The sequence below is a fragment of the Ixodes scapularis genome, unplaced genomic scaffold (assembly GCF_016920785.2).
Source record: "Ixodes scapularis isolate PalLabHiFi unplaced genomic scaffold, ASM1692078v2 PGA_scaffold10__122_contigs__length_95168666, whole genome shotgun sequence".
NCBI classification, from domain to species: domain Eukaryota; kingdom Metazoa; phylum Arthropoda; class Arachnida; order Ixodida; family Ixodidae; genus Ixodes; species Ixodes scapularis.
Window position 1 is genome coordinate 32,052,477 of NW_024609836.1, and position 68,118 is coordinate 32,120,594.

The 68,118-nt window shown below is 46.9% G+C and overlaps 3 protein-coding genes across 4 annotated transcripts in view; all 3 read left to right on the forward strand.

The window, feature by feature from the left end:
* The window catches only part of LOC120849617 (zinc finger FYVE domain-containing protein 1), a 9,352-nt gene extending 2,926 nt beyond the window's left edge, over positions 1-6,426 (forward strand). For both annotated transcript variants that reach the window (XM_040505091.2, XM_042287672.1), the window contains exons 2-4: positions 2,842-3,051; positions 3,968-4,223; positions 6,181-6,426. In XM_040505091.2, coding sequence (XP_040361025.1) covers positions 2,915-3,051; positions 3,968-4,223; positions 6,181-6,411 — 624 coding nt within the window. In that variant the 5' untranslated portion in view covers positions 2,842-2,914 and the 3' untranslated portion in view covers positions 6,412-6,426. The remainder of the gene's footprint in view (positions 1-2,841; positions 3,052-3,967; positions 4,224-6,180) is intronic.
* A 13,244-nt stretch (positions 6,427-19,670) lies between these two features.
* LOC8034676 (zinc finger FYVE domain-containing protein 1) lies at positions 19,671-60,038 on the forward strand. The gene is made up of 12 exons (XM_040221865.2): positions 19,671-19,727; positions 19,819-20,100; positions 28,539-28,761; positions 31,375-31,586; positions 32,761-32,858; positions 36,439-36,538; positions 39,501-39,601; positions 42,319-42,436; positions 43,710-43,880; positions 46,023-46,185; positions 48,870-48,998; positions 57,024-60,038. The coding sequence occupies exons 1-12, from the start codon at positions 19,671-19,673 to the stop codon at positions 57,251-57,253; spliced, it is 1,884 nt and encodes a 627-aa protein (XP_040077799.1). The 3' UTR covers positions 57,254-60,038.
* On the forward strand, positions 25,151-26,533 carry LOC115320255. Its single transcript, XM_029980363.4, has one exon. It carries the CDS (start codon positions 25,229-25,231, stop codon positions 26,462-26,464), a length of 1,236 nt encoding a protein of 411 aa, XP_029836223.3. The 5' UTR covers positions 25,151-25,228; the 3' UTR covers positions 26,465-26,533.
* Positions 60,039-68,118: the final 8,080 nt, after the last annotated feature.

Here is a 68,118-nt window from a genome sequence, read left to right on the forward strand (position 1 = left end):
TTGTCTAATACACACACAATACACTTCCACCCATTCGATTACCAACTATTAAGCACCACACCTATTTACAATGTTGACTCCTTGCCTACTAAATAATGAGTGTCACTCGTGCCACCCTCTACGGACCATAAAGCTTGACCACGAGTGTGACTCGTGTTTCGGTTTCAGAGCTTGTTTAGCACACTCTCCAAAAGATGGCAGCACCACCCTTGTTGCTCTACTTACCTTGGGTTGTTTGCTTATTTGTGTTGCTGTTTTATGGATAAAGGGAAATCCATTAACCCAGAAAAAAAAAAGAGTGCATGCTGGGTAAGCGTTTGTGCCAAAACAACATGGCTTCGGCGTGGAAATCCGCTTTAGCCGACAAAGAGATTTAAAAACTTTCTTTTTAAAAGGGAATGCTCAGGCATATCTGACGACAAATCTTGCAGCCTTTCTGATGACTCGAAATCAGATAGTTCGAGGGACAGTGATTGGAGTGATGAAAACGGTGCAAATAGTTTTCATCACTCCCATTAAAATGTCTCTCCACCTTCCTGAATGCTTTCAGCGCTTTCACACTGAAGGACTACTGAAGACGACCAGAAGGTCAGAAGTTCTGATTTAGAGCAAGATACACCTTACAGTCAAGGAAATGCTTTTGTCTTTTTTTGATGCAAATTGCCTGTTTAAATGAAGTTTTGCTGTCCGTTCTTTGAAGAAAAAAAATTAGTAGGCAAGAAGTGAAAAAAAAAGGGTCCCAGTTTACATACATCTAATGGCAAACGTTTGTCCGCGCCGAAGAAGGCAGTGTGTAAGCTTCCACAGCTAAGGCGTAGGACTTGCTTTGCTGAGACTGTCGCCAGCGTATACAGGCCTCCAAGAGTTTCGTCAGATAGTTGTGCTAGGTTGTTTACAATGTTTGTCACCATTCCATGGTCGGAAGGTGGAAAACACATGCCATTGCACATTGCCTGTACAGTTGTCTCCGATGCCTCCACTGTGCCTCGGTACCGACAACGCTTGTCAACGTTACAATGGCGATGCTCTCAGTGTTGTCAGACCACCAAGCAATTTCACATAAGGTCTCCTGGTAATGCCAAGCTTGATCGTGGTGTGCCAAATGTTGTTGCTCGTTCTGGTATGCCTACTGCACAATCCCAAGGGAAGAGAACAAAGCTTGCAGTCCGCTCACTGTCATGCGGGGCCAACATTACAATGGTGATGCTCTCAATGTTGTCAGACCACCAAACAATTTCACATAAGGCCTATTGATAATGCCGAACTTGATCGTGGCGTGCCAAATGTCGTTGCTTGTTCCGGTATGCCTACGGCACAATCCCTAAGGAAAGAGTACAAAACCTGGAGTCCGCTTGTTCCGGTATACCTACGGCACAATCCCTAAGGGAGGAGAACAAAACCTGGAGTCCGCTCACTGTCGTGCGGAACATAACAATATATTCGAGCTGTTTTGCACCGTCTGCATCTTCCGCTGACTAGTAACCCCTGTATGTGTCAGGTGTGGCAGCACCGAGGCCAAAGGCCTGCTCCCGAGCGCCAGCGAGAACCATTTTTTTTTTGTGCGAAAGGTTTTGGCCATTGGGCGTTGAGGCCTCAGCCTCAAACCACGCGGGGGTGAAGATGGGAGGCACATATATCGTGACTGATGACATCTGGGGTCCTGAGAGAAGAGACCGACAGAAGACCGGAAAAAAAACTTTCCGTTTTCCCCACTTTGGTGAAGAAGGAAGAGCAGCGTAGCTGTAGCTTTTGTTCTCACCGGTGGCTTTCCAGGCGAGCAATCTGCTCTTCTTTCGCAAGAGAATCTGAAGCGCCCGACGCAGTCGAACTTTAGGCGATAGCAGCCTCGCATCGGTTGCAAAACCATTCACGCTGCTGCGGACATCACCGCTTGTTTCGTTCCCGCTCTTCTCCCATTGAAGAAATGCCGTGCTCTATGAGCGACGGCAACAAGCGGATAACTGACAACGACAACACTCTGGACAGCTACCGCCATCTTATGAGCGACGGCGGCAATCAGAGTTTTGTGTCGACATTTCTTAGCGGGGGACACAATCCTGGGAAAACTAGCCCTTAACAGCTCCGCTGTAAAAACAAAACAGATGAAAGCTTAGGCATGTTTGATTTGCCGCAGTTTTTGAAATCATTTATTGACTTGTTCACCTTAGTATTTTCTTATACTAAGGTGAACATTTTATTAGTATTTTAGTATAGTATTTTCTTATACTTATGCACATCGATGGTGTTTCCTTGAAAACAAAGCTAAAGAAAGACTAAGTACCCCTTCAAAGTGCTAGAGCCTCCTTTTTTTGCATTTCTTAGAGCTCCGCCAGCAATTTGCGACTACCGGGAAACCCAATGTCTGCCTCCGCGCACCGCCATTACGCTGCCCGAAATACGTCTCCATCTGGTGTGTTTAGCGTCCTATGCCGCCTTGCGCCGAAATCGGTCCCAAAGGGGGAGACGGCACGGTAATCCTGATGGATGTCGCAATCCCGGTGGTCGGTCGTAGAGGTTCCGGTAAAAAGGAAGAGCGAACATCTCTGTCGCGGTGTTGTCTCAACTCCTGGCTGCTGAGGCTCCCATGAGCTGTCGAGCTGGAGGGTTACCAGCAGTAGAACCTACAATGCCTTGCGTGTAATCCTCAGCTACTGTGTCGTCGCCACAATCGGATCACGTAACAGCACGACACAAGTGCGACGTCATCAGGCGGAAATTGAGGGTCCACAAACGAGGATGCAGTAAAAACACCAGTCATAGTCGCGTTCCAAGCACCATACCGCTCGCTCTTCTGTCGCGGCCTTTCCTCCAGATTCATGACACGAAATCCCGTTTCCGCAGGTCTCCCGGGGCCCCGCTTCATGGGAAGATCTTCGGGAGAGGCTGAGAGGAAGAACGAGCGCTTGGCGACTTCATGAAAGCTCCACGGTCCGTTGCCTCCTCCACCGCCAGCCAGTCTAGTCAGCACGTGCGTCTCTTGCCGCACCCGCCCACGCGCTCTGCGCGAGCCTCCTGCTCCGAACGACTCGCCTGCAGAGGACCCAATCCCTGGTGAGTTCCAAGCATCTCGTTGGGGACTGCCAAGGCGAGATTCCCCTCAGTGTGACAGACAGAAACAACCGACACCGACGAGCCTCAAACACGCACGGCATGCACGCCAGGGTACTTTTGGTGGGCTTCCAATCTCTCATGCTTACTTCATGAGCACCGGGAGAGTGCAAGCCTTGTCTACTGCTTCATATGGATGGATGGATGGATGGATGAATACGGCTGAGCCCTTTGGATCGGGCGGTAGCTTACGCCACCTAGCCATTTTGTTTTACCATTTAAGCTTAGAATATTTAAATGTGAAATCTATATTCCCTCCGCAGTGCAAAGAAATTGAGGCTATGAAACCCCCTTGCCATCAGTGAATAAGAAAATGCCTAGTTTTCTCTCGATTTCTGCCACCATTCACTTAATCTTTGCTTGGTAATCTCTACAGTCTTGAAATCCACTCTCCCTTCGCTGTCTCTAAAACCCAATGACTTTATTAAATCTATGTTGTCTTCGGTAGGCATAGGGTGAAGCCCTTTACAGTAGAGTATCAAGTGCTCAGCCGTCTCGTCCTCCTCTCCACTAGCAGTGCGCACTGTATCTATTTCCTGGTACTTCACTCTGTATGTTCTGGTTCGCAGAACACCCGTCCTCGCATATTGGATTGAACTGGAACACAACCTGTGGCTATTTTTTTGTCCAACACCCGACACCTAAGATAAACACGGAAAAACACAAAATCTAAGGAGAGAAACAGACCCCGAAAAAAAACAGAAAATCTGCGGGGAAAAACATGAACCTCGAGAAAACACCCCCTGAGTTAAAAAAGATTAACACAAACCGCGGAACCCAACACACAGGCGAACATACTAATTTCAACATTGGGGCTGCTAAAGCTCAGATTTCGTTCCGGCCCTCTCTGGTGCTGCAGCGCCCGTGTGTTCTGCTCCGAGTGCGGCACCAACCAGTGCGAGGCGTGCGAGCTGCTGATCCACGAGGAGCCGCGCTTCCGCCACCACCAGGACCGGAGTCTGCTGGAGCCTCCGGACCCCTTCCTGCTGTGCCAGGGGGCCCACTGCTCTGCGGAGAACCTCGCGGACCTCCGCTGCCAGACGTGCCAGCGGAGCCTGTGCTACGCCTGCGACCAGCGTGAGCATCTAGTCAACCGGAAGCTAGCCCACACCAAGGTGAAGCCTCTGCCCTAAGTCATCTTCTTCCCTGCGTAATTTCCTTTTTTGTTTTGAGTCCTTCTCGATGATCGGGGAGCATGATTGCAAAGTTTGCAAGCCCATTTGTAACGTGACCACATTCTGTTGTCGCGCCACTGCGGCGGCATTGCTGTTGTCACTGCACATGTGCAGACGCATCATTTCTAGCGAATCTGGTTTCTGCCACACGCGCTGTGTCCACGCCCGGTGTTGGCAAACGCAGGCTTGTTTGTAAACGGCATGTTGGTACGTTCTAGTTTGTCGTGGGCTAAAAAAAAACCCTCCACTCTTTTCACTCTGACGAGAGAAGCATTTGCTCTGTCAGACAAACATATGTGTGTTTGAGCCCAACGCTGGAGTGTGTTACATTTTCTCGTAATCGCTTGGCACTCTGGCGCCATCATCATTTTGCTCCGCAACACTTACAACCCGTTTATATGTATTCCGATAATTTTGTTTGCGCACCGTTCGTTCATGGTGGGATTGAAATATAATTTTGACGACGTTCTGAGCGACCATGTCTCATAGATGGTGTGTAGACTGGACTTCGAAAATACTGCAAGACCTTCAATGTAGTTACGCACAGTTTCAGGACTACTTGACAGACGACACCGCTGGGACAGCATGTTCTCGCGTCATAAGCGACCATAAGGGTATATGATGCACTTGAGCACTCTCAAACGCAGATGTGTGAATGAGCCTTAATGCGGCTACATTTTCGGAGCCCTTTTGTCCCCAGCACGTCTTGCGAGGGGTACCCCTTTCGCCACCCGTTGTCTGCATTCAAGGTTTTGTTGGATTCAATTTCAAGAAAGCAATATCGTGGGTTGCAAACTACCGATTGGTGCGGCACTTGCCAGACCAACCGGTCGTCTCTCTTTCGTCGCCTGACTCGCTCTCTGCCTGTAGATAGGGACGGGTGTGTGGTCACGTGGCGAAAGATAGATGTATGATTGGTCTATGGGGTATGTACCTTCCACCACACTGTCAGCTTGGGCCCGCTTCAGATCGGGCAATTTTTTCCGGCGTCTTGACGTCGCAACTTCAGCGACACAGCTTTCCCTCATTCATACGCGACAGCTGCTGTAGCCCGATTTGCTACGTTCTGTTGTCATTATTATTAAAATGGTCATTTTCTTACACTGTATAAATACAAAAAAGTGTGTTAATAACATAATTTTTAATGTTTTAATGTCATTGAAAACGCCCGGAAATCATTTTGGTGTGAAAACAATCTACTGTAAGCCAGAACCATATGTGTAGTTAACATCCTCAGCACCACAAGGGGGCTATGTGAAAATATTGCGTCCTTGATTGGCCGGCGCTGCTTCAAACGTCTCCGAGTTGTTGGGGTTGCTCTCCCGTTTTGAGCCGAACTCGATCCCAGCAACTCATGTTGCTAAGCGAGGGCCTAGGCAGCAATTTGCCAGCAACCTTGGAATTGAAAGAAGGGGAAGCGCACAGGTGAGCTTGTAAAAAGTTGACATAACTTAGCCAGAGACAGGAAAGATGAGAAACACACATCAAAAGAAGGGACAACGCACATTGTGTATTGTTCCTTCCTTTGATATGTCTTTCTTACCTTCCATGTCTCGAGTTAAGTTACGTCGACCCCGGAATCGCTGGAAAAATTGCCTCGTCTGAGCGGGCCCTTGGAGGTGAACAGGGCATAGATGCCGTGAAATTAGTCACGCGGTCACAAGCTGCTGAAATGTCTGGACAGTTGCTGTGTTTGATTGACCCACAGCTGCTGCAGCAGCTGCACTGGATGCATACTGTCGCATTCTATGTAGGTACAACTAGTGCAGCCTCTCTTAAAACATATACCAGATGTGCACTGCCCTGCACTTTTCCACACCGGTGTAGATTGGTGCATGTAGATCTAAGGGGCCCAGTGCTATCTTTAACCTCCTTTGCATTCCTTTGTCTTGACCAGACGCGGTTCCAGCACTACCTTGAGCGCTTGCAGAGGGAGGAGGAGGAAGAGGAGGAATACCTGTCTGCAGACGGCAGCTTCACGGAGGCGGCCATGATGTCCCTCCAGTTGATGGGGCCGGACATCCTTAGCGACGCACGCAGCCTGGAGGCCCAGGAGAACAGGAAGGCCCCACGGCCATCCAGCTTCCTCCTGGTTGACGACAAGGAAGTGCTACAGGTGAGGAGCTGACGGCAGTCGTCCCCTTGCAGACAACTGTTGCACTAACAGACGGCTGCACCTACAGATGATGGTGGCAGTAGCAGACAATGATTGCACTAGCAGACAACGGTTGCTCTAGCTCAGTGGCCTCCAGGTTTGTTGGCTGAAGAGCCGAATTTGGGATCTGTCGCAGTCTCGAGGACTGGAAAATAATTATGTAAATAAAAAATGGAATAAATAAGCCTAGAGAGGAATTTAGGTACTAAACTTCAATTTAAAGTTTGAAGAAAGAATCTGAAGTCGTTTGATTAAATACATATTTTTTTTTAAAGTAGCTGTGCAACGATTTTAACGTTGAAAGAATTAGCATTTTCTACTTTTGACATTGTTCACCTTGTCACAAAGGACAGAAAACACACCTCCTTTGTTCGCAATGTTGCGATTCTGCCGCGTAATCGCGAGGCAAAAATTAGAATATTCCTCGACCTACAGCCGCGTGCGGCGGCCATGAGAAACACGCAGCATGACGTCAATGGGGGTCTTGCAGAAAGGTTGTGCGAATACCTGCTCGATAAAAGGTAACTTCTCTATAAATCTTGTCGTTCCAACATAAATATAAATGCATCAAAAACCTGGTATCATCAACAAAACTTTTATTATACGGAGTTTTAGTGGCGTCATTTATCCTAGGTCCACAAAACCCGTCAGCTCTATCTGCTACCGTGAACAGCAGAACAGGCCGCCAGAAGCCGGAGGGGGAGGGGTACAGGGCCGGATGGGTGTGGCCGGACCCGGATGAGACTTTCCTCCTTTCACCATATTGTTCGCACTGTGCCCGCCAGCACGTGATCATGCGGTCACGAGCGGATGAGTTCTCGCTGCTCACTGATGGCTCTAGAGAGAGAGCTTTAACGGAACCCCGAGCCTCAATCGCGAAAACCTTGACTTGGTTTTCGCAATTGAAGCCGGCGTGACCTTACGGTTACGCCGGCTTGACCGAACCGTAAGGTCACGTGACCCCCCAGGTCATGTGACCCCCCCCCCCCCCCCAGGTCACGTGACACCCCCAGGTCACGTGACATTCCAGGTCACGTGACCCCCCAGGCCATGTGACCCCCCTAGCAGTAGGAGGGAGGTGGAGGAGGGGAGAGAGGAGGAGGTTGAAGGATGAAGAGGAGGTGAAGGAGGAGGAGGGGGAGGAGGAGGATGAGGGGAAGAGGAGTGGCAGGCAGGATCACGAGGGAGGAGGAGTGAGGAGGGGTATACCTTCCCATCAGTACCCTTCCCTCCTCCTCCTCCGTTACTAGATCAACTCAGTTATGGAACTTCCCATAGACGCTGTACATTGGAGGGGGTCCGAAACCGTGTCCGATTCTTTTGCGGCAAGGTGGCGCTGCCGGCACATTAATCCGCGCAGTTTCGTCTGCTACTGCTCTGCGGCTGCCAACCGCTGCAACTGTTTGCGAGTCCCAACCCGACTCCTCGGCGACTAGCATGGTTTACGGTTGGTTTTCACCCTTTCGCCAGTAAAAATACTACTTGAGCATGATAAGCGGTAGGACCATGATGGCATACGCTTTGTATTATTTCACAACGCCGCCGCCTTAGCTGTGCTGACAGCGCGAAGCGTTTCGAACAACCCAAATTCGTCAGCGCCACGATCCGGTGGCTACAATTAGGGCAAGTGTGTACATACTGTAATAGTAGATGTGCCGTCTTACCAAGGCAATTCCATTGCTGGCCGTGATCGCAGCACACCAATACGAGCGTAAGTATCCGAACGCTTCGATTGCGTTGGTTGCACCGACAGCAGACAATACTTGGAATGTGGTTCAGAGTCAACAGGAACACAGATTCAATGTTTTATTGGTTAAAACAAGTATCAGAATTTCTCGTATGTGACTACCAACTGCAGCAGAAACAATTTGAAAGTCGTCTGCTACTGTCAGAAAAAGCGCCACGAACATCCATAAGCTCAGTAGGCCAGATGCAACGGCCACAAGCGCGCCGTCAATGATGATGATAGCGAGTATTAATACGGAGTGAGTGCCCTCTATCAGGCGCCACGCAAAGGCACCCCTCTTTGGAGCGGAGTTCCAGAACTGAGTTGGTTCTAATAACGTTGCTCCTCCTCCTCAAGAGCTGCATTCCAATTCGGCGTTACAGGCAGTTGTAAACTGCTTCCAATTTTTAAAATAAAAACTAGGACATGCAGGCAAAAGCGTTTCTTTTTTTTGTTTTTTACTTGAGAAAGGTCGAGACACCAACTCCCAAATTATTTAAGCAAAGCACTGAAACTGTTGCACAGTTCCTTTAAATTCAATGTTTAGTTAAGTATGATATCATACAATAATTGTGAACCAGAAAACTCGCTGGACACAAATAAAAGTGCCGAGGAAGTTAAACTTATGCACACATAATGATAGAACTGGTGATGACAGACACTATGCAATTGTTCTGACACAGGACACTGAACGATAGACGAGAACTAAAAAATTGAGTTATGACACAGTACTAATATCAGTTAGAAATTGGTACAGATATGATGAGTTTGCTGAGCTTTGCGGCAGTGTTACTTTACGCGCGCTTATTTTTGCGCCGGTGGTGGCGGTGGAAATGAGCAGCAGGCCTGACGTCATTGCGAGGATCGCAAGCATCCTCGGGCCGGTCGAAAGACCTCCGCGGGCCGGAGTTTGGGGATTTCTGCTTTAGCAGACGATGGTTGCACTAGCAGACAATGTTCATGCAAGCAGACAAAGGTCACGCAAGCAGACAACGGTCACACAAGCAGACAGCGGTCGCACAAGCAGACAGCGGTCGCTCAAGCAGACAAAGGTTGCACAAGCAGACAATGGTCGCTCAAGCAGACAAAGGTTGCACAAGTAGACAACGGTCGTACAAGCAGACAACGGGCGCTCAAGCAGACAAAGGGTGCACAAGCAGACGACGACTATTGAATGCCCACAAGGCTCCAAAAGTGCGGTGCCTGGAATGCGTCTTGGACTGGTGCATTTACCGTCTTATCCTGTCCAAGCATTGGGAGGGGCCTCGAAGTGGCAACATATTGTGTCGCCGGGGCCGGCGTGTCTAACGGTTGGATGTCGCGATCCCGGCAGGTAGTCGTAGGAGTTCCGGGGAAAAGCATAATGACCTTTGTTGTCATGTGTCCACAAACAACACTAAGCCTAAAAAAATGGCACACTGTTATTAAAAAAAAAAGAAAAAAATCTTTTGCAAAGCAGTAGAAAGGTGATAAAGAAAGCCATAATCATGTACACATTGGTGCCTCGATTGCTCATAGAAAAGTGGTCATGTCACAAAAACAAAGTTATTACAGATTGGTCTGGCTTGTTATATTCGAGTTGCATTCTCGTAATAGGCCTTATGCAAAATTGCTTTGTGGTCTGACAACACTGAGAGCATCGCCATTCTAATGTTGGCAAGCGTCGTTGGTACCGAAGCACGGTGGAGGCATCAGAGAGAGCCGTACGGACAATGTGTGATGGCGCAGCAACTGGTTTCCGCCTTCTGACCATATTATGTGGACGAACAGTTTAAACAACCTACCGACCCTGTCTGACAAAACTCTCAGAGGACTGTGCACGCTGGCGACAACCTCATCGAAGCAGCGGACCAAGTCCTAAGCCTTCACTGTGAAAGCTTACACACAGCGGGTTGTCGCCAGTGTGTGCACAGGCCTCCGAAACGACTAGGCCCTCATGCCTTTCATCTTTGAGAACACTTTTAATTCTTTTTTCGATGCGAATACGCTTGAAGTCATAGTGTTTAGCGGTATAGACCTTTTCATCCTCCTCCGCATGGGCGCTGCCATCTTGGAATCACGTGACGTGGCAGCCATTAGGTTGCTTCAACTTGCTGCTCCGCTCTCCCCTCCTAGCCTTGGCGGATGCCTGATATTCGTGTTTTTCGTCGCGTTTCACCGCGCTTGCTTGCCTTACTTCGGAAACTGTAGTCCAATACGTCTACTCGACGACTCCTGAGGTTTGTTTACTAATAGTGGCGGAACATTCTCAGTAAGAAGCGCGTATATTTATATCGCGCATATAGGATCGCAAGGCGTCGAGAATAGTCAGCACAAGGAGAGTGTCTGTATTCCCTGAAAGTATCGTTCTTTGTAGTCATAATACGTCGAAAACAGTTTCTTTTGACTATGTGAAGAAACTCGCGGAGGAGACAGACAACGAACGTTTAACTTGTATTTTATCTGAGGCTAAAAGTAATGGTACGTCAACATCAATCGATTTGTTTGTTCATAATATTGTCACGGGTGGTGACTAAACAAAAAAACAGGAAATAAACAGAAAGAAATAAACGTTTAATGTGGCGAACTTGTGCCAAAAAATAAAGAAGGAAACAGAAGAAAGCAGAGCGTCGCGGGCGTCGAAGTCGGCGTGTCAGCAGAATCGAGCGCTGGGGCGAGACTGACTCGACAAGGTCGCGGGCGGCCTCTTATCTAGAGTGCTCCGCTATCTCGAAGATTCGGCGAAAGCAGTTCGAGCGTCGCGTGATCGGGGCGAGAATGAACACGCACTTTCTAGAAAACAAAAGCAGGGACAAATGATAGAAGTTACGTGCGGTACATGAATAAACGGGAACTTTCTGGAGGACCGCGACCGAGCGTTGCTTTCTCAGCCTTGCGCGCGGCATTACTCCCCCCTTTAAAAGTGCATCGCCCCGATGCAGTGTAAAACAAATCAAAATAAAAAAGAACGATAAACTAAAGAGTCTTTTGGAGCACAAAAGGTCCACAGTCCTATCGAGCGTAGTACGGCTTCAGGCGCACGACGTGGACGACCTCAGGTCGTGGTGGGCGGCGTGACGATGTTCGTGTTCCGTCGGGCATCACCTCGTAGTTCAGATCCCCGAGTCGACGAAGCACTTTGTAGGGTCCAAAGTATCGTTTCAGCAATTTCTCACTGAGGCCGCGGCGACGGATGGGCGTCCATACCCACACCCTATCTCCGGGCTGGAAGTGGACGTCCCTGCGACGAAGGTTGTAGCGGCCGGCGTCGACGCGTTGCTGGTCTTGAATTAGGAGTCGGGCGAGCTGGCGAACTTCTTCGGCGCGTTGAGCAACCGCCTGGGCGTCGTCGCTCTCGTTGTCAGATGGCTCATGGGGCAGCATGGCGTCCAGCATGGTCGTTACCTTCCGACCATGTACCAGCTGGAAAGGGGTGAATCCAGTGGTCTCTTGAACCGCCGTATTGTAGGCGAACGTGACGTAGGGCAGCACCTCGTCCCACGTCTTGTGCTCTACGTCGACGTACATAGAGATCATATCGGCGATTGTCTTGTTGAGTCGCTCGGTCAGTCCGTTGGTCTGCGGGTGGTATGCAGTGGTTCGACGATGGCCGGTGCCACTGAGACGAAGGATCTCTTGCGTCAGCTGGGCCATGAACGAAGATCCGCGATCTGTAATCAGAACCTCGGGAGCGCCGTGCCGGAGGACGATGGACTCGATGAAAAACTTGGCGACTTCCACAGCAGTCCCTGAAGGAAGAGCTTTCGTTTCGGCGTACCGCGTGAGATAATCTGTGGCGACGATGATCCAGCGGTTCCCCGACGTCGAAGGCGGAAAAGGACCAAGTAGATCCATTCCGATCTGCTGGAAGGGTGTAGTTGGAGGAGAAATGGGCTGCAGAAGTCCGGCCGGCCTCGTCGGCGGTTTCTTGCGTCGCTGGCACTCGTGGCATGATCGTGTGTATAGGTGGACGGTCTTGGGGAGCTTCGGCCAGTAATACTTTTCACGAATACGGGCCAGTGTCCGGCTGTAACCAAGGTGTCCGGATGTCGGGTCGTCGTGGCAGGCTTGGAAGATCTCCTCTCGAAGGTCACTCGGGATTACCAGCAACCAAGGTGTGTTGTTGTTGCCGAAGTTCTCTTTGTAGAGTACACCTTGTCGGATGGCGAAGGTCGGCAGTACTCGTGAGAAGACACGTGGCACGGTACTCCTGCCCCCTTCCAGGTGCTCGATTAATGCGCGCAGCTCAGGATCGTCCCGTTGACGTCGTGCCATATCGTCGGTGTTCACTGCTCCTAGAAAGCACTCGTCGTCATTGTCGTCGCTGCAGCCGGAAGGGGTTTCGACGGGGGCTCTGGACAGGCAGTCGGCGTCGCTGTGCTTGCGGCCTGACTTATAAACCACTGTCATGTTGAACTCTTGTAGTCGAAGACTCCATCGAGCGAGGCGTCCTGACGGGTCCTTCAGCTTCGCAAGCCAGCAGAGCGAGTGGTGGTCCGTGACTACACGGAACGGGCTGCCGTACAAGTACGGACGAAACTTCGTTATTGCCCAGACGACCGCAAGGCATTCTTTCTCAGTTGTGGAGTAATTTTTCTCCGCCTTGGACAATGTCCGACTTGCGTAGGCGATGACTCGCTCGATGCCTTCTTGCACTTGGACTAGTACTGCGCCCAGTCCCGCGTTACTTGCGTCCGTGTGAATTTCTGTTTCCGCATCCTGGTCGAAATGTCCAAGCACAGGAGGAGTCTGGAGTCGTCGTTTCAGTTCGTCGAATGCCTGCTGTTGCTCCTCGGCCCATTCGAACTTCTTGGCGTCCTTCGTGAGATTCGTAAGTGGTGCGGAAATCCTTGCGAAATCCCGAACGAAGCGTCGATAATAGGCACAAAGTCCAAGGAATCTTCGCACGGCCTTCTTATCTGTCGGCGCTGGAAATGCCGCGACGGCGCGAGTCTTCTCGGGGTCTGGGCGGACGCCTTCGTTACTAACCACGTGGCCAAGGAACTTCAGTTCGTCATAGGCGAACCGGCACTTTGACGGCTTGAGTGTGAGTCCGGCGGTCTGAATGGCTTGAAGAACAGCTCGGAGTCGTCTCAAGTGCTCGTCGAAGTCAGCTGAAAATACTACGACGTCGTCAAGGTAGACGAGACAACTCTGCCACTTCAGCCCTGCCAGTACGGTGTCCATGACACGCTGGAAAGTTGCTGGCGCTGTGCATAGTCCGAAAGGCATCACCTTGAACTCGTACAGTCCATCCGGCGTGACGAAGGCTGTCTTCTCTCGGTCCCGTTCGTCGACCTCGATTTGCCAGTAGCCGCTCTTCAGGTCCATCGATGAAAAGTATCGAGAGTGGCGCAGCCGGTCTAGAGTGTCGTCGATGCGGGGGAGTGGGTAGACGTCTTTCTTCGTAACCGTGTTTAGCTGCCGGTAGTCCACGCAGAACCGAAGAGTTCCGTCCTTCTTCTTAACCAGCACGACTGGAGAGGCCCATGGACTGCTTGAAGGTTGGATTATGTCGTCATTCAGCATCTCTTGAACTTGCTGATGGATCACCTCCCTTTCCTTAGCGGAGACTCTGTACGGCGATCGATGCACAGGGCGCGCGTCGTCCTCAGTAACAATGCGGTGCTTGGCAACCGCGGTCTGGCGCACCTTCGACGACGTCGCAAAGCAGTCGCGGTATTCGGCGAGGAGGTTAACCAGCTGACGCCGTTCAGGGTCCGGAAGCTTAGGGTCAATGTCGAGCTGCGCTGGCGACGTACTGTCTTGCTGGGGCGGCGAGGATTCGTCAGTGATCGCAGTGATTTCGGCGGGGTTTCGGAGTTTCTCGACGTGGCCCACGGCTGCACCTTTCGTGAGGTGTTGCGTTTCGTTTCGGAAGTTCGTCACGAGGGCCACAGTCCGCCCATCCTGAAGTTCAGCTACTCCCCTTGCGACGCCTATGCCTCTTCCCAGGAGCAATTGGAGGCTTCCCTCGAGAAGAACTTCGCCACAGGAAGCTTCATCGATCCCGACAAGTACGAAAACACTCGACCGCGGTGGTAGGTTTACGTGGTTTGCGAGGACTCGGACCGTGGGTGACGTCGCTTCGGGTTCCTCCGCTGGTGGAGCAGGTTTTCGTAGCGTCAGCCGGTTTGTTCCGAGGTCGATGACGGCGCCATACTCGCAGAGAAAGTCCATTCCGAGGATAACGTCCCTCGAACAGTCTTGCAGAACGACGAACTTGACAGGGCACGTTTCACCGTGGATCTCGACGCGAGCAGTGCATCTCCCGACTGGTGTGATGAGATGACCTCCGGCGGTTCGTATTTGGGGTCCTTCCCACGGCGTCATGACTTTTCGAAGGCGGCGGGAGAGCCTCCCACTCAAGACTGAGTAGTCTGCTCCGGTGTCCACGAGTGCCGATGCGTCGTGACCGTCGATGACGACGTTTAGGTTGTTGGACACCGTTGCAGGGGCGTCGTAGCGATGCGTGGCGTCGGGAGAGTGGGAGCGCTCCGGCGTTCTTGGAGGCTCTTTACGTCGGTCGTCTTCGGCAACTCCACCTCCAGGGGTTGCCGCGCCTAGTTTCCCCGGCGAGGAGCGAGGGGCGACAGGCTTTCACGTCGGGGTCGGTGCATCGGCGAAGCTGGACGTCGTGGCGATGGCGACCGGAACTCTCGGCGGGACGCAGGCTCGGGGGACTGAGGTCGTCGCAGGTACTCGTCGATCTCGATAGGGCGTTCACCATGACGGGGGCGCGGGTCGTTCGGGTGGAACCCGCGTAGCCCGAGTCGTCGGTATGGGCATCGGCGGTAGGTGTGGTCCGCTTCCCCGCAATGAAAGCACAGAGGGCGTCGATCGGGCGTTCGCCACACGTCGGTCTTGCGGGGTGCGCGAGGCTCCGGGCAGGCGTACTGGACCTGGTCGTTGTGGCGTCGGTCGTGCTGCGGCGCAGGAGACTGACGTCGGGGCGGCGTGACATAGGTGCGACGAGGAGGCGGTGGCCGTCGGGCCACTGCGGCGTAACTCAACGTCGGTGGTTCCGGAGCGGTGCTGACGACAACCTCAGGCTGCAGCGCTTGCTGGACTTCTTCCCTGACAATCTCGGAGATTGAGAGCGAGGCTGGGCTTGCGGCGGCAGGTAGAAGTTTCTTGATCTCTTCCCGGACGACGTCTCGGATCATCTCGCGGATGTCCGCGGTGTTGCAGCCGGAAGGCGAAAAGGAACCGACGCCGGGAACTCGGTGATAGTGGGTGGCTCGTGCTAGAAGGGCACGTTCGATGTTGGTGGCCTCCGTCATGAAGCCTTCGACGGTGGTAGGCGGGCTCCGCACAAGACCACCGAAAATGCTTTCCTTGACGCCACGCATCAAGACTCTGAGCTTCTTTGCTTCGGATGCTTCGGGATCGGCGCGGTTGCTCAGTCGCAGGACATCTTCCACGAAGCTAACGATGCTCTCGTTAGGGCCTTGAATCCTCGCTTGAAGAAGCTCTTCCGCGCGTTCTCTTCGGTGTTCGCTCATGAACGTTCTTCGCAACTCAGCCTTGAGTTGCTCCCAGGAAGTGATCGAAGCTTCGTGGTTCTCGAACCAGTTCCGGGCGGTGGCTTCCAAGGCGAAGTAAGCGTTTTGCAGACACTGTTCCGGTGTCCATCCGTTATGACGGGCCACTCGTTCGTACTGTTGTACCCAGTCGTCGATGTCTTCGTGGCTTTCGCCGTGGAATGGAGCCGGTGCCCGAGGAGCGACGGGTAGGTAGACGACGGCAGGAGCGGTGGGGGCCTGCGACTGGTTGTCCATCGTCGTCTTCTTCGGCTTGGGTTTGTCCAGCAGCAAACCGTACTCCGGATCCTCTCCCTTGGTGCGGCGGCTGGTCCGAGTTTCAGGTTCCGCGCTGAGTGGTCTTCTCAGCGAGCTTGGAGTCGGGCTTGCACTGCGGGTCCTGGGAGGGGAACGCTGCAAGGGCATGCGGTACCCCGCACCTCCACCAAATGTCACGGGTGGTGACTAAACAAAAAAACAGGAAATAAACAGAAAGAAATAAACGTTTAATGTGGCGAACTTGTGCCAAAAAATAAAGAAGGAAACAGAAGAAAGCAGAGCGTCGCGGGCGTCGAAGTCGGCGTGTCAGCAGAATCGAGCGCTGGGGCGAGACTGACTCGACAAGGTCGCGGGCGGCCTCTTATCTAGAGTGCTCCGCTATCTCGAAGATTCGGCGAAAGCGGTTCGAGCGTCGCGTGATCGGGGCGAGAATGAACACGCACTTTCTAGAAAACAAAAGCAGGGACAAATGATAGAAGTTACGTGCGGTACATGAATAAACGGGAACTTTCTGGAGGACCGCGACCGAGCGTTGCTTTCTCAGCCTTGCGCGCGGCAATATCACACCTACATCTGTATAAGGTTCTCAATCTCTCTTTTTTTTTTTTTTTTTTTTTTGCGACGTAGACGTTTGGTTGGTCGGTGTACTTATGAAGTTTAAGAAATTGTATACCATGGGGTCACTCCCATTTCGACAGTCATTTAAATGATATATTGATTACATTTAGATAACCAATGCCCTCCACTTAATTTACTTAACACAAAGGTTGGGACCTCACGCGTAAGAAACTGCCGCACTTAACAGTAGCGAGTTTTAGAATAGCGTGCACAAAGAAACAACGTCGTTTCTATTTGCAAATACCAAAAGCGACTTTGGTTCGGCGCATGCGCAATAATGACGACGCCTTTCTTTTGCCAGTATCTAAAATCCGCAATAATTGACGCCCCCCCCCCCCCCCCCTCACACACACACACACACAAAAAAAAAAAAAAAAAGAAGAGCCGTTTGCATAACAGCTTTTTGAGTCCAGGATTGTCGATGGCGAATATAGGTTTACTTGTGGCTGGCTACGCCGATATTTATAAAGCGAATTTGTTCTAAGAAATAAATTTTTGTTCACACAGGTCCGTGAAGTGGTGCCTAGCGCTAAAATTCAGCCGAACTTTCCGAGGTATTTCGCCTCCTGCCCCCTTTAATTTTATTTGGCCAATTTTACGGAAGACAACTGCCAGATTTAATTTGACGGGCCTGTCACTCATATCATATCCTGAGTAAGCAAATGTTCATATAAAAAATATGTATTTCCTGGGGCAAATATCGCGAAATGGCGCCTATGAGTACTTTAGCAGGATTGATAATTTAAGAAATTTCTTACTCAGCCTGTCAAAACATGCTCGATTACTACATTTTAAAAAAAGAGGCCGAGACGATATTATACATTTATATCAATTACCTGCGTCATTACACTGTACGTTTTTATTCTGTGAAGTTCACTAAAGTTTGGGGGTCCACGAAAACCAAACAGTGAGTTGTAAACTCGCCAGTTCATCTGTTCTGGCCGATTCAGAACATTGCTAATCAAGCCGTCGATATGCTTCCCCCTTTATATTCACATGTTACTCTCTTCATTAGTTTGTTTTTCTGGAAACTGGTGTCATCGGGTACGGTCATACACAATGGTATTCTCTCCTGTACATCAGTCAGGCGTTTCGCAGCCAAACTTAATCATATACATCAAAGAAGTTGGTAAAAAACGCCCACAATTTAAGCTAAACTACACCTCGTAGTCATCAAAGCGGCTCAATACTACTGTTTCATTGGTTGTGTGGTACCAGGAAAATAATCGTATCACAAAATTAAGCAAAAACAATGTAAAACAGCAACATAGCCGCGTTCACGTTGAAACCGAAACCAACCAAATTGAAGCAACCTAATGGCGCCGAGTGCGTCAGCGCCCTCTGCCCGCCGGTGAGGCAACTACTAAAATGAAAAGGTCTATACTGCTACACGCAAATACACGACTCAAAAATATTTTTTTGTTTTTGTTTTTATAGCAAAAGGTTTTTTGGTGAAACGCTTTGTGTTCTAAAAGAAACTGTGCACGAGGCTATATTTTTCAAGCGTTGCAAAGGGCTAAAATTGGTTTCTGATAGCATTGACCTCAAGCACAGTTGACGGATGTTGCGCTAATAATGAAGATTTGTTAAACCCTGACAGAATAACTGCAGTGACTTTCTCAAAACTACCCCAGAGCTTCTTTGCACTAAACAAAACATCTACCTCGGCTGCGACAAAAAAAAGGAAAAAAAAAGGAGGCTGTAAAATGAGGTTGTTTCCCGTGTTGCTTCATTCGACGTCCGCAACGTAAGTTTTTGCCGCTGCCGACATCGAAGTTTTAGCCACTGCGATGAACCTAACCATACCACTGATAACCATAAGTGTCTTCAATTATGGTGGGTGGCGTAAATTATTAGAACTGCCATCTTTTTGCTTGGTCTCGTCCGCATGCATTGAGCTGCTTGCGTACCAAGAAAAAGGCAGGCCGACACTGTTAACATACACAAAAGAAAAAAGAAGGTCATAAACAAATTTGGTACAACTTCTTGAAAAGATTAGGGCCTAGTTCAATAGTTGTAAATGGCTTCACATCGCGAGATAACGTCCGCATGTTTCTTCGCGTTGTCACCGATTGGTTTTGTCAGAAGCTGCGTCTCAAGTAAAACATAGAAATGAGGAAAAAAAGGTGAACCCTGTTCACGTTTTTGCTGCGGATGCAGCGACAAATCGAAGGTGTGTGGCTGCATCCGCAGCGGAACGCAGTAATCGTTGGCGTCGCATCTCTCGCACGAAGCGCGGTCGCTTGTTTACATGGGGCCTTTGCCAGTCGGATCTCTGGTTTCGTTTTCTCGCCGCTAACAAGATGGCGGGTGTGGTTCTCGGCGTGCTACTAGATGGTGCTCTACATTGCGCATACGGTCTATTGACAACATGTGAAACAGACCCAAGGGATAAAAAGGGCGTTGAGAGCAGCTGGACCGAGAGGAGGTTTGAAAACAAACAGCGCTTAAAAGTGGCGATGAATCAACAGCTGCATTGACACCCTTATGTCAAAACAGTAAATCGTGTATAGGATGTCCATTAAACAAAGAGCATAATCCCACCCTCTCGAGTAATTTATCATAGCCGCAGTAGCACTTAGCCGCAGGATATCTATTGTAGATAATTACTACGAACCGTCTTTAAACACGTTCGATGGAGGACAACGCAGTATGGTGAATACAACTCCAAACGGTACAAGCGAATTCAAGTTTCGTGCGCATCAAGCAACAAACTAGTCGCACGAAACAAACAGATGTAAGTGTCAAAGTGTCCCAAATCCTGGCTGCTGAATCTTTCATGAACTGTCAAGCTAGAGAGTGACCTGCAGCAGAACACACGTCCGCCGCACCCGCCTCCACTGCCGTGCCAATGCAAAGATTGCAGCAGGCAGCACCACGAAACATTTATGACGTTATTGGACGAAAATCGAGAGACCACCTTCGAGGATTTGTTAAACGGAGCAGTTGGAAACATGTTCCGGACACCGTACCAAATCTCCTACGCTTTCACCGACTGTCGAACCATATAACGATGGTATAACAACAGTTTGTTGAGATACCGAATCAGTATGACAATGATATATTGAGGTTTCGTCTCCATACCGGTTTGGTACAATGACAGCACAATGATGTGTCAGCGTTACACCGGCTCAATGATACAACGACGTCTCCTCATTATGCCGGTTCAATACAACGACGGCATAACAGCGTTTCTCTGTTGCTCTGGTTTCGGGAATTTAGTAAACCTTAGGAGCGCCTCCCTACCCCACGCAGGTGTCCTCCTCGGAGGAGTTCTCGCGCCGCCTGGGCTGCGGCGTGGACCGGCCCGTGAAGGTGCTGTCCATCTTCGGCAACACCGGGGAGGGCAAGAGCCACACCCTGAACCAGACCTTCTTCGGAGGGGCACCGGTGTTCCGCACCTCCTCGCAACAGCAGTCGTGCACCGTGGGCGCCTGGGCAGCGCTCTGCCCGGACACCGGCCTGGTAGCCATCGACACCGAGGGACTGCTCGGGGTCGCCCAGAACCAGAACCAGCGCACCCGGCTGCTCCTCAAGGTGACTGCGGGCGTCCGACGAACTCTTAAGTGTCCGGGTGTCGAAAACTTGAGACAGATTTTCAAATTTCACTATACCTTGAAGTTCCAGGGTCTTTTTAAACGTACCAAACAAAAATTTTGGTCCCCCGGAGCTTCCTTCATTGAGTATATATTTATCAAAGACACACTGATCTATGGGCTCAAAGTAATTGATGTCTGCGTGCCTCCGACCTAGGATATTTTTCTCGAATTGTACCTTTTGAGACACAGTACTATGCAAAGTGGCACCCCGGCCTCCCACCTTGGGGTCTCCATTTTCAAGTGGCCTTAATGCGAGACACTGGTTCTAAAATTGACTTTTTTTATTTTTGCAGCTATTCTAATGAAAATCACTGTGCATATGTGCGTCTTGTTCCTCAATTTAAATATGAAATCAGTTTTAAAATATCTCAAGTAGTTCACAAGTTATTAAAAATAGTGTTGCCTAATTTGGTAATTTCTTACAAGTCCTTAAAGCCATTTCCAACAAAAAATTTTTTTTTTATTAATGTAGATGCATAGCTAAAGGTCTGCCATGCATTATAAAGCTATTTAAAATTTCACAAAATGACAATATTATAGACCGTTTTACTGAAAGAGGGCGAGAGAGAAAAGGGGAAAGGGCTACCGGCACTTTCCCCCTTTCTGATTGTGTAGAAAGAGTGAAAGTCCCGGATGAGGAGGCTTCGCCGGTGTTGGGTGTCTGCTGTGCCCGAACTTCGGTTGCGCTTTCTTTCCTGTTTTAAACTCGCAAACTTAGTTAGAGCCAGATGCTTCGATGGCAACAGTCCCCCGGTCATCGGGACACCATTGCTGGGTCATAGGGTGCACAGATAAAAACAGAAAGCATAGAGTACTGTCCGAGGACATATGTAGCTTGCAAGGAATCCGGCAAGGCGAGAGCGGCTGCAATGTCTTTGAGCTCCATCGCTTTCCACATGACCCCTGTCTCCGGCGGCAGTGGTTTGCGTCCGTAAACCGAAAGGCGTTTCCTCAACGCTATCCTCTCGACTTCGCTCGGAACATTTCGTGAATGGAGCGCGCACCAAGCGCTGTGCCGCCGATGAACATGGGGTACGCTCGCAATGTGCGTGCGAGTTTTCTCATGATAACTGCTGTTTCAGCTTGTAAAATTTTGTAACTGAATTTATCTTAATAGTGATAATTTGCAGTGCTGACTGACTCGATTTTATCATCTACAACACTTAGTTGAAGGCTCATTTCCGCCCCCGGGTGAGGCTGGAAATTGTTAAAAACGTATTTCTATGTTGTTTTTTTTTTTAATCGCGATCTTCTGCGCAATACCAGGGAACCGGCAAAAGCGTCCTTGGAGTGCCGCTGGTGGGTTGTTTCCGTTGACTAAGGCGCTTTGAGGCGCTTGATAGTCGCTGCAGGGGACGTCTCGTGTGTTGCGATCTGCGTTTTCGAGCCCAGTGTGCACGTTTCTTTGTTTGAGTCATGGCATGCGCCAGTGTGGCGACGGGGGGAACAGCGGCAGCGACCGTGCCAGCTGTAGAAATTGGAGGTGAGTACCCAAAATATTGCATCAAATAGTAAGATAATTCGTGGCTGCTTAGAGGCTTTTTGCGGTTCGATAAAAGTACATCTGGAGCGTCTTCGTCGTTCATTCAAAGGAAATATAAGAACAGGAACACGAAGATAAAAAACAGCAGAGCAAGACGATATGTAGCAGCTCCGGGCGTTTACAAAGTTAATTGAGGTTCCCGTTTCGTGTATAACTTGTTGACTACAACTAAAAGCGGCTACGTTGAAATAGGCCCCATTGCTAGCAAAAATGTATAAATGGTTCATCATTTCCAGTCATGCGGAAAGCAATGGAGCTTAAAAACATTCCAGTTGTACTTGCCTTGCCGGATTCCATGCGAGCTACATAGGTCCTCGGACAGTATTCGACGCTTTCTGTCGTTATTCGTGCACCCTATCACCCAGCAATGGTGTCCCGATGACCGGGGGACTGTCGCCATCGAAGACCATGACTCTAATTAAGTTTGGGAGTTTGAACCGTAGAAAAAAGCGCGAACGAAGTTGGGGCACTGCAGACGCCCAACACCGGCCAGGCCCCCTCATCCAGGACTTCCACTCTTTCTACACAATCAGAAAGGAGGAAAGCGGCGGTAGCCCTTTCCCCTTTTCTCTCTCGCTCTCAAAATGGCGCTACCCACGATAAAACGGTCTATATAAAAATTGGCTAATTATGCCAATTATGACATTAATGAGGTCATAATTATCATAATTTTTTTTTTTTTCTTTGAAACTCTAGACTGTAAAAAAATAGCTTTACTCCGTAGTCCAGTCCTTTCTGAATAAAACGGTATCAATGTTTTCAGAATGCTACGATAAAAACCTCATGAAAACCCCCGTAAGGCTAAGCATGTTGACAAAAAACACGAAGATGAGAAAATCGAAGTTAAAGTTTTGACATTGAACATAGAAAATTGTGTGCAGAATGATAAGCAATAATTGCCATCAAGGTGTAGTGTAAGTCTTCCTGAACATCTTGACATAAAAAATGACGTAATCCATTCATGGAAACACTAGAAAAAAAATACGAAAAAAGTAATGAATTAGTGAAATGTTGATAAAATCACACTGGGAGGAAGTGGGTTATCCAAAAATATTTTTTGTTTATTGGTATGTCTGTGATTTTTTGCATAGGCATGCAGTTTACTATGCTGATTCCATAACTGCAATCAGATTTCAGATATTTCTTCTTTGTCAAAAGTTATCAACAATATAAAATATTAATTAGCTAATTTGAGCATGGGTTTAAAAAAAAACTTATTAAAATTTTAATGCAAAAAAAAAAAGGTATCACTTGCTTCCTAAAGAAATGCCATACAAGCTAAAGCTATTTTTATTTCTTTAGCACGATATAATCATGTAAAAGAATTAAAGTGAACAGAAGTCATATAATAGAGGCTATAAGAATGTCTAATAATGAAATGCCAGTTACCAAAATATTTACACGAACGATGCGAAGAAGACAGGGAACATACGAAATACTAGGAAGCACAAAGAAAACACTAAAAATATCGATTGAGAAAGTGGAGAAATCCGAATGTAACGTGCGTCTCGAACGCCGCGGGAGCCCGTGGAGCGACTTGGCTGACACCCTTGCCCAGCAAGGCCTGGATGGGGGTCAGCCGCACATGCACTGAATAAGTGCAATGAACTGGTTTCCAATGAAGTTTTTTTTCCTTCCTTGGACGTTGCGCCGGGGAAGCCAGGAGAGGAAGCGCGCGTCTTGGCCAATGAGAGAGCTGCGCCTCGGAGGAGCGCGCGTCTTGGCCAATGAGAGAGCTGCGCCTCGGAGGAGCGCGCGCTGTGCCCAATCAGCGCCTCTCTTGCGTTGGTGACGGCCTTTCGTCCGGCATCGATGACGCCACGGCTTCGAGGGGTACACCGCTTTGGAGCGCGGGAAAAATAAGCGCGGGAAACCAGCTTTCGAACAAGACCAAGATGGCTGCAATCGGTTGAGCCGTTGCAGAGCTCAGACGGCTTGAACTTTGTTGACATTTCAGAGTTTAGGCTTCAAGTCGGGTCTGTCAACGCTTACAAATTGTCATTATTTTCTTATTTAGAGATCGAATGGAGCATTTACATTTTGTGAGGACATACTCTGGACTATATAGACATCAAAATCGTGAATTTTGAAAAATGGCATATTTAGCGATTTTTTGATATTTTAAGACCCGCTTCTCCCCTTAACCGACATTTTTTTATTCATAACTAGGACTTCGACTAAATCAGTTTACGCCTTTATGGAAAGACTGAAGAGCAAGCTAGAGACAGGAGTTCCCTAAACAGAACTTTCCACCTGCCGTCAGCAGATGTAATTACGAAGAAAAACATTGTTCTACATGTGATGATCGCTAGTATCGGCACAACAAAAAAGAAGCGCGCTCTGGGAGCGCGCGCCAGGGGAACGCGGACAGATATAAAAATGTTAGCCTAAGACCGAATGCTGTCGCTTCTTGGCGCAAATCGCAAGTCGAAAAGTCACAAATTTCTGAAAAAATTTCACTTTTTTTTTTGTTGCATTGCCGACCTTGGACCTTTCATTTCTGAAAACATCAAGCTAAAAATCTCACAAGAAAATATCTAAAAATGCATCCAAGTGAGCAGTGGTGACGCGAGAACCGGGCAAAAGTCGCGAAAATTCGTGTGGTTTGCGTCCTTCTGCCGCGAAAATAACGCTCCACCCGCCATTTTGCAATCGTGCAGGCATGCGGCGGCAGTCGTCTCCTCCGTGATCCACCGGCGGTTAGTCTCGCATATTCGCGGAAAATAAAGGAAAAACGAGAAAAGTAACTCGTTTGCCGAGCGTTTTGAATTTCGTGGCATGCAGCGCGAGGCCGCCATTGGACGGCGGCGCGCTCCCCCGCCTTTTCCAATCTCTCCGTCAGAAGAGCGAAGCCGCGAACGCCGTTATCGAGTTGTTCAGCGTTTCTTCTGCATGTGGTATGGCGAGCCCCAAAAAGCGCGGTGCCGATTATCGGAAGTGCAGAACTCGTAACAAATACCGAGGAAAACAGCGACGTACGACGCGTCCTAAAGTGACCGCCAAGGACGATGCCCTCGACGCTCAAACATTGCATAGGCCTAACGTCAACTCCGAACCCCGCGACAGTGCTTCTGAAATCGACGCTGCCTTGGAATTTGTGAGTGCGTCGCAAAAGAAGATTGGATTCTTCGAGAATGAGCCTAGACCGGTAGGTGCTCTTGCTGTCACTGTGGTGCTTTGCGAAATTGGCGCGCTGACGGCACTTGTGAGGGGTTCGATATGCCCAATTTGCCACGGATCACAGCTTCGCGTCCGGGAGGCAGCTCAAAAGCGCAAAGGACTTTCGGCATTCCTTGAACTACTTTGTGAAAATGCCGATTGCCCCGAGTCCACGCTTTTGTCCACGCACACATCGAGGCGGATTACGTCGGCCAGTGACCACGGGGCGAGTGTTCGTTATGACAGCGGAAGCTCATGCGACAGCTTCGCGGTGAACGTGAAAGCAGTTGTGGCAGCCCGAACTGTAGGCGCAGGACACGACCAACTTTCGCGATTTTGTGCAATTCTCGGACTTCCACGTCCAATGCACCACAAAACGTTCAACGCCATTTCTAAAAAGCTCCATGGTGCAGCGATGAGGGCAGTGAGCCAAAACTTGGAGCTGGCGCGAAATATCACGAAGGACGCAGCCGGCGGCAGGGATGTGCCAGTCATGTTTGATGGCACCTGGCAAAAAAGGGGCCATAAAAGCCACAACGGAGTGGGCACAGTTGTGTCCCTGGACACTGGGCTCTGCCTCGACTTCCAAGTTCTTTCGAATTGCTGCCATGCTTGCAGTATCCACAAGGACATGGGCGACGACGAAGAAGCATGGCAAGCTTTCCATCATCCAGTTTGCGAAAAAAACACGGACTGCTCATCCCACGCAATGGAACCCGCTGCAGCAGTGCAAATATGGCAGAGGACTTCGTCATACGAGACCTCACTGCGTTTTACCAGCTTCCTGAGTGATGGCGACAGCAAGGCCTATGCTGCAGTGTGTGAGGCAAAAGTATACGGCGACTCTACCATTGAGAAAGAGGAATGCACGAACCACGTTTCGAAGCGCCTCAGAACTGCCCTGCGGAAATTAGCGACGCCACTGCCACGCGGTGAAAAACTCAAGGATCCAACAATACAGAAACTACAGATGTACTATAAGATAGCCATCACAAGCAACAAAGGCAGTGTCCGAAGCATGTACACTGCCATATGGGCGTCCTATTTTCATAGCTGTTCCAGTGATGGTGCCGGCAGCCACAACTTTTGCCCTGCGGGACCGAATTCATGGTGCAAGCACAAGCGTGCGGAAGCACTGGGGGAGCCTTCACCTCGCCACACCCCGCTGTTGACAAAAGCACAGGGAATGACAATCCTGCCCATATATAAGCGCCTCACCGACGAGAAGCTCTTGGCTCGGTGCCTTCACGGAAAGACACAGAATGCGGCCGAGTCGCTCAATAGTAAAATATGGCTGTTGTGCCCGAAAACCAAGTTCGCCTCCAGGACTACTGTGGAGACGGCCACAGCGATTGCTGTACTTTGGTACAACAAAGGCCATACAGGCTTTGAAAGAGTGCTGGAAGAGATTGGAATACTTTTTTCAGAAGATTTGGTCATGCATGGTGACCATTGCGATCAAATGCGCATCAAGAAAATGAACACCAAGCAAACAGCGCAAGCCAGGGCACATCGTCGCAGCACAGTGAAGAGGGCCCGGAGTGAGGAAACAACCCGCAAGAGCCAGGAGGGACAAAGTTATTGTGCTGGAGGGTTTTAGAAACTTGTCAGTGCATTTTGCCATTGTGGCCAGATTTTATGTAAATAGAGTGGCATTTCAATGAATAGAAACTTCACAAACTTTCAAACATGTTTTTCTCATTTTCATGTTTTTTGAAAATTTCACGTTTTCCGGGCAGCGTTTTGTGAACTTATAGTTAACCTATAGTAACAAAATTTGGTACACATGTTCTTCAAGACATGTAGAGGGCTGATATCTAATTGAAACTGAATTTTCTATCAGCATTAGTTATGAAACATCTTATTTATTGTTTCAAGGTAGACTGAAAATAATTAGGTACAGAGCACAAACTTTTTTTGCATAGTTCTAGTATTTTTGTGCAAAGTGTGGCTAGATATCAGCACTCTGCAATCTCTGAAGAGTCAAATAAAATACAGCACAATACTTTTCTTGTAAATTTAGTATATCAAAACCTTCCCGGAAAAAGTGCTCTTTTTTTGCATTGTGTATTACATAACTCAATAACTATAGTAGCTAGGTGAAAACTAAATACAATTGAAATCCGCATGAAAAACTATACCAAGGGCTGAATTTTTATGTCTCTAGCTAAAGAAATAAAAAAAAAGTTGTTTCGGGGAGCGTATCCCAGACTGGCCTACAGAATAATTTACCGCAGGGTGGAAAAATCCTCCTTGCCAACTTTCCCATTTCCTCCTCTTCTACTGGTATCAGGACGAAGGGGGGACTCCTTTTGTTGCCACGTCTTAGGGCTGGATTAAGCCGGCAGCTTACCCGGCTTATCTAGCCCCAAGATCCACCAATAAATGGAGTCCCCTTGCTGTCATGATAGCTGTGGGAGTGGAGGAAATGGGAGGGGTCGTGAGAAGGATTTTCCTACCTTGCAGAAGAATGTTTTGTAGATCGGGCTTTAAGGAACCCTTGCCTGCCACTAATGGCTGCCGAGGAACTGCTCCCGGTTTTAACATTGATACGATAAAACAGTTCAGAAGCCTACTGACCAGGATTGGGCAGAAATACCCTCAAAGGTACTTGGAAATACAAAAACTGTGATACATGGCAAAGACGCCTAAAATAATGATACCGAAGTACATTCATAAAATGGTAAGTCGAATCTCGTTAATTCATACTCGAGGGGGGCCGAAAATTTGTTTGAATAAAGCAAAGTTTGAAATATCAGAAGTTTCCTCCCATAGAGATGCATAGGATGGGACCTGCATGTTTGTTTGAATTATCCGCAAGTTTGAATTAATGAGAGTCGACTGTATTACAATACAAATGAGAAATACATTTTGCAGAAATACAGGTTGTGACCTAGATTTTGTCCAAAAGCCATCGAGTTTGTCTCAAAGTAGCCATATGGTGTTTTGCACCTCCGCAGTCGTCGGCATTTTCCGAAGTGCATCTTCGATGTCACTTTGTGTTTACCCTGGCCGCACGCAAGGTCTACGATCTCAGCATTTGTGGCAGGAGCAACAACGGGAACGTCCGCATCGACAAGTGCGAACGATCAAAGTTATCTTCGGTGGCTTTGCCAACATGTTTTCACACAGTCCTGTAGAGATTGTTGCAGTCATGGAAATTTTGTAAGCATGCTCGTGAGAGAGAATCCGACGTGCGCAAAGCAGTTGACAATCTTTCATCTTCAGGATGTGGGCACACTTTCTCCTGCATAAGAAACTTCTTTAACCCCTCCAATATGCCTCGTTTGTTCTGCAAGATGGCGGACAGTGTCGGACAGCCGATGCCGGAATGTAGAATTCTTTGGCGATTTTCGAACTGGGCCGGCCACTTTTCTCAACCTCGCAGATCTAAGCAACTTTTATTAAACACTCCCAATCCCTCATACGACGCATGTGTGCATGCAGTACGCTGCAGGCGTGCATGTCGGGGGCTCCCAAAGGGATGATCTCCTCCATATCTCCATTGCTCCCTGCCCGTGTCGGCGTATCGGCATCGGAAGTGGCACTCTGCCTACTCTGCTTGCTCTGCCCCCCTTCACCTCTTTACTCCGTTTTCCCAGTTTGCCGTTGGCTCCGCCACTGGCTCTGGTCCGACTCGCGTTGACGGTCACCGTGCTGCCTCATGCTCGCAGGTGCTGGCCATCTCGGACGTGGTGATCTACCGCACGCGGGCGGAGCGACTTCACTCGGACCTGTTCAGCTTCCTGGGCGACGCGTCGCAGGCCTACGCCAGCCACTTCTCGCAGGAGCTGAAGGCTCTCAAGGAGCGCTGCAACATTGCAGGACCTGTGTCGGTCCTTGGTCCCGCCGTTGTCGTCTTCCACGAGACCATGCACACCAGGCCACTCTCGGGCGGTGAGGGCACGGTGCCTATTCATGTGTATACTGCACGATGCAATCAGTGCAGGAGGCCGCAAATTTTGTGTGAATTATCAAAGGTTTGTGTTATCGGAAATACATCTAAATACGATGCAAGATAAAATTATGACTTGTTATATAGATGGCTGCACATACAAAGCAGATGATTTCCTCTCCACAGGCCTACTTATCGTAAGCAGGTGTGCCACAAATAAAAACACTGGTGAAATGCATGACATAAGTTTATTCGTCCCTCAAGAATTTTGGTTATTGTGGACTGTTTAGACAGCACATGACACCTCAAAACAAAATGAAGTTTTTTCATCCAGCAAAGAAGTTGTCTCTTGTGTACTACGAGCAATGAAAACAGGCACCGTGTGGCAGTTTTCATGGCAACGTGCACGGACACTGTGACGTGGACCTATGTCATGCCATCACATCGGAGCGTCCGCGCAAGATGCTGTGGAAACTCCCGCTCTGCACGCGTTTTCGTCGCTCACCTGTCCCCGGCTTTAGTCCCGTTGGGTGCACTCCTTGCTGAGCACCAGTGCACTGCGTAGAAGCAACTCCCGCGGAAGCGAGCTCTGCGTGTATTGCTTCTTTGCAGTAACATGGTTTTGGAAAGGAGTGCGTTTGACTTGGCCGAGAGAGCAAAATGTATGAATTGCACGAAACTGCCGTTCAAATTAAGCGGCTTATGAATACATTAAAAACATGGCGGGACGACCCAAATTTTGAATTGTGGTTGAACTAAGCAGAAGTGTGAAATATCCGAGTTTGAATTATTGCGAGTCTACTGTAAGGTGTGTTCACGCGTACGGCGCAGCAATAAAAGCCAACTTCTAGAAGCATCTTCTACCGGCCAAAAAGTTTGGTTCTCAGTTTCCTTCTCATTCCCTCTCGCACTCTTCTCTGATCGTCAGAACGCCGAGCTCCGATTGGCTTCGATTGGAAGAATAATGTGTAGACCTCAGTGCTAGCTGCAACCGGAATTAGTGACCGCACTTCTCAGGACGCTGGCTCACTCACCGTATCTCTATTTTTACCACTCCCTATACAGTATAGACCACTTACAACGTAACCGCTTATAGTGCAGGACCGGGTATAACGCGGTTTTTTTAAACGACCGGTTCGCCTCCCATAGAACTCCGTGTAATTACATACCGCTTAAAACGCAGGCGCGCGAAGGAAAATACCGGTTATAGTGCGGCTTCTGGCACAGCCCGCCGACCGCGGCGACGACCGGAGCAGCGAGCACGCTTCCCTGTGCGACATTAGATAACGGCGCTGACGGCGCGAGAGAGAGAGGCTTCAGTTGCCATAGCGATGGAGGGACGCATGCACGTTCCGTTCACGTGCGTGCGTCCCTCCGCTGCGTTGGAAACAAACAACCGCAACGACAGACCAATCGCAGGTCGAGGAGAAGCGAGAAGTGTTCGTGCGCATCGCATGCCGGTCGCGGGCCGACTGCTTCTTTCCGCAAACATGGCGTCGGTTGTGATCGTCGTCGTAGACGGCGTTCATCTCATCGTTCCGTGTAAAAGCGCTATCCTTGACTGTGAATTTTCGTTGTGTGTCGATATGATAACCCAGCACGTACTAGAAGGGAAGATCCACCTACTCGTGCGGCGATGTCGTGGCGGCGCTCTCAAGACGGCAGAAATGCCAGTCGTCGTGTTTGTTTACTTCCAACTACAGTGGTGATTGCTAAGCATTTGTGTCCTCGAACATCGCCCGGATTTCTTATTTGGCACATTTCATGCGTGTGCTCAAGTTCAAGGTATTACTGGCGCGTACCGTATGAAGGATGCGAATTTTCACGTGTTTTCATCTCCGGAGAAAAGTGATTAGGGTTAGCAATCCTGAATGCTCGCGACGTCCGTCCGCAACCCGCAACGCCGTTAAAAGGCTGAGCCAGGCAAAAGCCGCTCATTTCTTTCAAAATGTGTGACACACTTGAGACAGAACTGTACTAGTCTGGTGAAATAAAGACTTTCCTCAAACTAAGCTTTATTTATCATCTAACATAAAATAAATTGTTTTACAAAGGTAAGTTGTCTCATGGCATGTATTTTGGCCTGAAAAATTGATGTTTTGGTTATAGCACGGTACCGCTTATAGTGCGGATTTTCGCGACTCCCGCGACATACGTTATATGCGGTCTGCACTGTACCTCCTCGATTTTCTCCCTATGCCCCATCCTCCCTGAGAGCCAGTGACAAATACACCCAGCGCGCGTACACGATTGGCCCTCACTTTCCCCCCCACTTCACCTACAACGCTTAATACTACTACTACTCTAGGTAGCTAGCATTGAGGTACTTCTAACCGGAGTCCACTATCCTTCCGATCAAAGCTTGACATTTCGACGTCCCCGCAACCCCCGTGTAAGAAGCAGACAGACTTCTGCTCCGCATAGTCACTGACAAGATGAGAATGTGCTCGTGGCCTTTTGCAGTGCTTTGACTGCACGTGCACACTTGACACTTACCAGGCGTGACAACCGAAGCTCCTCCCCGCCCTTCTCACCTCGTCAGTGACTCCAGACACCATGCATTTAGAACGCCTTTGGGAAACGTCAAGGCGACAGCCAATTTCTTGCCATTGCAGACGATGGTCGTTCCGTAACAGACATACTGAGGCACCGCTTTGACTCTGCCGAAAAGAGCATCGACGCCTTCAGCGCCCTCGACTACGTGGGCATCCAGACCAAGCAGCTGCCCACCTGCTTCGACGGGCTCAGGGAGGTGGTTGAGAAGATCGTGGACAACTCTACGGTGCGGTCGGCCAGGCCCGTGGAGGTCATCTTCCAGGCGCTGAGGGTGAGTGTGCTCCGCTTGTTTTGCTGTCGGGTCGCAAGTGCGACTCCTTAGTTTCCTCCGCACACCTTTCTAACTTGTGACGGTCTTGCCGCATGATGCCACAGTACTACGTGATGTCACGCTACAGTTTTCCCGCTAAACTTGGCGGGGAAACGTTTGCACTGGATTTCAACAGGAAGTGCCGCCCTTTATAGCCGATTCACACGACGGACCAAATCGCGATTTTCGTCCGCGGACCGTGTACCACGTGACCGGTACGTCACCGATTCCTGCGATCCGCGCCTCCTCCGCGGAGGCGCGGACTGATAGAGTCGAGCGCCTTTTTCACTCGCGGACGTTTGGCGGCAGACTGACTTGGAAAGCATTTAGTCTGGCAACGGTACACGGTTTTCTTGGTATTTTGCTTCTGTGCGTTCAAAACAAAAATGGCGCGTCGTTGCGTTTTGTGCGTTTGTTGGTTCATTTTGTCGTACGATTCTTGGTTCCACGCGAGGGAGAAACTCCAGAAACTTTGTCCGGCTGACGCGACGCAGGTTCCGGTGCTCCTCCGGGTCCGTGTCAAGAAGCTCCCGTCAAAACTAGTCTAGCACGCCGCGATAATTCTTGCACGTCCAGTCAGGATTTCACCGAGCAAGCCCTCTCTTGTGGATGTGGTGTGCTTGAGTGTTGTGCACGAGCGCGGAGTGTGTGAAGGCATCTCCAAACGCCCCTCAGCGAGCCCAGAAGTTCGTCGCGTCTACGCCGAAGCTTTCTCGGGCAGGACCATGCCTGTGTCACTGTCGTGCTTTGGGTTAGTAAAGTTAGTGGCGCTTCGCGCGAAGCCTGTCCCGGTGTTTTGTTCTCGATCTGTACGTAGCAGCGGCGTACGATTCTTTATCGCGGTAGAAACCGTCGATTTCTCTCTTGGACAACGGTGCTACTGTGCGATGTTGGAGTTTCGCGGCACTGTGGGGTGCGAACAGGTTCGGTCCGTCCTCACTGGCGTCTGCTCGTCGTCTCCCTCGTGTGGATGCGCTTGGGAGACGGACGAACCGCGGATATGTCGTCACGTGATCAATCCGTCCGCGGATCAGTCCGTCGTGTGAATCGGCTATTAGAAACCTCGTCTAGTACCGTCGCACTTTCATTGCATTGGACGCAACGTCTGATCCGGGAAATTTTTTCTTCTCGACAGCTGCTGAACGAGAAGTTCAGCGGGGACATTGACCGCAGCATTCCCAGCTCGTTTCCGGACCAGTTCTTCACGTGCCAGTGCACATGCATTGCGTGCAGGTAAGAAATTGCCCTACCACCCTCCCCTTTTGTTTCTCCATCTAAAAGCACAGTTGATTCCTGAAAACTCGAATTTGCCTTGTTTGTATTTTCGGTTGGTTCGAAGCCTCAGCGCTGTGCCGGCGGTTTGTATATACGATGAGCGATTTTGTCTGCTACTTGCACAGAAGGTTCAGTGCTCTCAGTATGATCATATGCTAGTCTTACGCATGGGCAGTCATTCTCGTTTGCAACCTTAACATCAAAACAACAAACGTTTTGTGTCAATTACATTCACACATCATGTGCAGTGCAACTGGTCTTCCTGTTTAGCCGATCATAAATTTTAATTTTGTGCGTGTGCCCCCTCAAACGGTAATAGCAATAGGCATCGAACAGGGGATGGAACCCCAGTATGTGATGCTCAGACTCCATAAAGTGTGCTAAAAATTGTGACGTTGAGAAATTTCGGCGTTCAGCACTTTCCAATGCCGCCGCAGCAGACATCTTTGTTGAAATTGCAGAGTCGTAGGATGCAAGACTGATTTTGACGCTTTAAGTGGCTTAGATTAAATTGGCCCACATTGTGGATTGCCATGTTATCGGGACCCAACACAGATCCAACCAAGTAACAGCTCTTCACCTCTTTGGGATCTAGAAAGCCCGAAGATGCTCTCAGATGGAATGCTTATGTGTCAAGGGCTTAATGACTAATGGCTAATTTGGGTGGTCATTTCCTTGCAAAATATTTTGCTACATCTGCGTGGTCAAAGGCTAGCGGGTGCGCTCCGCTTGGGTGGAGCCTTTCAGGCGTGTGCCGGCAATTCGCCGGCACAGTTTTAGCCCTAGCTCCAAGAGGTCGGGCAGCTTGTCTGCTGTAATGTATCCGGTATCGTCATATCCAAATCGGGAAAGGGAACCAAGCAAAACAGTGCTCGTGGATAGCAAGTTTGAGTTGCAAACAAAGCCACCAAGACAGACATCTTTTTGTGCTTGAAAAAAAAATTGCGAAAACCATGAAGATAAAAGACCATTAATGTTTAAAGGAAGCCAAATTTTGTGGAATAATTCATCCAGCTTGTGCAAGGTCAGTTTGCTCTGGGACATGGCGTGTTGTTACTGCTGTGAAAATAAAAAAAAATAAATAAAAAATAATAATAGTGATTAGCTTGATTACAAAAAATATAACAAGAAAATATAATATGAAAAGTGACACTGGCAAGCCTTCTTGGGAGCCTGGTAGAATGGCAACTGTTCTTTGGAAATCCAAACAAAATACATCGAAATTTGACACGCGTGCGGGCAGCGTGACAAAGATGTATTAATCTGCCCTCCCATTAATTTTTTTTAATTTAAGATCCTGTAAGCCATGCGAATAAATTCCAATATTCCGAAAACTCTTGCAAAGCCACTTGTGTTTACAGGCATATTAGAGAGCCCGAGTTTATGTTCTTGACGGATACCCCCCCCAATGCGCCCATTATAACCATAAAATAATGGGGAAAGAAGTTATTGAAGCTCATGTGCCACCCAGGCAAACAAAAATGCCAATTGCCGCCACTTTGTGTTCGGGTGGAAAAGATCACACTTGTGGTGCCACCGGCAAAGGCTCGCCAGTGATCGACCACCTAGTGGTCCCGTGGTTGCAACAAGTGACATCACGGTATCCGGCGTGTCACGGTGTCGGATATCGGGATCCTGGTGGTTGGTTGTAGAAGTTTCGGCAAAAGGAAGACGAGCAAACGCCAGGGTCGCTGTCGTCGTAGTGTCTTAGCTCGTTGCTGCAGAAATATATATGGACTGTCCAGCTGAAAGCAAGTGTCAGCAGATTGGGCATTTGCTGTATCTGCCACACTTTTGTGATGTCATCAGATGGAAATCAAGGGACCACATTTCAAGATGCAGTAAACACTTCAGGGGCCCTAATCTACACGGCAGGAGCAATTGGGGCCAAGGAACTGGGCACATAGGCGCATGCTGCAATTGGCCAGCTCTGCACAGCTGATCAATCTTAGCAGGTGGCAATGTTCTGGTCCCGCACGGTCCTGCCATGTAGATTAAGACCCTAGGGTCTTAATCTACATGGCGGGACCGTGCGGGACCGGCCGATTTTGGCCAAGGTGAGAGCGAGTGCGTCCTCGGCTGCCGATTGGACATGGCACCGTGGCTTGCGCATAATCAATCGTTGAGACATTTTTGACTCATTCACGAGTTCAGAACCTGGCAAAAATTTGACAAGAATGTCTCGCCGACATACAAATGACGAGAAAGGTCGCGCAGCATCTAGTGTACTTGTCCTTAGTATCGCCTCATCCAGCTGTCAGTGTCGGCTTATGTACCGCAGTAGAACAACTCGAGATTTGCAGACAAAGCGCGAGTTGTCGACAGCTTCGAATGCAAAATAGTGGGCGATCGCAGTTTCAGCCCGCATCCGACCTCACTTTGCCGTGGCACTCAGTTCGTAGCGGACGATCAACCTTTTTAGAGCGCAGCTCGAAGGCACCCGTTTCTGGCTTGAACGGTGTCGCTGTCGCCATCATTGCGCGGTGCATAATGGGACGTTTCCCATGAAGACGTCACGTGTGACGTCACGACGGTCACCAGTGACGTCATAGATGACTTCACCATGCGTTGCATTATGGGTAAATTTTCCCGCTAAATTTAGTGGAAAAACTTTCCTGCTAAATTTAACGGAAAATTTTTCCCGCTAAACTTAGCAGAAAAATTTCCCCGCTAAATTTAGTGGAAATTTTTCCCCTCTAAATTTAGCGGAGAAATTCCCTGCTAAGTTTAGCAAAAAAAATTCCCTGCTAAATTTAGCAGAGAAATTTCCTCGCTAACGGAAAAAATTTCTCGCTAAATTTAGAGGAAAATTTTTCCTGCTAAATTTAGCGGAGAAAATTTCCCCGCTAAATTTAGCAGGAGGATTTCCCCGCTAAATTTAGCGGAAAAGATTTCTTTGCTAGATTGATCAGGAAGATTCCCCCGCTAAATTTACCGGGAGAATCTTCCCGCTGAATTTAGCTTAAAATTTTCCCCTCTAAATTTAGCGGGAAAAACTCTCCGCTAAATTTAGCGGAAAATTTTTCCAGCTAAATTTAGTGGGAGAATTTTCCCCTAAATGAGAGGCGAGGAGGAGGGGAGAGTACGGGTAAGGAGGACGGACATACCCTCCTCTCCGTACCTTCCCCTCCTCCTCCTCAAGAGCTGCGCTCTAATTCAGGGTTGCAGCGTAAACGTCTTGCATTTTTTTACTATCTCTTAGCAGACAGCGTAGGGCGTTTTGTCATTTTATTTTTGTCTGCAAATGGCACTTCGGAGCGGACGAACCACGTTTCTTGGCTCGCATTAGCAGACGAATAGTCTGCAATCGCCGTCTTTGCTCGCTCCGCCAAAGGCAAATTCGATCGCACTCTTCGCTCTCACAGCGACCAAAGTCGGACCCCAGGCACCAAAAGACAACTGCAGTGAGTTGCACTGCACAATGTTTGACTAACCATTTCCCCGAGTTCTCTTGTTTTGTCTCGGCCATGGAGTGTACCCCAGAGAGTTATGCCATCGAGAACATCCGAGGCATCATTTGTTGCCGTTGTGTTCGCAGTGCACGCTGCAACCGCAGCATGAATCACCAGGGGAGTCACCGGTGCGACACCAAGTGCCAGTACCAGCATGAGCACGACAACAAAGTCTTTGTGTGCAAGGTGAGTTCTTCTTCAACGAGGCAGAAAGTCGAGCGAGTCGGTCACTCATCTCACGGGGCGGGAACGGCGCAATTTGACGAGGGACAAGAAACAAGAAGTGCGCAGACACGGTGCCGACTGTCAATCAAAAGTTTATTTTTCAGCGAACCAGGAAAGAAAAAAAAAAAATGCGAGAGAGGGAGTGCAAAAAGAAGGTGACACTGAAGAAGATTTGTTCTTGGATATCGTAGAATAGGGCTCTTTGCGAGTGGACAGGTGGGATTTGTTGACTGTTTTGCATGTGTCTTGTGTCAATATCTTACCTATGGCTTTGAAAGCAGAACAATCGCTTATGGCTTTGCAAGCAAAACAAACACTCGAGATGATTTTTCGTACGGGATAATGTTCCGTGCCAGAACAAACATCAGGGAAGAAATGTACCGGGACAACAGACCTTTCTGGAAATATCCCAGACACCTTGCGACGATGGGAATCGTGGGGCTTTCTCTACATACACTCATGCCGACTGTGACCCTTCGTATATCCTCGAAGTGCCACGATCCATTTTCTCACATTATTGGGAGCTCGGAGCGCACTAAGGAAAAAAGCTAACGCACACAAAGGTCATCACATTCCGCATTTACACAATTGTAGGTTGACCCACATTTCTGTTTTCGAAAATCTGAAGTGGGGGCGTTTCCCTGCGACTTTTAGAGGGAAAATTAAAATAAGTATAGGTTCTTCACTTTTCGAAACGATTGTTTTCTGTCTTCAAAACAAATTTAAACAATCGCTCCTCAAATACTGCATTTTACGCATTATAGGACTTTGGAGATAAGGGAAGGTGCAAATTTTTAAACTGAACTTGACTCATTATCATTTTAATTGACTACCTCGACGGATAGATCTCAATTAGATTCGGTATTATTATCAGAATATGACATAGCATTTCATCACGATGCTTGTTGGGCCGTCAAAATACCGGATTTACTTGAGTAATAGCCGCACTATTTATGAAAAAATCCTGAGGGTTTGCTTTTTTGCGGAGCACACAGATTGCCAATCACCGCGATAGGCAGCATGATTCCAGCTGTTTACAGGACAGAGATAATGTCTATAGCGAAGAAGATACCATCTGTGAAAATTGCATTTGTATGGAGAATTGTCTTCTCTATCTGGTTATTCGCTATGTTATTTATACACAATGCAATGATTGGCTGTATATGTGTTCTGTGGGAAAGTAGTGTCCATAAATAGTGCGGCTATTACTCGAGTAAATACGGTTCGCATTTAAATCTGACTTCAACGAGGCCTGGAAATACTCGTTCCATCTCCATGCCTGGCCATCTCCTTTCTTCTCGATCATGCACCTCCATCACAGAGTTGTTGCATTTTGTAAGTAACGATTTGCCTTCGCAGCCTTCGGTACCGCATTTAGGCCGTAAAGCCTTTTGCGATTCCGTAGCCGCGACGAAACGAGCAACGAAAACCTCGCTTGAAAGAGGAGACACCGGTGGAGAACCGGGCCACAAGTAGCGCTGAGCTAACCCTATGGGGGCATGATGTCTTCTCCAGGTCACGGGTTTGCAGCAAACACATTGTGGCACCTCCTAAGCTGCGGTGCTTTCGGAACTTTGGCTTCGCCTGCGCTCAATATGAAACGCAGCATGGAAAGTAGCCTTCTGGAGGAACAGTATTCCCGAGTACTATGCAGTCTCTGGCACTTCTCGAAATGGCATAGATACATGTCCAAAACTTGAATTGAATCTTGCATGCTAGGAGCTGGAAGTGGCATACTCGAAGGCTGGCTCACGCGCTCGTGCTTGAATGTGATTGAGTGTGGTGTGCTCCTTTGTAACTCACTGGCGCCATCGGTCAGACTGCCCTGTTACATTTGTAACCAGGGTTCTGCGTTTTCGGAGTTTATTTTTTGTCAAATTCGGCTGTGTTTTGCGAAGTTGGTTTTCTTTTTTGCCAAAAATTGAGAGTTCGTTGGAGTTTATTTTTGTTGAGGTCCCAATTTCCCAAAATTTGGAGTTTAATTTTGCAGTGCTTCTTATTTAAAAAATAAATAAATAAATAAGCAATATTTGAGTGTAAACGTGTGTTTGTATTAAATAATGTTGGTTGCTCTAGATGGATTTGGCATTGATGCCGTGCCATTGGCAATTACTAATCACAACGAAACTTGAAAAACAAGTGTCGCCTCGACAAACATTGCTACCTTGATATCAGCAAACTCCTCGAGATAATTGCTGTGAAGCTTGCTTTAGATCCCAACAACTTCTCCCCTCTCCCCTTTTTTTTTTATCAAAACCCCCACCTTTTTATGAAATCTCTATGGTTCGTAGATTTCACTGTTACAGAAACATAACCCCCCCTTCCTCTAAGAAGCACAAATAGTGTGCTCGAAACTGAACACCGGAACAGCGGTTTTTATCCTAACCCAAAAGTATGATGAACGACCTGTTGTCCTTAAATGAGCCTTGACGAGATAAACAATAAGACTGGTTCGTCGTCACTGGTCCGAGATTTGAAAGGAAACTGGGGTGGTGTTTTCTCAGGACTATTTACCTTGTGAGCCGACAAAACTTATTCAATATTACCGTCTTTTTTTTTTTCTTTTGCATTGGGACGTTGAAAATTTTAGTTTATTGAATAAATACGAATAGGCTACAATTTTTACCGGCGGGCATTTTTTTGGATTTTTTATGGATATTTAGAAAAGCCCAAAATCCTGCTTATAACTATTATAACATGGTCAAAAATATTTCGAGCCCAAGATCAAAGGGTGGTGCTCACAAAGTTAAAAAATATATTGTCACAAGCGGTTAGAAACAAGTGCAACGCACTCGCTCGCACTCGGAGGGCAATGCATGAACCAGTCTTTATTCGTTGGGGGTGATGGACTTCTTTCCGACAAACTACCTGGTTACTCCGAAGTCTGGATGACGCATACAATTACAAATCTTTTTGGTCGCAGTCCTGTTACGAGAAGTCGGGCCGGGAGATTGTCCTCACGCCACAGACGGGTGCCAAGAATGACGCTGCCTGGATGGGGTGGGCCAAGTATGCCTGGTCAGGGTAAGTCAACGTTATGGTGGCTCTCAAGTTCCGCAGAGTTCCTTCTGCGAAACCGTTTTGTCGGTCGTTCGAAAGGGACGAGCAAAAACAAATGCAGCATGTCCCCACAAAGAACTTAGTATTTTTCACTGCAAAAGTCAAGTATTCGTCACCTAACGCCAAGTCTCTGCCCAAATTACATTCATTGTAAGCATAATGGGCAGCATTGTTTCGATATTTTTTTCTTTTCTTTCTATTTTATATGTTGTGTGAACTTGTATATTACACGTGAAATTCTACCCCATTCCTCTCACAGCTCCTGTTAGGAGTGAACAGTATTCCTAAACAAATAAATTAATTAAACAAGCTTGATCATGCTGGCAAAGACTGGTAAGCACAGTAATGTGTGATAGGCCTTACACTTATCGGCGTTCGTCCATGAAGTTCCTGGTGAAGGCTCTTCCCGCTGCTTCTGCCGTTTCTTGCATTTACGATAAGTTCGGTTCTCTCTTCTTCCACCGTGGTTATGGCAGCCATGGCCACGGTGGAAAAGGAGGCATCTGGACAGCACCGTCTCGCTACAAAGCGAGTGTGTCAGAGATTCGCTCCAATTCGCTCCCGACGAGCACCACGAGATGGCGTAGCATGATGTGCCTGCACTCTTTCACAGCTGTGAGGCGCACAACCACGCCTGGGCGCATGGCTTTCGAACGCCGCGTGAAAGGGCCTCTCTTCGCGTCGAGAGCAAACGCAGTTCTTCACTAGCTCAGTCGATGAAGAACTCGGGTCATAGACTCGAGGCAGCGAGTTCAGATCCTGCTGGAGGTCTGGAGTCTTTTCATATGGCTCCCAATGGGCTTAGCATTTTCTGTGCTGGTTTTTTCGTTAGAGCAAAACGTTACACCCAAAACGTTGCAAATCTCGTGTTACACGGCTGATGGAACATATTTTGGGTTCAAATGTACCGCCGACGGTCTAGACCAGATGCAAAATATGCAGAACTGACCGTTAACTTATTTGCAAGTTGTGATTTGTTTAAGCTTTCAATGGGGGAAAATGGGGCTCATTCTCTGTAGTTTGCATCATTCAGGCCCACGTGTTTGTAGGCTTTCTCGGTGACCATTTTTACATTGGAAATTTCCATAAATTGCTTAAAACCTTTGAATAAGATGATAGATCTTTCTGAAACTTTTCCATCTGGTTTGTTCTGCTAGCGCTATATTTGGGCAGAAACTGGGCATTCGACGACGTATAGCTTTTTTTTTTGCCATTAAAGAAGCACTAGATTTTTGGGGGGGGGGGGGACACCCTGTTTAATCAGAACCTCGCTTTAAAACCCGTCTAGGTTTTTTTTTTCTTTTTTTCTTTTTTTGCTTTTTGCATTTTGTTGTAAGTGGTTTGTGGCCACATAAAATAAGGAATATTACTATTTCCATGCCAAAGCACTATTTCAGTTTTTAATGTCTGATCAGAGCCTGTAAGGCCCTTGAGTAAATTGTTCTACTGGTACACAGCTACTTTAGTCTTCTGGGAAATGCTATTTTACCATTTTTCTGTCTTGGAGGTTTTCTTCTAGTCGAGCTTTGTTTACAATAAAGCTGGCTAGTATACAATAGAGGTGCTTTCTGAGATCCTTGTTTTATTTTGTAACTCGATCTACAAGCTCTAAGCTTCCTAAAATACCCGAAATTACTTTCATGCGCGGCTGATTTGCATATTAAAAAAGTGATCAAAGTTCCCGACACTTACCGCTGGCGCAGAACGACAGATGGCGCTACCAAACCTTGCTGAATATGGTTGAACGACGCACAACACTTGTCAGTCACTCACAGGCGATGGGCTCCCGCATGGACGAGCGGGGACTGATCGGCCGCTCGTCCATGCAGGAACCCATCGCTCACAAGTGGTTGACAAGTGCCGTTATGACAATAAAACAAGGATCTCAAAGAGCACTTTTGTGCCCCTTTAAAGTTGCGACTCTCATTCCTTTTTTTTTTTTTCTTTCGAAATAAATGTTGAGTGCCTGACTAATTGATTGGTTACTGTCATTTCTCTCATTATCACTTATAAATAAAAGGAGAATGAAATGATCGCACACACGGTTTGTGGCGAAACTAGGGTTCCATGTTTTCGGTATATACTGATAAGCCCTGAAATGTAGCCCTTGGGTTGGTTTTATAAAAATCGGGGGAGAAATATGTTATATACAGCATTACTTTGTGTTCACCAGGAACATAGCCTGCACCAAACCATTCGTGAGGCTGCGTCTTTTCCCTGGAACCGTGCCCCTTGCCTCAATTTCTCCTTTTGCGTGTAGCAGTACATTCTTCAAGTGTTTGGACCACGCGCGTGTTCTTCGGAAGTAGGGGAATCCCTCTGGTCATGTCCCGTTTTCTCTAACATCGGCCTCGATAAGCATAGACTTTTTGTTGGATACCAAAAATAGACCCATAGAAAATACACAATCTGTTAATAAATAAAACCCTGAAGAAGGCACCCCCCTCCCCCTCAATTAAGAAAACAAACAAACGGGAAAAAGGACAAAAAAACAAGGAATCCTAGATAGAGTGTCGCAGTTCCTCAGTTGGGAAAAAAAAACAAGGCGAAGGATTTCAGAAGAACGATCGGCTTCGTGTTTTGTGGAAGTTTGCGAGAGGGAACGTTGCGCGGCGTTTGCACTAGAGGGCGCGAGTTAGGCTCCGTTTCAAACGGGAGCCAATCTATTCTCGGGCATCCAGGTACATCTTGGAGTGTCCCAGCTGCGGAGTGATCTTCCAGAGTCGCCAGTACTGGTACGGCAACAAGAATCCTGAGGAGACGGTGGTGAGGACGGAGATAACTCACCTCTGGCCTGGGGTGAGTGTGGCAACCTTTCCGCAGAATACCGTAAACAATTCCATTTTTTGATCAAATCCATTTCGTGATTTTTAGGGGGTGCTGTCCGTGGGATAAGCTCGCGATTGGGAAGGGTAAGCGATGTATCCGTCACCAGGCGGGGCGATGTACTCGTACGATTGATTTCACTACAAAATTTTCATACTGTGAAACTTTGGTTCTTCTGAAAACGAAGTAGTTTACAGTGTCAAAGGCAAACGGTGCAAAATAGACGAGGGACATGTCGAAGAAACGAACGAACCATTTGCGGGGACTGGTTCATTTGTTTTTCTGACTGCTGTGCATCACCAACTCATGCAGGATTGTAGTCTTCTGTCTTCTTCGTTTGCAGTATCTTGCGGTTATGGACTTTCTTTTGGGAGGCTTGGTTTAGCGATTCCTAAATGTTTGCTTTTATTTCTCTGGGCTCGCTGTCTCATCACGAAGTGCTGAACAAATTATTCTTGCACTCAAGGTCCAAGAACCTGCGATATATACTCCGTTTCACATTGCACCATGCTGCAATGGACGTCACGAGCCGTGTTAGCCGATATGGCACTCTGTAGGTGCCACATGACTTCATGTTCTGTGTGTTGCACTACCCAACTGGAAGGTCACGTGACACACCTCAAGCTGGGGGGTCAGCTCCGGTTACTCATAGCATCCGTTGCAATATTGTATTGGAAGGTTAAACTGACCATAGTGAGTGCTGCTAGGTGTTGATCGCAAACCGAACTCCCCAATGGTCTAAATTGGTCTGCAGTGCTTTGCAGGTGCGTGCCACCATTCTCCTCGGAGTAAAACACGGGACATAGAAGGAGCGGGTGGGGAGGAAGGGGGAAGGGGGGGGGGGCAGAATGAAAGTTTTTTTGTTGAGAACACAAGTGCTTTTCTTCACCCTTTCTTTAGCAGTGAGGAAGAAATGTTGCCAAGTGAAGTGCGTCAAATTCAGTAATATAGAAGAGTCTCCCGCACACATGTTTGTGTGAACAAAATATATTAGCAGATGCAACTACAGTATGTTTCATAGTATGTTTTTTTTATAAGATTACGTCTGCAACAAATAAACATTCTTTTGGTTTTCTCTTATTCGCTTTGTGGTGACTTCGCAACTACTATGCACGTTTCCACAAAAATGCAGCACGAGGCTTCGTTAGACCAAAAACACGAGACGGCAGAAATGGACCTCTCAAACGGGACGTCTTGTCAGCTTATGGTTAGTTGGGGACCTTAGGATTTGTTTTGCTGTCGCCAGGAGCCGCTTCCAGCGGGCGAGCCTTCCAACACGGCCCAGCGGGTGATCGACGGGCTGCAGGTATTCACGGAGACGGTCAGCAGCATCAGCGCAGGGCCCACCCGCACCATCTCGGATTGGGTCACCGATCAGATTGCTCCGGTATACTGGGTGCCCAACTACAAGATACAGGTGAGGTGACCATGGCTTTTTGCTGGATGTGTGCTTGATAGGTGCTTCGCTTCTATTTCAAACTGGTGTAATGGGTGCAAGCTCGGTGATAATGCTGCGTCCATGTTTGGGAGGAAACGTTTCCCCGTACTTGTAGAAGATGGCGTTTACTCTTACCCCAGATGTTCAGCGCTCTAACATTCGGCCTAGAATGTTCGAGATATCGAGTGTAGTAGATCAGGAGCCGAGCGTGGCACTGCCGACGCCTCGACGCTCGCTGCTGCTTTCTCGACGCTCCTTCTTTTTTTTAAGGCGAAAGCCTTATACAGTATAGACAACTTACAACGTAACTGCTTATAGTGCAGTACCGGGTATAACGCAGCTTTTTTAAACCACCAGTTCGCCTCCCATAGAACTCCATGTAATTACATACCGCTTAAAATGCAGGCGTGCGAAGGGAAATACCAGTTATAGTGCGGTTTTCGGAACAGCCCGGCGACCGCGCCGACTGACCGACGCAGAGATCACGCTTCCCTGTGCGACACTAGATAATGGTGCTAGCCACAAGCGGCTCTCGCGGGGCAAGGAGGTTGCTCGAAGCTCGAAGAAGCGGGGAGAAGCGAAGAGAGAGGCTTCAGTTGCCATAGCAACGGAGGGACGCACGCACGTGTCGTTCACGTGCGTGCGTCCCTCCTCTGCCTCTGCTGCGTTGGAAACGTTGGAAACAACCGCAACAACAGACCAATCCAGTGCCTCCTCTATGTTGCAGGTCGAGGAGAAGTGCGCGTTGCATGCCGGTTGCGGGCCGGCCGGCCGGCTGCTTCTATCTGTAAACATGGCGTCGGTTTTGATCATCGACGTAGACGGCGTAGAAGCTCATCGTTCCGTGTGAAAGCGCTATCCTTGACTGTGAATTTTCATTGTGTGTCGCTACGATAACCCAGCATGTGCTAAAAGGGAAGATCCACCTACTCGTGCGGCGATGTTGTGGCGGCACTCTCAAGACGGCAGAAACGCCCGTGTCGTCGTGTTTGTTTACTTCGACTACAGTGGTGCTTTCTAAGCATTTGTGTTTTCGAACATCGCCCGGATTTCTTATTTGGAGCATTTCATGCCTGTGCTCAAGTTGAAGGTATTACTGGCATGTACCGTATAAAGGATGCGAATTTTTCCGCGTTTTCATCGCCGGAGAAAAGTGATTAGGGTTAGTAATCCTGAACGCTCGCAACGTCCGTCTGCAACCCGCGACGCCGTTAAAACTTAAAAGGCTGCGCCAGGCAAGAGTCGCTCATTTCTTTCAAGATGTGTGACACACTTGAGAGAGAAGTGTACTAGTCTGGTGAAATAAAGACTTTCCTCAAACTAAGCTTTATTTTTCATCTAACATAAAATAAATTCTTTTACAATTGTAAGTTGTCTCATGGCATAAATTTTGGCCTGAAAAATTGATGTTTTGGTTATAGCGCGGTACCGCTTATAGTGCGGATTTTCGCGACTCCCGCGACATGCGTTACATGCGGTCTACACTGTATGTCTCATAATTCAGTCGACCTTCAGAAAGCACGTCGGCGACACGAAAGGGTGCCAAAACGAAAGGTACCAACCTAAAACAAAATAAGGTAGATAGCCCGATTCTCCAGTAAATTTCAGTTAAGAAGCATCTTGATTGTGGTATCGGAATACTTTTACCTTCAAACAAAAGATTCCTTCGTATCTAATTTGCAGCAAAAAGCGGAACTGAGAAAAATGCATTCAAACATTGAACTCCTTTACTTTGTTACTGCCTCACAATGTGTTGAAAATATTTTATATCAACTTAACTATCTGGCATATGGTTATCAAATTTAGTGTAGGGGTGTATAATTAGTTTCTAAACCCGAAAACCTCAAACTTAAAAACTGAATGTTTTCAAAAAAAAATTTTAAATTTAGGTTTATATGGTGCTCTTACTTTCGAAATGCCTAATGGCCTGTTTTGGCCTCGGGGATAACAGTACATGTTAAAATAAAAAAATAATAAATAATAATGAATGATTTTGAAAAACAAGTCCTTGCACAGTCCGCGTGGCATCAATTTTCGGCTTTTAGACGTGTAGTAGTCTGCGGGCTATAGTCCGGGAGATATGGTACTCATTGGTGGCTGTGGTTGTCTCTGCGGCACCAGAACTGCCACGACTGCGGCCAGTGCTTCTCACCCAACGACCGGAAGCACCACTGCAGGGCGTGCGGCCAAGGGTTCTGCGACGACTGTTCCTCGCAGAAACGGCCCGTGCCGGAGCGCGGGTGGCCGGACGCGGTCCGCGTCTGCAAGGCCTGCTTCAACCCGGGTACGTTGCCGCTGCCACGGGATGGTTTCACGTGACGTGCCTGCGGCTCAAAATCTCACCGGACTTCGAAGCGGAAGAAACGGTGCAAAAGACGGAAGGCAAGTGGAAGAAGTACACAGAAGCAGCGCCGACTTAAAACTGCGTGTGTGTGTACTTCTTCCACTCTTCTTCCGTCTTTTGCGCCGTTTTTTTCTACGATAAACCGCCGGCCCAACTTCCCGCCTCGTTGTACTTTTCACCCAGACTTTCCATGGTGGAGGCAGCGTTTCACGGCGGTAGCTGTTACAGGCTCTTCCCAGCACTAGAAATGACATTCGTCGTCGTCATAGTTGTACCCATTGTGGTTGTTGTCGTAGCCGTTGTGGTAGGGCATCCGCCATCGACGTTGCCAAACACTCGAAAAAGATCACCCGTTGCTGCGGCGCTTTCGGAATTCGATCCCGGGTTCGCCGCGTGCAAAGTGAGCATGTCACCGCGGAGCTACGCCGCAGCTTAGAGACAGCTCGTTTTATAGGCGACATTTGCGGACGCCACACATGCGTGTACGGGTCTCCCGTCGTGCCCACCCGATGGCTGCAGTTGCTGCGACATCATGGTAAAAAGTTTGTCTTTCTTAACTATAATTCTCCAAATGTAATCGGAGTCAGTCGTCGAAATTGACGACTTGGGTCGTGTGGCGCAAGCTGCCGCCCAATGAAAAGGGTTCGGCTGCATCTGTCTGTCCAATGCCACCCGGAAGACGGGACCTGCGCATTACGTCGGCGGCGGCGGGTCCCCGAGCCGCTTGAACGGCAGACGCATGCGTCTTGGCGTCGCCGCGTGCTAGCATCGTGGTTATTGCGAGGTGCCAAAAGAATCACGCCGGCGGTGACGCTGACGCGTCTCGCCGTCCGTCGTAGGGAGAGCGACAAGGTGCGCACCATGTCGTGAGGTGGACTATTTTGGATTGTTTTTTTTCGGGCCGTGGTCAATTGCGACGACCAGAGCGGTCGGGAACGCGAAAGAGCATCGCGAAGTGCTCTTTCGCGTTCACTGACACTGACAGCTGACACTGTTGTCACTGTCGGAGTAAGAACGGCAGGGCGTGTCTTTCGAACCCGCAGCCTCCCGCACGCGCTCCGTGCCATCTGCCTTGCTCTGACTGCGCGCGCGCGCGATGTACGAGACATTGGAGCGTTGTTGAAGGTACGAAGCTCGTGCCGAAGGCAGGACGACCGAAGCTCTTCCCTGCCGTCCTCGCCTTGCCAGTGACTATAATTAAAAACATACTGCCGGTGCAGGAATAGAGCGTCGAACTACGGAGCATGAAGTCCGGGGTTCAATTCCTGTTAAGAGACAAAGTGTTTTTTTTTTTGTGTGTTTTTTTGTCAAGACGATTGGATGTGTTGTAATGTTTTCGTAACGACTTTTCAGAGCACTCTGTACTTGGAAACTAGCCCGTGATGCATTTTAGTAGTCACTGATCTGCCTCAGAATTGGTTTAACACATTAATAATACACATTTGAACTACCGTAAAATAGCGAGGAAGCGCCCATCCCACTTTCATTGAAAGCTTGTTTAATCTAGACATGGGCGCTTGTCCAGCTCGAATCGGTAAAAACCAAGATGACGGTAAATGAAGAGCTCCGAAGATAGGAAGGGTGAACGGAATCAGAGAAAGCACATTTATTTTCACATGATGAATGATGGGGTCCCCCTCATCATATATCATGTGAAAATAAATAAACCAGTACCTATATATTGTCACTGAACTCAGAAAACGACTCGTCAGTGCAGAATAAAAGGTCAATGCTCTCATCACAAGTAGTTTTTCCCTTTCGATTGCAAGAAAGCAGATATTTCCGTCACTGCCACTGGCAGTCTTGTGGCTGCCACAACGGGGTGAATATTTCTGGCTGATGCCAACGCTTTGAAGAGGGTAGGTGCATAACATATACTTTGCAGGATTTCTCAACTTTGGGAAACATTAATTGTGGGTGCTAGTACGAAGTGGGTGCTTCTGCGGTATTTTATGGTAGTAGCTAAAATTACACACCCCAATGATTGTTTTTTTCTTTGTTTTTGCAAAGTATTTTAATTTTTTGGGGTTTGCTCCACACCGAAAATGTGACATCGGATGTTCTAATGGGGGAGCAGTATGGCCTGTTCCCGATGGGTTCCGAAAAATTTGATGGTGGGAAGTGAGTGAAGAAAAAAAGATCATGGTCAGCAAAACGAGAAAAGCAGGTAGTCTGAAAAGTTTTTCAGACTACCTGCTCGACTTGCAAATTATGCAACACATGACGTTGCCCCAGAGGAGGGCGCAGGAAAGTAGAAAGTCGGTTTTGGCAAAACCTTAGTTTTCCGTTTTCTCAATGGCTAGTTTGAATTTAGAGATAATAGATAGCATGCCAGGAAGAGCGAAGCCTCATTGGGTATTCCCAAAATCCATTTAGTTTTGGTAGCATAAAAAGCCACCAGAGCACTCTGTGAAGAAACTTCTAGAGTATGGCTTCAGCGGATTCATCAGTTGGCAACCCTGGTTTCCATGCAACTCCTTTAAGGAGAGCAGACTGACCGAAATAAACATCACTTTGTTCGTTTGCTAGAAACGTGGTCTGATGCACTTCGTCGTGTTGGGTTTTGCTAAAATCACATCACTTTGTACAAAGATTAATGCGTGTCACTTGCTTCGCTTTTTCAGGCAAAGACGAAGGCAGGAGTCGGGCCGTGGCACGACCGGCGGGTGAATCGGAAGTGACGGCGCGGAAAGTGGGCGAGGTGATCCGCAACGTCCTGGGAGTCGCCGCGTCGGCCATCGAGTTCCCCCTGGGTGAGGAGAGTGATTTCACTCAAAGGCAGACTTTTACTTGCTCTTTTAAATAAACGCCATACTCCCAAAAAAAGTTTTTTTTTTTTTTTTACATGTTTTGAGAGTACAAGGGTTATCTTGAGCTTGCTGCGAAGAGGACGAGGGTCATTTTGAGCTTGGTGCGATTCCGACACATGCATTTACTTCGAGACGTCGACCCCGAAACCGAAGCATGGCTTTTGGAATCGCTCCTAGCAGAAAATGGGGGTCTTGCAATGTAAATATTTTACTAATTCTTTTTTTCTTTTTTTTTTTGGAGGGGGGGGGGGGGGGTTGTGATGTGTCCTATGCAGGCACTTAGCTGGAGATGCTCCTTGGCATAAATTGTTTTTTTGAATATTGAAGCTAGGAGCCTGAAATTTTCACAGTTAGTGCATATTGAGGTCCTCTTGCCATATATGCAATCAGTTTTCTGATAACTATCTTGGTGAAATATAGCTATGCTTTTATCATGCACATAAAATGCCTTTTTTGTGCACGCAATGTTTTTCTAAACCATATATGACTGCAACTCGAAACAGCCTGGTTAGTGCTTTGTGAACTGAAAATGTGCATATATACGTAAAAAAACAAACAAAAAAACTTGCACCTAAAAAAAAAAAAAAAAAGTGATTTTTAGTCATTACATTTTGTTTCACTTTTCGTTTTATATCCCTGATAAAAATTCAGTGAGACCGATCGCACAACTAGCAAGATTTTCCCACTCTATGACCATCAGGAACATCTGTGCAAAATGTTGTTGTAATACAGTAACTGCAAGCAGTTACAATTCTGTGCACAAACTATGAAAACAGACAAAAATGCCAATTAGAGAAAAACTAATTTGAAAGTTTAGTTTCATGTGATATACCTATATTCTCACTCAAATAACACAAAACTTGGTGGCAATGTAGTTCCAAATGTCTCTCTCTGAACCTCCAAACCAGTACTCCCCTGCTGCGTAGGTTGCACCCTCGCGTCCCTTGCGGCTGGAGTCCTCAGCATGGGCACGTTTTCGCCCTGCTGCGGCGGTGTGGCCTAGCCTCAGCTGTTAGCTTGCCGGTCATCTTTCTGATCTTCCTCTGGTCGCACACGTCGCTGAGCCTGACTAGCCGCTTTGAAGGGAGGACCCCAACTCCTCCAGCACTTGCCCAAAGCTGGAGTGGCCCCAGTTGTACTACAACACTGCGATGGCGGTGGCTGTCTGCACCGCAGTCAGTGGTGCAAACCAAGTCTTTGGGCACAGCATCCATATCTTACTGTTCAAAGACTCTGCAGCATTCTGGGTCTTTCCCCACAGACATTGAGCGAGGAGCTTTGCATCTGTAATGCGTTTGTAGATAGCCAACACTGCTTTCCCTTGAGCGTTGGTCATGAGTAGGGATGCCGCGAACTTTTTTCGAATCGAAGTTTCGATGATTGAATCAAGCGGTTCGAAAGATTTCGATTTTTCGAATTGTCTATATCGTAAAATTCGACGGAAGTTGAATTTTCGAACTTGTTAAGCTAAGAACTTCGACGCTTTTCGAACCGTCGAACTTATTACGCTAAAAAATTCGATCTTTTTCGAACTTTCGAACTTTTTGCGCTGCAAGGTTCGATGCTTGTCGAACTTTCGAACTTGACTGACCAAAAAATTCGATGAATTTCGAATTTTCGAACTTATTTATCAAGAGAATTCGAAAAGTTTCGAACTTTCGAATTCTGAAATGTCAGAATTCGACGAACTTCGAACTTTTAGGGTAAAAGTTCGACGTTCGTCGAACTTCGAAAGACCGGCGGACGGTTTCATTTGATCTCAAGTAGTGGGGTACATTCGTAATTTTTTTTTCTCGAATTAGTACACGCAGTGCTGCGTTCCTTACGAAAGACAATGTCGTTTATTTCAATGTTCTGGCATGCTTAGGTTTAAAGAAATAAATCCCCGAAGGGGCGAGGAAGGATGACGGGGTTTTTGACGATTATCATTTGTGCCAGATTTGAAGCACGCTGCAGCCGGAGCTATTTATGGTATACTTTTTTAAGAATGATCTATGTATAGCCTAGGTAAGTGCCGTCCTAAGATGTGATGATTGTTATTCAACGTGAGTTTCGAAGAAATGTCCCAATATGTATCTGCTTGCAATTATGACCTAAACTTGATATTTATTTTCGTCTAAGTTGTTTGAGGTATCGCATTTAAAGTAACACCACAGACAGTACATATCTAATAGTGTTTAAGTTCAGCACGTCATTAAAAGAAAACTTTTTTTTTTTTTCGCTTCACGTTCCTGAGACGCGTTTCTTTTAGCCTGTACACATTTTGGTAAAAGAAACTTGTTTCGAAGTTCTGAACCTCTGAATATGCAATAGAACACTTCCGACGAATTCTTGATAGCTTTTTTTTTTCTCCTGCTTTTTATTCTCGCATTTATTCTTTTTTTTTTTTTTTTTGGCACAGGTATTTAGGTCGAAAAGACAGCTTTAAACTTCCGAACCACTAAGCATGTGACGAGTAGTGCCTTCTGACAACGAGTTTCTAACAATGACCATCTACGCAACCTTTTATGCAGTGAAGAGCGACAGTAGCTACACATATGCATAAATAATTTCAGATTAAAATAAGCTCGACCACGCCCTCTTTCCCCGTATTGTTTTCTTTAACAGTCCGAAATACCTGCAAGGGAGAGAAAAAGGCTGAAACCCCCCCGCTACCCTCTTTCCTCCCGTTTTTCCTCTTCCGACGCCACTTGTATGGTAGAACGCTCCTCGACCTCGAGTTGTGTCGGCTTTTGTGCTTTTTGCGAGGCGATTCCTCCGTCCCAGAAAATAAACCTCCAGGACAATTATAAACTTCACCGGATCGGATTACTTCCAGCGTGCAAGGGGTGGCGAGCTAGTTTGCCAGGTCGCTTCAAGGTTCTTCCGAGCCTCAACCTCCTGCTCGACCCTGGCCGTTTCGAACTGGATGAGTCTCGTAAAACAGTGTGTTTGTGTAATCACTACTGCGTGATGCAAGTTAAAGACCCCCCCCCCCCCCCCCCCCCCCGGGGCTGGCGGTCACAATTCTGCACTGGCAAATATTCTAACACGCCTGGGGCACTCGTCGTCTCATTTAATTGCCTGACCAACTTCGCAGAATCTAGATATCACACCCTAACTTTTCTAAACTTGATTTTGTGAAAAATCAAGCACTCGTCGTCTCATTTAATTGCCTGACCAACTTCGCAGAATCTAGATATAACACCCTAACTTTTCTAAACTTGATTTTGTGAAAACCAGTGAGTCGTGAAAACGTTATTTGAAACTGAAACTGTGGAAAAACTTGAGAATCGGACTTCGAACTTTGAAAACTTGGATTAGAAAGAAATTCAAAATCTTCAAAGTTTTTTTTTTTTTTTTTTTTTTTTTTTTTTTTTTAGTCTAGCGTTAAAAGAAAATCGAAACCTTCGAACTTTTTGAACTTTATGCAGAAAGAAATTCGAAATCTTCGAATTGTTCGAACTTCATGTCTGTAAAAATTCGAAGCGTTCGAAGTTTTCTAATTTTTTTTCCAAAGAATTTCGAAATCTTCGAATTTATCGAACCTGAAGTAAAAAAATATTCGAAATATTCAAATTCGAAATTTTAGAAACCGTGAAAGCTTCGAAATTTTCGAACTCGAAACTCCGCTGTGGTCAAAAGTTGCGAATTTTTCGAATTCGAACCTCGGTCGGTACGAAAATATCGAAATTTTTCGAAATCGAACCTCAGTTCGCTTTGCAAATATCGAAACCTTTCGAAATCGAACCTAGGGTGGTTCGCGACATCCCTAGTCGTGAGTGGTGTGTGGTCCAGTGTTGGCTCTTGGAAAGCCTGGGCTCTCTTATGCTTACACCACGACTCCTCCTTGTCGGGGCAGAACTTGTGACTGCTAGCATCATTGGTCGATCATGAATGGAGGTATGAAGCCCATATCGCACAGTGCATTCCATGGATGCTCCCTCTGTTGCTGGTTAAGGCCACCTGATAATAGTTCTGTAGCTTCCGAATAATCTTGTCACCCAGCTTTCCCCATGTGGTAGTGGCACCTTGAGCTCTCTTAGCTTTGCGACGTGGTTGGTGCAATCCTTCCTCGTCACCGTGGTGGAGCTATACACCTGCTTCAGACACTTCAGTGTATGCTTTACTGTCGCCGTCGCTAAGAAATGTAGTGTAGTGAAGCTGCCTGTCAGACGATTGCATCCTTTTCCGGATCCGTAGTGCTGCTTTAGTTTCCATGGCTCGGGACGAACAGTTCACATTCTTTCCGCACAGTGAGCCATGAAAGGCTCGCCACACTTCCTCATCTTGTTCGTCGACAATCCAATGTCTGCTACAGCCGTGACAGTAGTTGGACAGCACCTCAAAGTGCAGGCAGAGGCCTGTGTCGATAGAAATGACAGTGCCCACTCTGTTGCGGCTCTTGTTTCCACGCTTTTGTCAAGTGCCGTCGAACATTACAGCGACGTCGATTTGACCCGCCTCAAACGCATTTTTCCGCCTTGCTTCTACAAGGTTGTCTGAAACTGCTTTAGTGGCCACGACATGCACTTTCTTTGATATGCCGTCAAAGGTCTCGTAATGAAGTGCTTTGGGCAACCCAAGAATGTCACAAAACCTTAAGAGTTGGTCATGTTTGACGCCAACCGTGCACGCAGTAAGCACAGCTTTGATGTTGATAGCGAAACCGTCGCGGGCACTTTCGTTGTGTTCATCCGGGCCACTATCTTTGTGGCTGGCGGCATGGCACAATGCGGCGAGTATACAGTAGAAACAATGCCCGCGGTGCATCCATCATTCATGCACTTCACTTTAAGTACGGAAGCAAGACCCTTGCGCTTGTCTATGGGCTTCACAGCAGCGAGTTCGCAAGTCCCACACGTTCCGAACACCGGGCCGCTCACGAGTTGCATAAGAGTTCCAACTTCGCAGATGACAGCGTTCGTGCTGCGTCCACTCCTCGCATTAACATTATGTCAAAACGTTCGCAGCTTCTTTTCCCATGCACCCATGAAGTTAGAACCGTCAATGACAAAATCAGGTGAGCTTGACCGGCCGGTGCTCGCGATGCTCGAAAGCACGTTGCCATTCTGCTGGCACAATGGAGCGGCCGTGCTTTTTGGGCTCTTTCACTTCTGTTTACGTTTACCCTTGAATGCACGCGTAGTCATACTCTTGCAGCGACGAAAGTCGCACTTTTCAGGACGACTCGTAATGGGAACCCTCGAACAGCTAACAGAAGAGATGGTTATTGTTTGAAACAATGGCGATGCGACGCGACACCACACGATGCGCGGGCTTCACTACACGACAAGTCCGGGCGGCAGCCAATGACGGCTCCGCATTCGCATCGCATGGCCTTTTAAAAGCCAACTTGAAGCGTCCTGAGCACGTGGGAAATGCTTTTTTTAATTATTTCTAGCTTGACTACGTGACTAAGGGAGGAGTCACTAGAAAGAAGACTTGATTATCTTTATCAAAGTGACTGCAAAGGCGGCCGTTGCCGATGTTCGGAGGGGCGTGGGTTTGAGAATGGCTAGCTTGCGCCAACATGTGCAGTTTGTTTTGACGTGGCAGGGCATTCAAATACATCTTTTTTTAAATATTTTTAGATAGAATTTCTGAATAATCTTTTTTTTTTTTTATTATTATAAATTTAGAAGGTACGTAAATATAAAAAACAAAAGAAAAAAAAATTTTGGTAGGAAAAAATATTTCTGATTTGCATCTCTCCTTAAAGAATTTTTTTTTTTTTTTTTTTTCGAGAGTTTAGCTTCTGTAAAACCCCAGTAGGTGCTGCATTTTGGACAAGCATGTTATCCTGAAAGATCCCCAAAAAACAAAACACACAATTTTTTTTTTTTTTTCTTTTAGAGTTTTAGTTGTTGGGGATTTTCTTGGTTATCTCTCTGGAAAACGTTGCACGACGGTTGTTGCACGAGATTCGTTCGAGCTGGTCTCGGTGTAAGGTAAAAGTAGTGACAATGCTTGGAAATGCTTGTTTTAGCCGCACAAACTTTCCCGGAGAAATCTGCCAGGTGTCAAAACACACCGCGTCACAGGACAGCCAATTGGGCAACTTATTTTGTGCTGAAATTTTGACACTTCTATTTCTGGTTGTTTTTGCAGAAAACATTGCATGGCTTTTGCAATGTCCTTCTTTATATCTGCAGTGCCTTTTTGAGTTGGTTCATTGAAGGTTGCCTAAAATTATACATAGAAAGTACAGCAGCAGTAGCATACGACAAACATAAGGTGAATGGTTGAGTGTGTTGGTGTCTAAATTACGAAAGAGGGACACAAAAGGCAATACGGATGACACAGGCCTTGAACCTGCAACAGGACGTTTACTGGCTTCAACTTGACCCCCCCCCCCGCCATGCTTGACGGAGGCATGTTGAGAAGGGAAGGGGAGAGGGTGGTTGTTGAGACAGCCCCCTGCATCTCTCACTTGTTTTGTTGCAAGTTGAAAGGCTTTGTCATCCGTGTTGTCTTCCATGTCCCCCTCTAGTTTTCATAATGAAACGGACGTAAGTTTGTTAAGTACGACATTTTGCTATTTCCGGGTTCATGATAACCGGGTTCGACTGCACTTAGCTCAGCCAGGTGGCGATGCGTGCTGCGTCACTGTAGTAACGCTCTTTAAAAGTTTGGTGCTTCGTAATTATTTGCGTTCTACCTACATTGTCCGGTACAATAAACAGTAATTAAAATGACCCATAAAAGAATTATAAATCAAAACAAAGTGTCCCATATGTGGAATATGGGTCCTGTATGTGAAATACAGAGTTCTTAATGCAGAATGCATTTTAAGGAAAGCGAAGTTGGAATTCGTGGAACTGTTGTGTCACCGTAGCCATCGTCAGCTAAATTTAGCGGGCTAACGTCTCACTAAATTTAGCTGCCACTACGAGTCACATGGTCCCGTGGCTCATGCCACCACACCTCGTGGGGTCGGGCCACGACGGTTTGTGTGAGATCACATTGTCACGACGAGCTGTTACATGACGGCGAGTCACGTGGCTTGAGGTCATGTGACGTCAGGGAGTCACAGGATAGGCCACGTTACATTCGGTGTCTTACGGATCCTCGGGGGGCAAGTTGAAATCCCAACCGAAGTGTCCGCAATCTGATTTGACGTCAAAAGGGCCCCAGGGGCGGTTTGCTAGCGAATGCGGCTGTTTTCCCGTCGAGTATAAGGGATTCTTATGTCACGTGACCGGCCCAGAGGGCAGGCAGTACCTAGCGTCTAGTCAATTCCAGCCTTGCCCGTCGTCGTCTTGATTTCTCGCTTAACACGGTCTTCCCCAGGAGTAACTTTTTGTGCCACAACTAAAGTACACAGATGCGGTTTGTTTCACTTACATTTCAAGCCTGTTCGTCCTCTTTCTGCACACCAAAGCAGACTCAAATAGTGAGGACGGACTCGTGGCGGCCATTTGCCTTTCTCGGCATCAACTATTTTGTGCTGCATAGTTGAGGCTGGCGCAACTTCCACTGTGCTCTAACGCTGTCAAAGTGCTCTGACACTGTTGTCGCTTCGTTGTTGTTTTGTTTTTTTTCGCACGAATGAGATGCAAGACAGAGCCACATGTTCTTGCAGCAGTGCTGAGCTGCCACACTTTGGAAGCTGCACTAGCTTGACAACGTATAAAAAAATATATGATGCTGAGTTTCTTTTTATTGGTGCCATGCCCCATTAAGTCGGTCATGTAACCAGAAAATCCCTCTTGCGGAGATTTTAGCTGCTAAGAGAGATATCTGCATCGCCAGCAAACTTCCCCAAATGTTCAAAATAAATCCTCAGTCTTCCATTGGGGTATGCTAGATGCTGTTCATTGATTTGGCAAGTTTAACCCCAAATTTGACCTTGGTGTAACGTGACATCACGCCATCTATATTTATGTGGCATGTCGCTTATGCATTCTGCACACCAGGCGTTGGGGTACCAGATCAAAGAAGGGTTTAATTTCTTCCAGTCATCATCTCCGCCTTTCTTAATTTCAGGGCTGATCAAGGACACGGCACGCCCGGCGTACTGGACCCCCGACCACGAGCTGAGCGCCTGCGCCGTCTGCGAATTGCCGTTCGGTCCGCGCAAGCCGATCCACCATTGCCGCGGCTGCGGCCTCGGCGTCTGCAACGACTGCTCGATGGCGAGGCGCCCCGTGGCGTCGCGTGGCTGGGAGAGTCCCGTGCGCATCTGTGACAAGTGTGACAAGCGTGCTGAGCTCTGAACCAGCCGCGACACGTCTCAAGGGACCGACTCTCTGCAGCAAGAAGCCAGTGCATGTTACTTGACGATTTCTGCAGGCTGGTTTCCGCATTGTCGCTTGAGTGCGTCGCATTTTCTTGTCACCGCTTGCAACTAGAGAACACACGGCTGCCATCTGTCGAGCAGCCCTGGAAATGCATATAACTAGACGGAAGGATTAACAGCATTTATGTCCTTGACAAAAAGCCGTCGCTCGTGACGTTGTCGGAATCCCTCCAAGCACACAGTGAAAAGATGATTCGTAAAAGTTTATGAACATTGCCCTAGCGTGATTCTGCCGACAGAGGAAGGGGAGTGCAAAACTTGTCGTAAATGAGCTGGCCACATGCTATGCGCATGTGCGATGTCACATGCCTGCGACCTTGGTGTCGCGGTGTTGCTTGATATCATGATCTTACGTGACATCACAGGGTTGTGCAATGTCGTGGTGTTGCATGACATTGTCATGTGACATGATATAATGTGACACCATGATGTCATGCGTTGCAATGCTGCTTGGCATCGAAACGTCGCAATGTCACAGCAGCTTGCTGTCACAGTGTTGCATAATATTATGATCTTATGTGACGTCACAGTTATGAAATGTCACAGTGTCACGTGACATTATGATATTGTGTGACACTGTGATGTGCATCATAACATTATGAAGTCATAGTGTCACATGACATCGCACTCCTTTGTGATGCTTCTTTTAGAATTTAGCTGATGAAACCCAATCTGTGTTAGAACTCTGTGCAAATCTAGCGTTCAAGAGCTGCTCTACGAATGGTGCTAGTGTGCCAGTACATTCTCTTGCCGTAAGCAGTGACAAGCGGTTTAAACTCGCTCAATCGCACCCGCATGCAAATCTGTGAACCAGAAAAAAAAAAAGTTATGTTTCATCATTTTTTTTAACTTTTAAATGAAATTTTGGGCACAAATATCTATTTGAGCGGAAAAAACGGGTTCACCTCGAGCGTGCCACGGTTGGTGAGGTCGTGTAAATGTACAAAACTAAATTACGTTCTTTAGCTGAGAGAAATGTAGTGACCCTCAAATTGTGTTGCGGCGAATGCGGAAGCAATGCGTTGCCTCCAGCTATTGCTGCATTTGTTAGCACAGGCAGATATTGGGCTGCCTTGTTTTTGCAGTTTAGAAGTTCTCGACTTGGGACATGTCGAGAAAAGGAAAGACCGATGCGGAGTCTTTCCTGTTTGTATGTCATATTTCAAAGTGACACTGACGCTCCTGTCATCGTCTTTGTATAGTATTCATGGGTGCTTGGAGGCCAAAGACGTTGTAGAGTACAGCTGAGTTACTATGGAAGTGGTTTTGTGTTTTCAACAGTTGCTCTCTGTCTGTTTGTCATTCGAGAATTGTACAATTGATCTTTTCGGTACTGTATTTTGTAGCAGGCCTGGATGGTCAAAAGTAGTATGTTATGGCCTCTTTTTATTGCATAACCTTACTTACCCAGTCAATTTGTTAATAGGGGCTTGGGAACATATTTTGCATTTTGAATGGTGAGAAATCTATTAGATTCATACCTGTCATTAGTGGAAGGCATCAATTCAGTGACATGCATTTGACCTAAAGTGCTCAGAAATAAGTGAAGTTTTTTATGATTTTTTTTTCTTATCATCTGGTCAAGTTTATATCAGCTCGAGAAACTTGACTCTGTTTTTCAATTTGAATCTGGCTGGACGGAGCCTTGGAAGGCTCCGCTGCACCCTTTACTTTTAGGTGGGACTTTATTTTAGATATAAAATTTTTTTGGTGTTACTCGTTAGAGTTGCTCAAAATATTACTGTTTGATAACAGAACAGCACTGGCTTCTTCATTTCTTTACCGTAATTACGGGATGATGTGTCTCCGGGGGCGTGCAATTTGAGACCTCCACAGGAGTGTTTGCTTACATTCCATGGTTCTTCGTGCTTGTTCTCCCTGATCATCTGTTTTTTTTCCCCCATCACCGTTTTTTAACCTCTCTTTTTACCCTGGTAAAGAATCTGTGGGACGATGCTTTTGTGACCCTTGGTCAACTGAAAATGTGAATTTGTGAACTGCTTTGCCAAGATGGCCAATTCTGTAAGGAAGCTTTCTTGTGACTAGGTTCTTTTGTTATACTGATCATTGAGGAGCCCTTTCTCGTGGTTTTTTGCTGGAAGTGGATTGCTTTATGTTCAAGGAATTTTTCCGCCATTCTTTGTAGTTCTTGCTTGAGCCACATTTAGGTTGGAGGAAGCCTCGACATAAATGATGATAATTCTTCGTCGTCATTTGCTTTCCAGTTCAAACACATATCTTTATTGTAAAAGCCCGTAGGTTTTCCTTTGTATTGTGCACTTATTATTTTCTATTCTAAGTCTAAAAGGACCACAATTTTTTTTCTGGCAATGTGCCACTTTCATACCTAAAGGGCACATGGTTTGTGTGAAGTAAACTAGACTGTGATGTACCGTAGGTACACTGGAAGATTATGTTCTGAATCACTGTCTTGTTCCTACTGGGATTAGGAGCTAATACATATGTTATGCAGGGTCCTGGAGCCAGAGGAGCAAAAATACCATGCAACACAGTTCTTGCATAGTGTTATGGAAATGTGTTGGATTGGCTAAACCCATCTGGCCATTTTTATTCGTAGGATATTGCACTGACGTGATGCCACCTAATGCTCCCAGTGTACCGCATTTCATAGCGTCCAGTTGAACTAGGGAATCGACCGGCCGAGTTTTCTGATTGGTTGATATCAGCCATGTTGAGGTACATAAATAAAAATAACGTCCAGTTGAACTAGGGAATCGACCAGCCGAGCTTTCTGATTGGTTGATATCAGCCATGTTGAGGTACATAAATAAAAATAAAACTGATATGGGGAAGCTCTGGACAGCCAGTGAATTATGATCAGTCAAAATGTGATATGCGTGTTATTGGGCTTTTGGTATCAAGTGGCCTGTAATCTAGTTTGCAAAAGGAGAGTTCTGGTCAGTTTTCTTAGTGGCAGACAGGCTTCACACATACCAGTTCAAATTATTTGCAAAAAGACACTGTTTTGGAGTCGTCGATTGCAGCGCTGCATCACATTTCGTTATTCTGGGAACATTCAATGGCTCTAGGCAGTGGGTCCTGCTGAGTGAGACCGTTTCCACCACTCCAGTTGCTGGTATGCAGTGTTAACCTTTTTTATGGGTGACAGTGTGTTCTGGCATTGGAACAACAAATGTTGGATAGTGTCATTGTCAAGAAAGGCAGGTGTACTATTGTTTTAAGATACTTGTATGCTGAAGGGTTCTCTCTTGTGCCCAATTCGATGACACTTTTCCTTGAAGCACAGTATTCTATGCTCATATAATGCTGTACGTTCAACTTTATTGCTAGCATATATACAAGAGGGCAGTGCCAATACTTTAGATCCTAACGACACTTTGCAGTATGTACAGCGTGGGCTCTATGAATCGCTCATATTTTGCATGAACCAACAAATTAGTTTCTTGTATAATCTGTAACTCACTGCTCAGGTTAAATTAAATGTTCTTGGGATATTGTACTAATCAAGGCTCATCCTTGTTAGTATAGACAATGAATTTCTTTTAGATTGTACTCTGCTTTTATGTTGCTCCAGTAAAAACAAGTTCTAAGGCCTATGTCATCTACAAAGGGTTATACTAGTTTAATTGAGAGAATTATATATCCTTGGTGCCTGGCAAGCTTGTACTGTGTAACACTCATGAAGATGTGTAGTTGAACTTGCCTGGTTGTGACATTGTGATTGGTCAAAGTGTGATTACTTCGGGACTTGGAGAAGAATGTTCATGTGGTCTTCCAAAGTTTGGACGGTCCATCAAGCCCACTCTGTCAAAGATCCAACTTGTGATACCCAAATAACTAATGAGGGAATCTAATCCCAAGGGTGTAAATAGCGTTTTGTCAAATAGATAGTGCTTGACTTAGTTTGTAAGAACACCCCATCCTTCAGAACTGTTCTACTAATACCACTATCGCACAATAGTTAAACCGTGCTGTACATAGTGCTGTAAATATACATTACGACGGAATAGCGTTGTAGAGTGTATATTGTGGAATTAAAGCTCTTCATTAGTTTTGAACCTTTGAGTCGGCTCAGTACAAGGTGATTTTAGATTTGGTCGGGGACGGTGTGGCTGGTCAACATGCTAATATTTTTAATGATGCTCTCGGTGTTTCCAGTTGATGAATTGACCACAACAAACCTTTGGTGCAGTGCTGCCCGCAGCATTGAAAGGAATACCTGGATAGCAGAAGACGGAGGATACGCAGGCGAGGGCTCGCCTGCCCTCACCCTTGCTCCATCTCTTCAGCGTCGCATGGTAGGGGTGTGAGGACAAGGAGGACGTTTACGCAGACTTACGGGATTTTCGCTAAAGGCGGTTTGGGCGATTTTCGTTTCAACTGGATGCGCATTTTAAAGCTTAATTTCTGATTTTTATATATTTTGAAGACACATTTGTTACGGAATGTTATCGCTGCATTATTTGCCCCAAACTGCACCGAACTTCACAGTCTGCTACAATCCGCAGAATGTGCGCCACTATGGCGTCTAAAGTTCATTTCTCATGAACAACGAAGGTTTCAGTGAGGCCCCCCTATATTGCCTGGCCATTGCTTGAGGCATTCGGCTATCGATTCAGATAACAATAATTTGTTTCGATTTCTGTATCGAACTCTATTAGTAGGAATGGTTGCAATATTTCTCACTGTTCGATGTTTCTTGAAGGGACTTTGGTAGCTCCGCTAGTGCGGTCTCTTCTCACTGGGCATCGATACACCGCAGACTGGAAATACCCCGGAACGTGATTTGTGCCGTCCGCGTTATTTGCGTGCCTCATGTACCCTGCTCGACGTGCGACTACTAATCAGGAGATAGCCATGCTTCTCTAGTCGCACATGAGTCGCTGGTGCATTGAATTGTGATAGCGGTTCTTTTTCGTGGAAGAGTGGCAGTCCATTGTGCGATCCTGTGTACCTCGCTTCGCAGCGGGGCACCTATGTGCATAGGAAAGAAATGCACGCACGCATACTTTGTGGATGTTTATGGTGAAAGCTCTACAGTTAAAATTTTTAAAATACGGCCGTAGCTATAGTCTACAAGTGTATGGGATAGGTCAATGCCACCTGGAACAGGGGTTGGTACCCTCTTGCAGTGGCGGGCCATGTCGTCACGAAACCGACACGGAGAAGTCCGGATGGAAAGTCACGAGAGAGTGAGGGGGGAGGGGGTGGGAGGAGAGGGGAGGGGAGGGGAGGCAAGTGAAGAAAAGGCAAAAAGAAAACTCTTCCGAATTGACTTGATGTACTAGACGAATAGAAAGTATGATGATTATTTTCAGCCCACTTAACACAAATGTATCAAACAGATGACGATAAGCAACAAAACCCCCGATACGACCTTTGCTGGTGAACATTCTTTGCCAGGCTGCCAATATCTACATCAAAGTTGCTCAGCGGCAAATGCAAAACTGACTATGTATTTTATCTTCGAAAAAGCTTGTTCGCAGGCCTGCGTTCTACCATGCTACCGAACGCTGATCATGGCCGCTGCGAGTTTGTTCGGGTTTAAAAGCATCGATTCCGTGAAACCAGCGTGAACCTTAACAAGTTCTTTGAAATCAAATGCGCCTTGCTAACTCATCGTCTGTTTGGAGACCAACCAGCTCTATTTTCCAAATGTTTGGAACCTCGAGATCTGAGGCCCTATGTTGCGCTTTTTGGACTCCCACGGCGACTAAGGAGAAGGAAGTGATGTCAACAACGCAGCAAACGCAGATTGGATGCTTCTTCTGCCGAAATTCATCAACGACTCTCGCCCATCAACATCCAATCTGCGTTTGCTGCGTTGTTGACGTCACTTCCTTTTCCCTAGTCGCCGTGGGAGTCCAAAAAGTGCAACGTAGGGTCCCAGCAGTAAGTAGTGTTACGCCAACTTACACCATGAATGAAAGTCTGTTACATCTTGCACCAAAATGTCATTGTTTCTAAACAATGCCACTACTGCGCAAAGATAAAAATAAAGCGAAAAAGAACAAATTTTATTATTGTTCGGTTTTAATTTACAAGCAGAAGGAGATGAAAATGGTACAGATATGTATCCCGCAGCGTCTTTACTCAGCTCATGTCCATTTTGTTTTTGTTTTTTCATCTGAGGACCGAGTATATATATCAGGGGTCTCAAAGTCATTCGGGTATGGGGTCCAGATGCCCCACCCCTGAAAAGACGAGAGCCAAGGGGGGGGGGGGGGGGGGGGGGGGGGCAATATTTTGCTGTTTTGGGAAAAACAACAGCAGTGGTGTTTCACGTTGCAAAGCAGCCGACTGTCCCAAAGACACCCCCAGAGATTTTCTAGACAAAGAACGTTGCTCTCTGTTTTTGTCAGCGCACCATTTTTCCATCTTTAGCTTTCATTTGCATACGCGACTACTTTGGGTCCACACCAGATGTTATAAGAAGTTTTAAAACATCGCTACACCACAATACTGGCAGTTTTCAATAAAACGAGAGCAAGCTAACCGACCTCGCACTGTCACACAAATCATATGCGGTCGCGGTCGTGTATCAATACAATACAATACAATACAAAAACCATCTTTATTTACTTTGTTTGAAAATAATACAATATAAAGCCCACATAAGCCAATGATGGCTTGTGTGTGGGACGCGACAGGAGCCTCTGCATTTTTATTGCACACATAACTAAAAATAACAAAACATACCAATATTAGTACCTATTACTGCAGTTCCACCTCCTTCTACAGCTTATATTAGTTCGCCTACTTTGATGAGTACATGTGTAAACCCGTCGAATCATATTGAATTAGCATTTACATACCGTAAAGAAAATTAGAATTCACGACTTACGAGACAATTCTAAGAATAGAACACAATAACAACCTTTTATATCCTGCGTTTCGGGGATACTCATCGGTTATACCTATTACCTTTTAAGAATCTTTTTTTCCCTGTTCAATTATCCACTTTTTTGCTATTTTTTTATTCTAGGGGATTTTATTTCTAGTAGCTCATCGGGTAATGTATTATAAAGCTTAGGTATGTAATATTTCCTTGTGGCCTCTCCATATCTTGTTCTTACAAATGGTTCAACAAATTTTTTATTAGGTCTTAATGTCCTTTCTTTTTTAATTTCGCGCCTATATTTATTGGTGAAAAAATGCTTTATAATAATATCATAGTTCATTTGATCTCTGAAACGTAATATTCCTAATTCTTTATGCATATAATCTGATAAATTAGTTTCTTTGCTTCGGTACCCAATATTCCTAACTATCCTTTTTTGAATCGATTCTATCTTTAGTTGTAAATATTTGGCACAGTGCCCGTAAACTGTTATTTCATACTGAAGTACGGATTTACCCAGTGAATTGTATATCATTTTAAGTATGGATCGCGGTACTAGTTCTTGGATGTGGTACATATGGGCCATTAATACCCTTAATTTTTTGCAAACCTGGTCTATGTGAATATCCCATTTAACATATTTGTCTATGTGCATACCCAGGTATTTTACATTATCAGCGTATTTTAGCGGGATGCACGAGCAGTTGTCGCAGTTCTCATCATGCATTTTTATTGGAAATTCATTTATGATTTTTTTTCTTGGATCTCTAAAGCATATCACTTGAGGTTTAGGAACATTTACAATTATTTGGTTTTTACGGTACCATTGAATAATTTTATGTATATCATCTTGTATAGTCATTGCCGCTATTTCGTAATTTCTATGTGCGTATACAATTACCGTGTCATCTGCGAATTGAAGGAGCCTACTTTTTAAGCTAACCTGTGCTATCTCGTTAACATATATATTAAAGAGTAGCGGACCGAGGGCTGTACCTTGTGGTACTCCTTGTTTTACCTTAATTTCCTTGCTATATTTTGAGCCTAAACGTACTACCTGAAATCGATCAGCAAGATAATTCCGAAATAAATCATATGTTTTCCCTCGAATTCCAATACTATATAGTTTATCCATTAAGATATCATGATTGATTGTTTCGAAAGCCCTCGTAAAATCTATGAATAAGGCTAGAACATAATTACCGGCGTCGATGTTTTCATTTACATAGTCAAAAAAGTCTTCTAGAAGGTCACTGGTTCCTATATGTTCCCTGAATCCATATTGTGTGTTAGTTAGTAGGTTATATTTAGCGATATAGCACCTAAGAACTTTATTAATATATTTTTCTATTATATAGTTTATCACAGAAAGGATACAAACTGGTCTATAGTTTAGAAATTTATTTTTCTCACCTTTCTTGTATATAGGCCCAACAACGGATGTTTTAAGCTTTTTTGGGATGATGCCGCTAGAAAATATACGATTGTACAACTGTAATAGGACAGGTTTCATTATAGTGATATGGTATTTAATATCTCTAGCCCTAATTTGATCAAACCCTGTTGCCTTATTAGTCTTTAATTGCATTACAATCACTACTGCGTGGTGCACGTTAAAGACCCATCTTACTGCACTGGCTAAATTGCTCATCTACAGTGGGTAACAAATGTGAGCCTGAGTATTTGTACCGAATCACCTGTATAGATGTGCGTGGTTCTCTTTATTCAAATGTTCATTACATCTGAGCTACACGCGCCCCGGCGTTTGTTTTCCTGCTTTTTTCCCTTTCCCCTCCTTATACCGAATCGTTCTGAAGACGGAGGGAACGTTGTATACTGGACAGGTCGTGCTTTTGGCGTGTGCTCGCATTATGAGCGTGACACTCCGATGATGAGAAATGCATCGTACTTGCTCATCGAGTTCAAGCATGCTCAACAGGCATATTGTCACGAATGACAAGTGATGAGGTGAAGAATAAATAAAGAAACTAAACGTTTAATGAGGCGAACTTGTCCCCAAAACAAAATAAAAATAAGGTAGCGTCGCAGGCGTCGTCGTCGGCGAAACAGCAGGATCGATTGCTGGAGCGAGACTGAATCCGCTCTCGCCTTGCGGAGTACCTTATGTACCCTCGCGGGTTTCTGGATCATTCGGCGTAGAACTTTCGGTGCGTAGAATATTCGGAACTCGACCAGACGAGAATGTTATCGAACTTACGAGAAGGCCAAGCTGAAAGAATAAATAAAAGGACAGTCCGCTGACTGGAATCGAACTTATACCTGCCGCGCAAAGGTCAAGCGCGGTAACATGCACTCGGCCACGCACGCGCTTGCTCGCCGACGCGCGTGGCAATATAAAAAAAGTTCTTCATACTGCAGTTTCTCCTATCCTGACGATTTTTATAGCAGCGTTTTATGAGCATTCTTTCATTTTAAAGGTATTGGTTGAAAGCTAGAAGCCTAAGCTCATAGCTCTATTTTTGGAAGTTGCTCTCGCTGAGCAAGAGTTTGTACAGCCGACGTGCTTCGTGGGCAAAGAGCTCGCGCTTGTAGCCTAGTAGTTGTATTGCCATTCCGGTCAATTTACGTAAGAAAATAACGAGAAGCCAATATTTAGACGAAGCAATACTCTGTCCAAAAGATAATCAGAATAGCGCCAAATGCGTGAACATGTTATATGAGCAGAGTTTCCGTTTGAGCGGAAATGAATCAACAATATAAAACCAATATTTGTGGTGCATGGGGCGCTCGAGACATGAGAACGGGGGCTCCCAGCCGCGGGATGTTTGCGGGCCACTTCTCAGAGCGTCGCGGGCCGCGTGTTTGAGGCCCCTGATATATATAGTCGAAGGCTCGAACGCATATAACCGCGAATACGCAATATGTAGTGCAAAGTCACGGGGCATCGGCTGAGTTTGATTTAGCCGATTAAAGGACACAAAGATAATGACAAATGCATTAATGTTGCGCATTCGAAGCTGTTTGATTGGTTCCATTGGCTCGTGGCGTCGGCTGCACTGTCTTAAAATAAGACAAAGTGTAGAGATTGAACATTCTGAATCAACCCGAGACCGAGGAAATAGGAAAGATGAACCAGCTCACTTGCGCCCATACGTTCTGTAGAGATCACTCGTCAACTGCGCTGGCCCCGTCATCGTCTGAATTTCCAGACGATGTCGGCGATGTCGGGAGATTAAAGGGGCAAGAACGGCTAAACATAGTGGTATGGCGGTTACTGTGATAGTACAAAACCAGAGTATTTTACTTCTGAGGAGACCACTTGATTATCATGTTTGCCACACGCCTCCGTGCCGTAGTAAGTCACAGTGTACCGGGTCACTGACGCCCTCGCGTCAACCTTCACCGTTTCGCACTAGCGTGACGAGCTTGGCCGCTTTGCACCGGAGTGCTATGAGCATGATCGTAATCAGGGCCGGCCTTAGAGCAGCAAGGGCCCTGGGTAAACTGCGAAAAATAGGGGGGCAAATTGCCTATATTTTCGCACCCAACATCACGTTGTTAGGTAACATGCCAGAGTGACCCGGCGCGAATGGTTGTGATTTTGTCGTTGTCAGTCGAGAACCACATCTTAAAAACGAACGACATTCGCGAGAATTGAGAGTTTTGCCGGCACCGTGTTAAAACGGTTCAAAATACATTTATTTCCCAGATTAACCAACTTTCAGCTGTGGGTCTCCCATAGCAAGCACACGTCTGATGGACGGAAAAAAACAAAAGCACAAAATAACCATGTCAGATACCCTAGAAGGCAACCTTCCGAGCCTTCAACATCGCAAATTGGGCTGCGGCTTGCGATATATGCAGGCTAGACACTATTCTGTTTTCAATAGACAAAATTTCCAATGACGATAGCCTGTCATCTGCCATGGTTGTTCTTAGGTATGTCTTAATAAGCTTTAATTTTGAGAAACGCCTCAGCGGTGGCCACTGACACTGGC

What these genes read in the sequence shown, in the direction of transcription:
- LOC115320255 (XM_029980363.4), top strand. Translation starts at nt 25,229, where the DNA reads ATGCACCACAAAACGTTCAACGCCATTTCTAAAAAGCTCCATGGTGCA.
- LOC8034676 (XM_040221865.2), top strand. Translation starts at nt 19,671, where the DNA reads ATGATGTGTCAGCGTTACACCGGCTCAATGATACAACGACGTCTCCTC. An exon ending in GACGTCTCCTCATTATGCCG is followed by an intron (nt 19,728 to 19,818) that starts GTTCAATACAAC and finishes TACCCCACGCAG; the next exon opens with GTGTCCTCCTCGGAGGAGTT. An exon ending in GGCCATCGAGTTCCCCCTGG is followed by an intron (nt 48,999 to 57,023) that starts GTGAGGAGAGTG and finishes TCTTAATTTCAG; the next exon opens with GGCTGATCAAGGACACGGCA.